The sequence below is a fragment of the Bos javanicus genome, chromosome 12 (genome assembly GCF_032452875.1).
Source record: "Bos javanicus breed banteng chromosome 12, ARS-OSU_banteng_1.0, whole genome shotgun sequence".
In the NCBI taxonomy this organism is placed as follows: Eukaryota; Metazoa; Chordata; class Mammalia; order Artiodactyla; family Bovidae; genus Bos; species Bos javanicus.
The window spans coordinates 51,646,655-51,718,743 of record NC_083879.1 but is presented as its reverse complement, the minus strand read 5'-3'; positions in this window follow the sequence as shown (position 1 = coordinate 51,718,743).

Genomic DNA, 72,089 nt, shown 5'->3' with positions numbered 1-72,089 from the left:
TGCTGCTGTTGGGGCTAGCAGATTTCTTTCTCATTCCTTGATCCCCAGTCATGGGTTTCTTCTGGGGCTACCCCAGTCATCATCAATGCCCTTGCCTCTGTTTCTTCTAAATCCTGGCTGGAGCTACTGGAGAAAAACTTACCAACAGTTCACCAATACTTTGAATTTTGATCTGCTTTCCTAATATACCTGCTACATTTCAGTGTCTTCAGAGAGCTCTTCCTTGTATTCATTCCAAATTTTATGATTTTATGACTGCGTTCATATGGCAGAGATGGAGTGATGAGTGCTTAGTCCATATTACCTGGAACAAGAACCTTGTTTGGTTTGCTTTTATATTCTGAACATAGGAGGTCGTGTAACTTACAGTTTATTTCTCACTGCCTTTCAGAAATTTTATTTTATTTATTTTTTTTAATTTTATTTTATTTTTAAACTTTACACAATTGTATTAGTTTTGCCAAATATCAAAATGAATCCATCACAGGTATACATGTGCTCCCCATCCTGAACCCTCCTCCCTCCTCCCTCCCCATACCATCCCTCTGGGTCGTCCCAGTGCACTAGCCCCAAGCATCCAGTATCGTGCATCGAACCTGGACTGGCATCTCTCACTGCCTTTCAGAAATTTTAGAGCAAAATTTGGGCTTTCCTGGTGGCTCAGATGGTAAAGAATCTGCCTGCCATGTAGGAGACCTGGGTTCCATCACTGGGTTAGGAAGATCCCCTGGGGAAATGAATGGGTATCCACTCCCGTATTCTTGCCTGGAGAATTCTATGGACAGACGAGCCTGGTGGCCTACAGTCCATAGGGTCACAAAGAGTCGGACATGATTGAGTGACTGACACTTTTAGCTGACCTATGGCCACACCCACAGCCCAAGATACTCTGTGGTATTTTGAACCTTTAGCCATTCTGTCATATCCCAGAGATTCGAGAAAGGTCTAGGAAATCTAGGTAAACATCATCTCCTAAACCCTAATATTTCTCTGTGCTGCACCCTTGGATCTTGTGTGCATTTGTGTGTGTATACGTGTGTGTTTGTGTTTTATACTCTGTAGAATCTTATGATCTAACTAAAGTGAAAGGAAGACGTTTGTAAAACAAATGTGATTCACTCTTGGAAGATTATTCACAATTTTCTGAATGTAAAATGCTCTTTAATGCTTTCAAGCTAATGCCCACAGTATTATTTCTACCTAAAATGCTTTAGCATCCTTTTATAACTGGAAAATTCCTAGTCATTCACAAAAGCCTTTGGAATGTGTTTTTCTCTCTCTTAGCCTCTTTAATTGATCTGCTGCAGGCAAAACTGGTTGTTTTTTTATGCTTCAAGGACACTTCATTCACATACTAATATTTTGACATTTGTGGTATGTTGCATTATTGTTTCCAGTTGTCTGCTCTTGCTCCTTCTTCTTAAGAGTGGGTTTCCCTTGTGGCTCAGACAGTAAAGAATCTGCCTACAGTGCGGGAGACCTGGGTTTGATCCCTGGGTCAGGAAGTTCCCCTGGAGAAGGGCATGGCTACTCATGCCAATAGTCTTGCCTGGAGAACTCCATGGACAGAGGAGGCTGGTGGGGTCGCAAAGAGTTGGACTCGACTGAGTGACTAACACTTTCACTTTCACTCCTCTTAAGCGTATAACACACCCCACTCTTGCCATGATGCCAAGGAGATGGTATTTTTCTATTCCATAGACAGGATGGGCTGTGTGACTTTCCCTGACTGAGAGAATGTGAGTGGACATGTGTCCTTTCCAGCAGTAATTTATACATATTGTGTGATTTAGTTTAGCCTTTTGCTCTTGCTATCTACCATGAGAATGAGATTTCTAGGTGGTGGGGGGTGGCGGGGAGTCACACTTTCAGCCAGCATCCAGAATGAGAAGACACGTGGAGCAGAAATAAGCAGAGTTCCAGATGACCTGCAGACCACTAAGTGAGAAATGCGTGATTTTTTAAAAAGTAAGCCACCGGGATTTTCAGGTTTATTGTTATTGTTATTATTGTTGCAAAATCTGACTAAGAGAATGTCTGAATCTCCAGCTAGACTGGGCCGAGTTTAAAATGGGAGAGGTACTTGTGGAAGGCTGTTGAGGACCAAAGACCAAGGAGGATAATAGGACTAAGGATTTCACACACAGGAGTCCCTGGGGCCTCCAGCACTTCCAGCCTGAGCCTCCTGGGGTAAATTCAGACCAAATGGACCATGAATGGATTGTCCCAGTCTGAGTATATACTTTGGAATGGCACTGTTTTTGATCCTGTTTGAGTCCAGGGATAGCCCAGTATGGTTCACAAAGACATATATATGATTCATACCTCAGTGGGATTCAATTTAGGAATTGGATGGTTTAAATTAACTCCAATACTGATAAACTGGATAACAAGTCACTCATTACGTTTCTCAATCTCATTTTCTTTTTATCATCCATAAAAATGAAGGAGCATAAGGGTAGATAAGAGTTAGTTTAGTCATTTTCAAAGTCCATTTTTAGTCTTATTTTTTTCTTTGATCTTTGTTTCAACATTTTTACTTCAGTTCTTTGTATACCTGTGTAGTTTAGATGTATCCACAGAAGGGACCAAGTTTCTGCATAAAAATACCATTTCAATTATTTGGGATTTTATTAAAGTAAATAACTGCAGGTTGCATCACTAAACAGGGAAGGGGGCTCAGTTATTCAGTTGTGTCTGACTCTTTGTGACTCTTTAAACTGTAGCCTGCCAGGCTCTGCTGTCCATGGGATTTTTTTCAGGTAAGAACCCTCGAGTGGGTTGCCATTTCCTTCTCCAGGGGATCTTTGTGAATCTGTGTCTCCTGCATCTCCTTCATTGCAAGTGGATTCTTTACCCACGGACACATCAGGGAAGCCCATCACTAAACAGAATCATCAACAAAACAACCATGTTTGGTGCCATTCCGGTTGGAAGTATGTAGGCTTTCCTGAGCATCTCAGCCTACTGCCTTCTCAGATTGCTCTCCAGCTCTATTGCAAACCACTCTCAACTCCTAACCCTATGGCTTCTTTGCCCTGACCCTGTGCTGTGCTGTGCTTAGTTGCTCAGTCATGTTCAACTCTTTGCAACCCCATGGACTGTAGCCTGCTAGGTTCTTCTATCCATGGGGATTCTCCAGGTAAGAATACTGGAGTGGTTGCCATGCCCTCCTCCAGGGGATTTTCCCAATGCAGTGATCAAACCCAGATCTCCCACACTGCAGGTGAGTTTTTTTTTTTTTTTTTTTTTTACCATCTGAGCCACCAGAGAAGCCCATGAATACTGAAATGGGCAGCCTGTCTCTTCTCCAGGGGATCTTCCTGATGCAGGAATCAAACCGGGATCTCCTGCATTACAGGAGGATTCTTTACCAGCTGAGGTACTAGGCAAGCCCTTGCCCTGGCAAAGACAAAGAAAGACTTGCTCTTCTTGACTGTCCCTGGTGTTTCTACTCAGAAAGGAAGGTAAAGAGACTATTTGGGCTTCTCATGGGTCCCTGATGGAAAGTGCAGTTGGTCTCTTGTGGTTCAGAGTCCTAGGAATTGTACATAAAAACTTACAGAAAAATTGAGCTGGATAAGAGGTTCAGTTCAGTTCAGTCGCTCAGTCATGTCCAACTTTTTGTGACCCCATGAACTGCAGCATGCCAGGCCTTCTTGTCCATAACCAACTCCCTGAGTCCACCCAAACCCATGTCCATTTAGTCAGTGATGCCATCCAACCATCTCATCCTCTGTTGTCCCCTTCTCCTCCTTCCCTCATTCTTACCCAGGATCAGGGTCTTTTCAAATGAGTCAGCTCTTCTCATCAGGTGACCAAAGTATTGGACTTTCAGCTTCAACATCTTACCAATGAACACCCAGGACTGATCTCCTTTAGGATGGACTGGTTGGATCTCCTTGCAGTCCGAGGAACTCTCAAGAATCTTCTCTAACACCACAGTTCAAAAGCATCAATTCTGAAATTACCTAATTCCTAATTTAGAGATGAGGCCTTAAAATCCAGAGATTTTGCAGAGATTTTGACTTACTTAACTCAGCAAAGCTGACTAGTGGGAAGTTTGGGGATAGACATTGGATCTGTGACTCTCCTCCTCAAAACTAAAGATTGAAGCTTTAGGAATCTAAGGAAAAATAAACTACATAATAAAATGCAAAATGATCTCTAAATTATACCAGGTTAGAAGCAGAAAAGGGATTTGATAGCTCAGCTCCTGTCTCCTTGATTCTTATCCTTTTCTCCCATTAAATATGCCATTTTGGTCAGCCCACTTGATGACAACCCACTTTTTTAAATTAAATTTATTTTTTTATTGAAGGATATTTGCTTCACTGAATTTTGTTGTTTTCTGTCAAAGCTCAACATGAATCAGCCATAGGTATACATATATCCCCTCCCTTTTGAAACTCCCTCCCATCTCCCTCCCAATCTCACCCCTCTAGGTTGATACAGAGCCCCTGTTTGAATTTCCTGAGCCATACAGCAAATTCCCATTGGCTATCTACTTTACATATGTAAGGTAAGTTTCCATGTTACTCTTTCCATACATCTCACCCTCTCCTCCCCTCTCCCCATGTCCATAAGTCTATTCTCTATGTCTTTTTCTCCATTGCTGCCCTGTAAATAAATTCTTCAGTACTATTTTTCAAGATTCCATATATATGTGTTAGAATGTGATATTTATCTTTCTCTTTCTGACTCACTTCACTCTGTATTATAGGTTCTAGGTTCATCCACCTCATTAGAACTGACTCAAATGCATTCTATTTTATGGCTGAGTAATATTCCATTGTGTATATGTACCACAACTTCTTTGTCCATTCATCTGTCAATGGGCATCTAGGTTGCTTCCATGTTTTGGCTATTGTAAATAGTGCTTCAATGAACAATGGGATACGTGTGTCTTTTTCAACCCTGGTTTCCTCAAGGTATATGCCTAGGAGTGAGATTACTGGGTCATATGGTGGTTTTATTCCTCATTTTTAAAGGAATCTCCATACCGTCTTCCATGGTGGCTGTATCAATTTACAATCCTACCAATGGTGCAAGAGTGTTCCCCTTTCTCCACACCCTCTCCAGCATTTATTGTTTGTAGACTTTTTGATGATGGCCATTCAGACCGGTGTGAGATGATATCTCATTGTGGTTTTGATTTGCATTTCTCTAATAATGAGCAATGTTGAGCATCTTTTCTTGTGTTTGTTGGCCACCTGTCTGTCTTCTTTGGAGAAACATCTGTTTAGGTCTTCTCCCCACCTTTTGAGTGAGTTATTTGTTTTTCTGGAATTGAATCATATGAGCTGCTTGTATGTTTTGAAAATTAATCCTTTGTCAGTTGTTTCATTTTTTTTCTGTTTTTTTCTGTTTTTGCTGTTATTTTTTTTGTTGTTGTTATATTTTTTTCATTTTTGCTGTTATTTTCTCCTGTTCTGAGGGTTGTCCTTTCACCTTGTTTATAGTTTCCTTAGATGTATAAAAGCTTTTAAGTTTTATCAGGTCCCACTTGTTTATTTTTGTTTTTATTTCCATTACTCTAGGAGGTGGGTCATAGAGGATCTTACTTTGATTTATGTCATTGAGTGTTCTGCCTATGTTTTCCTCTAAGAGTTTTATTGTTTATGGTATTACATTTAGGTCTTCAGTCCATTTTGAGTTTATCTTTGTATATGGTGTTAGGAGATATTCTAATTTCATTCTTTTACATGTAGCTGTCCAGTTTTCCCAGTACCATTTATTGAAGACGCTCTCTTTGCTCCATTGTATATGCTTGCCTCCTTTGTCAAAAATAAGTTATCCATAGGTGCATGGGTTTATTTCTGGGCTTTATATCTTGTTCCATTGGTCTATATTTCTATTTTTGTGCCAGTACCATACTGTCTTGATGACTGTAGCTTTGTAGTATAATCTGAAGTCAGGAAGGTTGATTCCTCCAGCTCCATTTCTGTTTCTCAGGACTGCTTTGCCTATTTGGGGTCTTCTGTATCTCCATAGGAATTGTGAAATTTTTTGTCCTAGTTCTGTGAAAAATGCCATTGGTAATTTGATAGGGATCTCATTGAATCTGTAGATTGCATTTGGTAGTATAGTCATTTTTACAATATTGATTCTTCCTACCTGGGAACACGGAATATCTCTCCATCTGTTTATGTCATCTTTGATTTCTTTCATCAGTGTCTTATAATTCTCTGTGTACAGTTCTTTTTTCTCCCTAGGTAAGTTAATTCCTAGATTTTTAATTCTTTTTGTTGCAATGGTGAATGGGATTGATTCCTTAATTTCTTATTTCTGTGTATTGATTTTGTATCCTGCAACTTTGCTAAATTCACCAATTAGCTCTAGTAATTTTCTGATACTATCTTTAGGGTTTTCTATATACAGTATCATGTCATCTACAAAGAGTGAGAGCTTTACTTCTTTTCTCATCTGGATTCCCTTTATTTCTTTTTCTTCTCTGATTGTGGTAGCTAGGACTTCCAGAACTATGCTGAATAATAGCAGTGAAAGTGGACACCCTTGTCTTGTTCCTGATCTTAGGGGGAATGCATTCAGTTTTCCACCATTGAGAATAATGTTTGCTGTCAGTTCAGTTCAGTCGCTCAGTCATGTCCGACTCTTTGTGACCCTATGAATTACAGCACGACAGGCCTCCCTGTCTATCACCAGCTCCCGGAGTTCACCCAGACTCACGTCCATTGAGTCAGTGATGCCATCCAGCCAGTAGGCTTTTCATAGGTGACCATTACTATGTTGAGGTAGGTTCCCTCTATGCCCATTTTTGAAGAGTTTTCATCATAAATGGGTGCTGAATTTTGTAAAAGGCTTTTTCTGCATCTATTGAGATGATCATATGGTTTTTATCTTTCAATTTGTTAATATAGTGTATCACACTGATTGATTTTTGTATATTGAAGAACACTTGCATTCCTGGAATAAACCCAACTTGATCATGGTGCATGCATCAGCTTTTTGATGTGTTCCTGAATTCTGTTTGCTAAAATTTTGTTGAGGATTTTTGCATCTATGTTCATCATTGATACTGGCCTGTAGTTTTTATTTTTTTGTGCTGTCTTTGTCTGGTTTTGGTATCAGGGTGATGGTGCCCTCATAATAGGTTTGGAAGTGTTCCTTCCTCTGCAACTTTTTGAAAGTGTTTTAGAAGGTTAGGCATTACCTCTTCTCTAAATGTTTGGTAGAATTCTCCTGTGAAGCCATTTGGTCCTGGGCTTTTGATTTTTTGGGAGATTTTTGATCACAGCTTCAATTTCAGTGCTTGTAATTGGGTTGTTCATAATTCCTATTTCTTCCTGGTTCAGTCTTGGAAGATTGAACTTTTCTAAGAATCTGTTCATTTCTTCCAAGTTATCCATTTTATTGCCATACAGTTGTTCATAGTAGTCTCTTATAATCCTTTGTATTTCTGCATTGTCTGTTGTAACCTCTCCATTACCATTTCTAATTTTGTTGCTTTGATTTTCCTCTCTTTTTTTCTTGATGAGTCTGGCTAAAGGTTTGTCAATTTTGTTTATCTTCTCAAAGAACCAGCTTTTAGTTTTATTAGTCTTTACTATTCTTTCATTTCTTTTTCATTTATTTCCACTCAGATCTTTATGATTTCTTCCTTTCTACTAATTTTTTGTTGTTGTTGTTCTTTTTCAGTTGTTTTAGGTGTAAAGTTAGGTTGTCTATTCGATGTTTTTCTTGTTTCTTGAGGTAAGATTGTATTGCTGTAAACTTCCCTCTTAGAACTGCTTTTGCTGCACCACATAGGTTTTGAGTTGTCATGTTTTCATTGTCATTTGTTTCTAGAAATTTTTTTATTTCCATTTTGATTTCTTCATTACTCTGTTGGTTATTAAGAAACATGTTGTTTAATCTCCATGTGTTTGTGTTTCCTATAGTTTTTTTTTTTTTTCCCTACTAATTGATATCTAGCCTCATAGCATTGTGGTTAGAGAAGATGCTTGATATGATTTCAATGTTCTTAAATTTACTGAGGTTTGGTTTGTGACCCAAGATGTGGTCTATCCTGGAGAATGTTCCATGTGCACTTGAGAAGCAGGGGTATTCTGCATTTGGATGGAATCTCCTGAAGATATCAATGAGACCCATCTGATCTATGTATCATTTAAGACTTGCGTTTCCTTATTGATTTTCTGTTTTGATGATCTATACATTGATGTGAGTGGGGTGTTAAAGTCTCCTATTATTATTGTGTTACTGTCAATTTCTCCTTTTATGTCTGTTATAGTGTTTTATGTCTGTTATAAGTGTTTGTCTTATGTATTGAGCTGCTCCTATGTTGGGTGCATAGATATTTACAATTGTTATGCCTTCCTCTTGGATTGATCCCTTGATCATTATGTAGTGTCTTTCCTTATCTCTTGTAATCTACTTTATTCTAAAGTCTATTTTGTTTTGATATGAGGATTGTACTCCAGCTTTCTTTTGCTTCCTGTTTGCATGCAATATATTTTTCCATCCTCTCATTTTCAGTCTATATGTGTCTTTAGGTCTGATTGGTTTTCTTGTAGAGAGTATACATATATATGGGTCTTGTTTTTGTATCCATTCAGCCAGTCTTTTGCTTGGAGCATTTAATCCATTTACATTTAAAGTAACTTTATATACATCTTCCTATTGCCATTTTCTTAATTGTTTGGGGTTGATTTTGTAGATCTTTTTTCTTCTCTTGTATTTCTTGACTATATAAGTTCCTTTAACATATGTTGTAAAGCTGGTTTGGTGGTACTGAATTCTCTTAACTTTTGCTTGTCTGAAAAACTTTTAATTTCTCCATCAATTTTGAATGAGATCCTTGCCAAGCACAGTAATCTTGCCTGTAGATTTTTCCCTTTTAGTACTTTAAATATATCCTGCCATTCCCTTCTGGCCTGCAGAGTGTCTGCTGAAAGATCAGCTGTTAAATGTATGGGATTTCCCTTGTATGTTACTTGTTGCTTCTCCCTTGCTGCTTTTAATATTCTTTCTTTGTGTTTAGTCTTTGTTAGTTTGATTAGTGTGTGTCTTGGCATGTTTCTCCTTGGGTTTATCCTGTATGGGACTCCTTGTGCCTCTTGGACTTGATTGACTATTTCCTTCTCCATGTTGGGGAAATTTTCAACTATAATCTCTTCAAAAAATTTCTCATACACTTTCTTTTTCTCTTTTTCTTCTCAGACCCCTATAATTCTAATGTTGTTGTGTTTGATATTGTCCCAGATGTCTCTGAGACTGTCCTCAGTTCTTTTCATTCTTTTCACTTTATTCTGCTCTTTAGAAGTTATTTCTACCATTTTATCTTCCAGCTCACTGTTTCACTCTTCTGCTTCAGATATCCTGCTATTGATTCCTTCTAGAGTATTTTTAATTTCAGTAATTGTGTTGTTTGTCTCTGCATGTTTATTCTTTAATTTTTATAGGTGTTTGTTAATTGATTCTTGTATTTTCTCCATTTTGTTTTCCAAGTTTTTGATCACTTTTACTCTCATGATTCTGAATTCTTTTTCAGGTAGTTTGCCTATTTCCTCTTCATTTATTTGGACTTCTGTGTTTCTAGCTTGTTCCTTCATGTGTGTAGTATTTCTCTACCTTTTCATTATTATTTTTTTAAACTTATTGTGTTTGAGGTCTCCTTTTCCCAGGGTTCAAGGTTGAATTCTTTCTTCCTTTTGGTTTTTTCCCTCTTAAGGTTGGTCCAGTGATTTGTTAAGCTTCCCATAGGGTGAGGTTTATGCTGAGTTTTTGGTTTTTTGTTTGTTTTTCCTCTTTTGAGCAAGGCTGAGTGTCTGCTGATGATTGGGTTTGTATTTTTGTTTTGTTTGTTGTTTAGATGAGGCACCCTGCACAGGGTGCTACTGGTGGTTCGGTGATGCCTGGTCTTTATTCCAGTGGTTTCCTTGTGCGTTCTCACTATTTGATACCCCTTAGGGCTCTGGTAGTCTAGGGTTTGGAGTCAGTGCTCCCACTCCAAAGGCTCAGGGCTTGATCTCTGGTCAGGAAAGAAGATTCCACAAGTGGTTTGTTATGGCATTAAGTGAGCTTAAAACAAATATCCAAAAATGAGAAACCAAAGATGAACCACAGACAAACAGTAGTTACAAAATCAGGCAAATAATAATTAAAGTAATGGAATATACACATATGCATATACAACCAGGAGCAAAGTCAAAACAGCCCAACAAAAATAAAGTACAATAGATTGATCTGATGATCAAAGGAAATAAAAAATTATATTTACCAGTTAAGAACAAAACTGACTAAAGCACAAACTGGAAAACAAAACTAAAGTAAGGTCCCAGTTGGGGAATAAAGCAATGAAAACAAAAGTAACAGATATGTTGAGAAGAAAGCAAAGAAAGAAAAGAAAGAAAGAATAGATATGAAAAGTTAAATAGAGGTAGATAAAAAAGATTTGTATATATTAAAGATTAACTACAAGGGAAAAAGAACAGTAGGAAAAGGAAGCAAAGGAATAAATGTAGAAAAATAATAATATGTTTAAAAATTAAAATTATAGAAAGAGAGAAAAAAAAAAGGAAAACTCCTTGGAACTGCAAAAGTCCAATGTAGAGGCAAAGGTTTATAACAACAATAAAAAATGTGACTGAGGAAAAAAAGATTTAAGAAAAATGGTCAAAAGCTTAATTAGATTTCATAGTGCCAATAAAATCAACAACTACAATAGAGAAGGGGGGAGGAAAAAAAATCCAAACGATTCTACAAAACAAGTCAAAAGATAAATATAAATTAACAACAATAATAATATTTATTTATTATAAAAGAATAATAAATGTTTTTCTTGAGTCATTTCTGTCAGAGTCCTTTCCTTTGCTGGGAGTCACAGTCCACCTCGCCTCCCGGGGATGCCTTCTGCCGCTGCACTGATCTCTGGACCTGCTGTGGAGGCAGCTCAGATTCTAATCCAGTCCTACTCCTCTGTATTCTTGCCTCCAATGTCCACAGCTATCTTTCCTTTTGTGGGAGCTCTCAATGACCTTTTATCTATTCCATAGATGCATAGTCTGCCTAGTTGATCCTGTGGATTTAATCTGCAGCTTGCACAGCTGGTGGGAAGGTTTTGGGTCTTCTTCCTTAGCCACACTGCCCCTGGGTTTTATTTGTGGTTTTATTTCCACCTCTGCATGTGGGTTGTCCACTGGGGTTTGCTTCTGAGGCTGCCTTGCAGAACTTGGGTTTTCCCCTGTGAGGGCCAGGTGTGGAGGTGGTGCAGCTGCTTGGGTCTCAGGGGTTCTGGCAGCACCAGGTACTCAGGAGAGTTGGTGGCTAGGGCAGCAGGAAATACAGTGCTCTAGAAGGGTATGGCAACCTGTATTGGCCAATATGCTCCAGTATTCTTGCCTGGAGAACTCTCCTCCCTGACAGAGAAGCCTGGCAGGCCACAGACTACAGGGTCACAGAGTCAGACACTACCAAAGCGACCCTGCATGCATAGGCACAAGATATTTTTTGCCTGTGGCAGCTCCTCCTCAGTGAGAGTTGAGTGTGAAGGTAGCGCAGCTGCTTGGCTTGCAGGGACCCTGGAAGCGCCAAGTGTGCAGGGACAAGGACTGCTTCTGCTGCAGGAGTTATGGCTCTATCAGAATCTTTTTTTGAGCCTCTTGTAGCTGGCGATCAGAAGGCCTCTTTGGCCAGTCTTTCTCCATAGCTCTGCCTGTTCAGGCACTTAGAGGGCTCCCTTGCCTCGGGTCCTTCTCTGTTGTTCGGTTGTGTCAGTAACTGGCGTATGGGGAGAAAGAGGCTATGGTGATGGCTCTACCCACTATGGGTGACTCAGCAGTATTGCCTTGCTTCCATAGCTGCCCGGCTTTCCTCCACAGGCATTTCCCACCACAATCTCCTCCCTCACATCCCCTCGATCTGTCTCCACACTCAACAGGAGCCCCTGCCCGGGGATTGCTCCATAATCCCTAAACTCCAGCTCCTAGCCGCTGTGCCTTCCAGGGGACCAGCGTTCCTGTGTGGGGTATGCATGGCTGCAACAAGGACAGTCTGATTCTCCTTCCATTTAGGCTGCCACAGATCACCTGTTTTCGTTCTCAGCCTTAAATGTTTCTCCTCCGACTCAGACAATTGCCCTGATGCGGGGATGGGTCCCCTGCTTCAGTTCCCCCACCCGCCGAGGAAAGGTCCAGTCCTACTAACACTCTTGTTTGCCCCCCTAGTTCAGTCATCTTACCGAGTTTTGCTTGGTTCTGTATATTCATTCCCACTGGTAAGGTACTTCCTCTGCTCTCAGCTGGTGTTCTGCATGTGCTTCTGTATCTGAAGGTGTATTCCTGATGTATCCGTGGAGAGAGAGGTATGCCACATCCATGAACTCCTCTGCCATCTTGTTTTCTCTTGACAACCCATTTTTAAAAAGTGCTTTGCACCAGCTTTTAAACAGCAACAACTAAAACACTGAAAAAAAGAGAAAAGCATAGCCCTCCCCCGCCCCCCCACCCCGAAAAAGAAAGAAAGAAAGAACTCAGTAGGTTGCTTGTATTTTGAGGATCACAAGAAAACTGACAAATTGCTCAACCTGTAAGCCTCAGTTACTCCAGTTATCAATTGTGTATCATAATTCTTGCTTGTAAAGTCCTTTGAAATATTCAGATAGGAGACTCCAAAGGGACAAAGTAATTAAGATGATTAGTTACAGCAGAAAAATGTTTAAATCAATGTTCCATGTAGTGTCCTTCATATTACATTATTCTTGATTCTTAACCCCCTTGTAGATACAGGAGATGAGCTAAGAGACACAGAAAGATTGGAATTCATTGGGTGGGGGAAACTAGTCTTGGCTCAGCATCTGTTGAGCAGGAAGTTGCCTTATTCAGACTGCCTCATTTAATGTTTCTAAGAAGCCCCTCCAAAGAAAGAAAGGAAGAAAGTTGAAACTCAGAGCAGATACATTTCCCAAGATCACACAACACCTAGACTTGAACGCTGACCTTTATAACTCCAAAATCCATGCCCTTAAGATAGGTTGACTTCTTGCCTTGCTCTGTGTGTGTATCCTAAAAGGGAGTGAGATAGTTGGACAAGGGGTAGGTAGTGGGGTGAGAAGAAATATATGAGCAAGATTATCTGGTTCTATGTGTGCATTTATTAATTCATTGTTTTATATATTGCTTGCTGACTATTCTCGAGACACTGTGAGATAGACAGCTATCTATTTTACAGTTTCCATCGTCAAGGACCTTAGGGTCTCATAAGGTGAGGAATAATCACAACACAATCACAAGAAAGTGTTTTAAGTACTCAGATGTGTAAGAGCAGAGGGACTTCTAAAATTTCTATATGGAGGGGTGTTCGATATGGTCGGTTGGTCTAAACGTCCATTCTGACCTCTTTTTGTGAGCTTTCTTGTGTTGCAAAAGGGTGGAAAGCAAAAGTCTAGTTTTTCTGGATTCCCTTGCAGCTGATGTTTTCAGTATAAAATAACTTCCACTAAATTGGTGCATGAGTCCTGGAAAGCAGAAGAGAGGCAGAGGTCTTTTTCTGACACTCTTGCTGAGAACATGGGCTCAGAGTTGTGAATGCTGAGAGGGAGTTACAGCAGCTGAAACCTTGCTTGCCTGTGAGAGTCATAAGACAGCTACGGTTGTTGCCCCAACTGGGTTGATGGCAGGGTCTTCTTGATTCTGATGCTGGTGTTTTCTTGAATCCAATAGTTCCAGTCACCCCTGGCTCCTTCTCCTTCAGCCCTTCCAACAATTTTATAAGCACTTAATCCTTGTAATCAATCTCTTTCTATTTATATATGTAGAGTAGGATCTATTTCCTGCCCAAATGCCTGATGGATATAAAGGAGCTTAGGGAGAGGGATTCACTGGAAGGGAGAGGGATTCACTGGAAGGGGGAGGGAGTATCAAACTTTCCTTAAGAAGTCATTTGCATGATGAGCATCTTGTGTCTCTGTAATTGTGTATTTATTTTGATTGGCTTTAGGCAATAAATGGCTTTAGTGGATAGGTTTTGTTCTAACAAAAAACACTGACATGTTGTCCTTTTTCCCCTTTCTTTCTGCTATTATGTTCTAGTTTAAATCAACTATGTATCCTTCCTAGCTTCTCAACTGAGTTTGTTGTTGTTTAGTCACTAAGTCCTGTCTGACTCCCTGTGACCCTATGGACTGCAGCACACCAGGCTTCCCTGTCCTTCACCATCACGCGAAGATTGCTCAAACTCATGTCCATTGGGTCAGTGATGTCACCCAACCATCTCATCCTCTGTCGCTTTTTCCTCTTGCACACAATCCTTCCCAGAGTCTTTTCCAATGAGTTGGCTCTTAGGCAACTGTCAGGCAGAGCTGATTAAACTGTCCCCTTTATGTTTTGTTGTTCTAACCAATATTAGTTGGAATGATCCTCACCCACTCCTGATCAATAATCTGTGAGACATGGGACTGAAGTACTAAATGAAACTTACTTTGAAATCAAAACTAATCTTTAAACCGAGAAGTATAATAGTGATATAATACAGAAAAAAAACATTGAATTTTTAAGATTATATTAGACTATGTTAGTTTTGAAACTGGATGTCTGTATTGAATAACGAAGCCTATTTCAGCATGGTGATAGCTTTTCTTTCTCTTTTATTGACTAAGATAAAGAAATAACTTGTGGTTTGTTATCTCTTATATGGATTTGCTGGCTTCTATTAGTAGTTACTTAGGTGCCATTTGCAACAAATGTGAACCTAGAGGTTATCATGCTAAAATGAAATAAGTCAGAGAAAGACAAATGCTGTATGACTCCACTTATATATGAAATTCAAAAACCAAAACAAATGAATAAACAAAACAAAACAGAAATAGACTCAGAGACGCAGAGAACAAACTGGTGGTCCTGGGAGTGGGGTGTGGGAGTGGGAGAGCTGGGTGAAATAGATGAGGAGGATTAAGAAGCACAAACTTCCAATTATAAAATATACATCATGAGAGTCTAATGCTGTAATGCATAGCATAAGGAGTATAGTCAATGATATTGTAATAACTTCATATAGTGACAGATGGTCACCATATGGTCACTAGATTTATCGTGGTGATCAATTTCTAATGTATGTAAATGTTGAATATGTGGTATACCTGAAAGTGGTACAATCTTACATGTCAATTATACTTCAATAAAACAATGAAAAGGAAAAAAATAATTATTTTGGCACCTTAAGATCTGTAGGGGCTTCCCAGGTGGCTCCGTGGTAAAGAATCTGCCTACCAGTGCAGGAGATGGGCTCACTCCCTGGGCTGGGAAGATCCATTGGAGGAGGGAATGGCAACCCACTCCAGTAGTCTTGCCTGGGAAATCCCATGGAAAAGGAGCCTATTGGGCTGCAGTCCATGGGGTTGAAAAGAATCAGACATGACTTAGCAACTAATTAAGAGATACATACTTAATATCTGTAAGTATAAAAAATATTTTACTTATTTCTGCAATGCATTTTATAATCATTTCTATGAAATGTAATTTGTTTAATATGATAAGGTAATAAGTGCACTAGTTACATCATTTGTATTGCTTAGTCTACCAGACAAGGAGTGTGCCTGGTGCACTTCTGACTTTTAATAGATAAAATGCCCTGATTAAAAAAAAAAAGTATTGAGAGAGTATAAAATCTATCCCAAACAATCCCTGTACTGTATCCCTAGTTTTTACAGTCTAGAGAGAATAATATAGATCTGAAAAGTAACATTAAGGCTGGTCCATAGGATGTGGGTTAAGAAGTAGGATGGCTAGTCAATGAAGCCTCCAAGAGGCAGGCAACCTGTGTGCTGAGTCTTGAAAGATGGAGTCCCTTTGCCTGGTAGATATAGGGAAGGTCAGTGTATTCCAGGTAGAGGAGCACAAGGATCAAAACCTTGAAAGTAAAAGAGGGCAGTAGGAATCTGCAAATTGCTCATTGTGACTAAAACACAGGCAGAGGGAAACCCAGAGAGGCCCTCACTGGTCCAAACCCTCAAGGTAAGGCCCACCTTATCATACGTTTTGCAGTGGGATAATGGGGAGAGTTTGATGCGTTTTAAGCCAGGAAACAACATGACTGCTTTGATTTTTGAAAGAACACTAGCTGCAGCAATGAGGATGGAGAATAATACTGGGGGCAGGAAGACACTTGGGAAACTCAGGGAGAGGAGATATAAGATGATAGAAGGTCGATTCCAGTGGGCTGCAGAGTGAAAAGCTGTGTTACCAGAAGTGCAGATTAGTCCCCAGAAAAGATGAATTGGAGAGCAAAGATGGGGAGACACTAACTTGAGAGAGCTACAGAGTCAAAGAGCTTTTTATTTGTCTAGTTTGTTTGTCCAATGTGTGAGACTTCAACAAACTTATTGGTTAAATGGGAAAAACAAGGAAAGAAAAGTACTAGAAATAGAGAGGCAAAATTTTTTATAAGGCTTAAATAAATATAATAGTATACTGAAATACAGTCCAGATCTTTCTAAATATAAAATCAATGTTACACAATATATTGGAAGATGATATAGATAATGATGCTTACAAATTCATGTTGATGTATGGCAAAACCAATACAATATTGTAAAGTAATTAGCCTCTAATTAAAATAAATAGATTAAAAAAATTTTTTTGATGAAAAAGTATGGTAGACAAAAGAGTGGCTCAGATGTCCATGCCCTACTTCTTGAGGCTTGTTATTATGTTACCTTACATAGCTGAAGGGACTTTGAAAGTGTATTAGATTAAGGGTGTTGAGATGCGAGATTATTCTGAATTGGGTAAATGCAATGTAGTCATAAGAATCTTCTTAAGTGGAAAGTGAGAGGGTTCCGAGTCAGGGATGAAGATGGGAGATGTGATGAAGGAAGCAGAGTTGTGTGTGTGTGTGTGTGTGTGTGAGAGAGAGAGAGAGAGAGAGAGAGACTTGAACATACCACGCTACTAGACTTAAACACACAGAAGGAAGAGATGATGAATCAAGAAATCTAAGTAGCCTTTAGAAGGTAGAAAAAGAAGGAAATGGATCCTTCTCTAGAGCCCTGGGAAGGAATGCAGCCCTGACAACTCCTTGATTACCAGACTTCTGACCTCCGGAACTGCAAGCTAACAATTTTGTTCTGTCATAATCCACAAGTTTGGGGTGATTTGTTACGGTAGCATAGAAAGCTAATACAATATGAGATGGGAACCAAATAGCGAAGGGGAAATGGATATTCTTGATGACAAAGTTTTAGACTTTTTGTATCAGTTCCAAATTATAAACCTGACAATAGGCAATTCAAAACTGAGAAAAAAATACTGAGAAAGGTTATACAAAAAGCAACAAGTGTGCAGATAAAAACAGTTAACAACAGTGCTAATATAAAGCATACTATAATCAACACAAGGGCTTCCCAGGTGGTGCTGGTGGCAAAGAATCCACCTGCCAAGGCATGAGACACAAGAGGCACGGGTTCAACACATGGGTTAAGGAGATCCACTGGAGCTGGAAGCCACACCCCACTCTAGGATTCTTGCCTGGAAAATTCCATGGACAGAGAAGCCTGGCAGGCTGCGTCCATGAGATCGCAAAGAGTCAGACACGACTGAGTGACTGAGCAACAAAACCAGCATAAAAAGACTAATCTAATAGAAAGGGAAAAAAGAATAATAAATTGATAATGTCAGAAGAAATCCAAAAAATATAGGTAAAAATGTGTTGCTAAGAAATGTGAATTAGAACTTTGAAATAACCCTTTAAAAAAATTCTGGACAAGCAGCAATGATTTACTTGATAGCCAGTGCTGGCCATAGTATAGGTAGGGTACAGACATTGCCATAAACTCTAGGTGAGGTTATAATTTGCTAAAAGCTTTCTAGATATCAATTAGCATTTATTATTTAAATAATAATTGTTTATACTCTTTGATTTAGCAGTTTGATTTCTAGGATTTCATTCTTTAAAAAATGCAGATTCAAGTGAACTATGATATACATATAAGAGTGTTCATAGTAGCATTGTTTGTATAGAAAAAATAGAAATATGCTAAAATTAATATTATTAGAATGTTTGAAAGACATTTGCCATATTTGAATAATGGACTACTATGTTCCCTTTAAAGAAATGAGGTAGATAAACTATAATCCATTGATAAGTGACCAAAGATAGTTGAAGAAAATATGCCTGCTGTGATTCTATCATAAAAATGTATATGTGTCATGTGCATTTATATATTTGTGAATTGCATGCACATGTAGTTTGTATCTGTATATACTTGGAAATGATCTGAGAATTTACAAGAGTTAACAGAGGAAATGTGATTATAGGAGATTTTATCTTCTGATTTATTTCTCTATCATTCATACTTTTTTGGCAACACAGGCTTTTTTATCCAGGAATGAAAAACTTATTTTCATTGAAAATAAATACATTTTCAGTGAAAATGTATTTATATTAGAGTTTTAATGACTCTTCAGTGACTTAATTGAGCCCAGTGGAGAATATTCTTCTCTTGGTAACACATGACCACTCTGACTACATGTGAAAGAAAGATTCTAGCAAATTATTGTTTTTGCAGCATAGACAACAAATAACTACTTGTTGAGATGATAAATGAGTAAATAGAAGAAAATTGACATGCTTTCATAGCTAAGAAAGGAAAGGCTCTATAAATCTCCTATTGGAACCAACACTCATTTCTTTGATGCTACTTGAGGAAAGATGTGTCAAATATCTCTGGCAATTTCTTTCCTCCCTCTTGCAATTTCCTCCCTCTTGATTTCAGTGTCCTGACATCAGTTTGGAATCTTCATGTAACACAAGGTATAAATATAACCTATTGGAAATCTTAAGTACAATGTTTCCTGTTGATTTAGAGTCAATTGGCCCAAGAAAAAATTCCAGAGCGAAGCATCTGTGGAGTCCAGTGTTCTGAATCATGTGAGTAATATGTTGCCACATAGTGGTAACAACTGCATCTAGTAAGATTTTGAACTGGCATTTAAAGACCTCTCATTTTAAATGTGATTATGTTTAATTGCATAGCACTAGTTTAAAATGATATCAACCTTGACAGTTTAAAAAATATTTCAGCCATTAGCTACATCATGATGGTGAGTGAGGTTGGACAGTCACATAACCAATTTCAAATAGACAAATGAGACCCAGTGATTGAAACTGACTTTACATCTGAGGAGAGCTTAGAAAGATTAGGTCTTACAGTTGAAGTTTTAGAACTGTATTCTCTTCACGTGCACCCAAGGGACCCCCTTCCTCTAGCTTTTTTTGTTTTCAAGTTGAACCAGATGTAGACACCTGGACCATTCAGTGTCTCTCCCCACGTGGACTGCAAATGGATTCAGGAGGCCAGTTCTCTATAGATGGGGAGATGTGTCCTGGCAAGTCAGGAGTGCTGATAGCTTCATATTTCTCTGTGTGGATGGACAGTAGAGAAAACCCACTGGGAGGGAAAGAGAAGGATGGGAGAGGGGGAGGGGAATAGGAAAAGGAGTAAGATAAACGATGAAAAGAAAGAGGAGAGGAATGGGAGAAACCAGGTGTGCAGGAAGAAGCAGAGACAAGAGACAGTAAAAGAAAGAGAGTACCACCTGGGTTCCTGAGGGATTCACAGCTCTAGTGCTTTCCTAGGTCTGGATAATATTCCTATAATTATTTGCACCTTTTTCCCTAAGATACTTTGGCATGGCTTCTACTATTCACTATGTTAGAGTCCTAATTAACACCAGAGAAGAAGTAAGTGTGCCTTTTGTCCAGAATTATTTCAAGCAAGTCTTGAAGTCAAGCTGTCTAGATGGCCAGAGCCTCCTGTACATGCTGAGGTCCGTGTCTTATTTCAGTTACTCCAGAGCTGAGTATTTGTGAATCAACCATCCTCAGCTCCTGATCACTTCCATTTTCCATTACTCCCAACACTTGGATGTCCACTGGAAGCAGGGGGCAGTTGGTTGCTTTGGAGAAATTACATACCTCCCAAGCTTTACCCTCTTCTTCCTTTATTACCGACCACAGAGTCACAGCATTATGTGACAAATCAGAAGGAGACCTGGGTTCAATCACTGGGTTGGGAAGATCCCTTGGAGGAGGGCATGACAACCCACTCCAGTATTCTTGCCTGGAGAATCCCCATGGACAGAAGAGTCTCATGGATTATAGTCCATAGGGTTGCAAAGAGTCAGACATGACTTTGCAACTAAGCACAGCACATTCAGCATTATGTGACAAATCAGAAGCAAAGCCAGGACCAGAACCTTCCACTATTAGAGTCTCTTCCCTGTGTACTGCCAGCTGAAGTGAGCATCCATGTTTGGCTATAATCAAGCAAACAAAGCTGATGCTTTGGGGAAATGGTGATGAACTTCATGAAAAGCAGCAATTTCCCTCAGCTCTCAACATTTTCAGAGGCAGCTTCAATTCTTGTTCCCTCTTGCAGAGCAGTGCCCAGCTCCCACAGCAAGAAAAGCATTCAACTTTTCACAGCCTTCATTTTCAGGGTCAGTATAGTAAATAAGAAAAAAGCTCTGAGCTTAATTGGAACTTCTTTTGTAAAGCAGAACGTAAGGGTCACTTAAATGTCAAAACATTTTCCAGTGATCTGAGCAACGTACCTTTCCCTAATGCAATTGCCAAATTTTTCAACATGACATTTGCATTACAGAAAGACTTGCAGGGAATTAGAAATCACACCAGGTCTGATTTTTTATCCTCTGCAATAATGGAAATAGGGAATTCCCACAGAGGTTTTGCAAATATTTTGTTTTGGTTTCTTTCAATTATTATTATTATTTGCTGAAAGTTGGTTTTGAAGCTTTTTTTCTTCTACTTCCATGAACTATACTTTCTTTTCCAATGTAGAAAGTGTTATCATTAGAGTTCAAATTTCAACAAATTACAGAATCAAATTTTTTTATCTTAAATTAATATTCACTGTGGCTCAGATGGTCAAGAATCTGCCTGCAATGCAGGAGACCTGGGTTTGATCCCTGGGTTTGGAAGATCCCCTGGAGAAGGGAATGGCAACACACTCCAATATTCTTGCCTGGAGAATTCCATCAACAGAAGCCTGGTAAGCTACAGTCCATTGGGCTGCAAAGAGTTGGACACAACTGAGTGATTAACACACACACAATCAATAAAATTAATAACCAAACTGACATCAAAGTGATATTCATGGAGATATTTTAAGGGATGGTAACATAAACACTATTTGTTTTGGTATTTTAGTTAATGGTTATTTGTATGCCTTTAAAATTAATCATCCCCTACCTACGTATTGAAAGAGGATAGTGAGTTTAACCAAACTTTACTGTTTCAGGTCGTGATCATTCAAGGTAGTGCTATTTTGAAATCTTAAATTTTAGCTTGCTTGGTAAAAATATTTTTCATACAGTAAATTTATAGTGCAAACATAGTGTCAAGGAAAATGGTTAAAATGTTTAATTTAGTCTCTCATTTCCTTGTCAGAGAAACCCTACAAGATAGGCAGTACCCACTGTAAACTCCTTTTACACTTGATACAAGAGGGTGGCAGAGAGGTTGAGAACTTAAGATCACACAGCTACTATTTGGCTCAGCTGGAAAGTGAACCCCAATTTTTCTGACTGCATGCCTGTGCTATTTTCTTTGCCAAGATGCATCCAACAACAACATCAACAGTTTATTTATTAATTAATTTACTCATCAAGCATTTATTGAGTCCCTATAACACAGACAGGCTCTGGCAGTATCAAAATGAATAATATCCAGTCCCTTGCTGGGGCTTAGGAGATGATTACGGAATAATGTGGCCACCTCTGTCACAGAGTTATGTACACAAAGAAACCACAAAAGACACACTTATTTGCTAATAATGAATTCTACTTATTGCTCTACCGAAGTCGTATTGTTGGCATTCTTTGAGTTGCTTTGTGTGATTCAAATAGAAGAACTAACTGCGTTTCTTTAATAGCTGTGAGTAGCTCAGATTATACTATTTAAGGCTGGCCATTCACCAAGTAGCCTAACGTTTTACCTTATTTACTTTGATGATTTCTGTGAGAGAGATATGGTAAAAGATACAGCAAGCCAGGCTGACATTTCATCCAAAGGATGACTTAGGTTCTGACTATGAGTAAAAAAACACTTTTGTCTCTTCCAGAAAACTAGGAAAGTAACACCCTTGGTGTGTCAGTATTTCACCATATACATTATTCTTGTAAACACTGTTCTTTGAAATTCCTCAAGATGTAACTTTAAATATGAATATTTTCTTTAGTTTTATATTTTTCTAGAAACATTTATAGAACTTTCTGTAGCTTTCAGGTACTGCTTTCATATACATTGGTATATGCAAAGGAGGAACATTTATTTGAAAAAAAAGAACCCTGTTTTCATACATTATAGCAAATTATTTCACTACCTATAAACTGGATAAAAGAGTTGCACTGAGTACTCAGGGTTGTAAATAGGATAAAATTAGATAACATATGAAAAATTATTTAGGAAACTCTATCAGATAAATGGTATGGCTCTAGTAAAAGTAAACTTATGTGCTATAAAGTATATAGTTCAAAATTGCAAAGTATGTGGAGTGGTTTAGATATCCTAAAGGACTTTATTTTTGAAACAAATTCTAATTGATTAAACATCTTAGTGGTGCAAATGGCTTCCTCTAAAATATTTGCTTTATGGGCTCAGGTGTTGAAATTTCTCATAGCAGGACACACTTGCCCTTCCTTTATAAAGCACATCTGTTTTAATGGACTTTTGTTTTGGGTAACACCTCTGGGCTCTCCTGGTGGCTCAGATGGGGAAAAAAATAAAAAACAAACCTCCTGCCAATGCGGGAAACCCAGGTTCAATCACTGGATTGGGAAGATACCCTGGAGAAGGAAATGGCTACCCACTCCAGTATTCTTGCCTGGTGAATTCCATGGACAGAGGAGACTGGCGGGCTACAGTCTATAGGGTCACAAACAGTCAGATATGACTGAGTAGCTAACACTTTCACTTTCTTTTCTCTTTCAGTGCAAAAGAAGCCAGTTTGATCCTTGTGCATTTGTTTTTGCTAGAAGTCCAGTGTTTCTCAGATGACAGCAAAAACAAGTGACAGCTTTTAGCACAACCAGAGTCAAAGTCCGAAAGCTTTTTAAAATCAAGTCTGGAACTTTCCACAAAGCTGGACCCCTGGCCATGAGAATAACACTGATCAACAGTGTTGTCATAGTCCCAGATCTGTCATACTGTACTTAAATGCTGTTACAATTTGCTACAGAAAGTGCATCAGCCTCAAATGATGAAGTTTGTGTTCTGCCTGCTGCATGAGTTTCAGACAAGCACGCAAAAGGTGACAGGCTTGTGTTGTCAGCACCTACAAGTGCAGCACGAAGGTGCTCAAGGATTGATCTTGGAGAGATTGGAAGGCTGATTGAAAATTGTTAGAGGCCGAGATGGTATCTGTAGGTGGAGCTGGCTGGTGTTAGTGAAAGTTACTGCCGGAGCTGTTGTTTGCCTCTGGGCAAACAATACTTCTTCCTAATTCGAATTAGTATTTCCAAACGCTATAAAAAGAGAGTCAATTTTGTGTAGGCTGCCCGGGAAAAAGAATGTAAAACACCCTATGGGTGATTAGGATTATAAAATTACTACACAGAATACATTAAAGAATGAGGGGGAAGTTGGGGGACAGGGGAAACCTATTCTTCTATTTCCAGATAAATGGCAGAGTTTGGCAATAAAATTTCATTGCTCATGAAGTTAGAGTGCCTTGCTGTAACAGTTCTAAGAGAGGTTTAGAATGCCCCAGCTGAAGTCTTTAAACCATAGTCACCATCCAAGAAAATATATTGGAAGCAGGCATTGATGGAAGGCAGGAAAAGAAATACTGGAAACTCAGTTAGGTTTGAGAGTTGTACCTCTCACCCTGAAGTGGTTAACTCTGCTTCCAAAATTTTTTTGAGATCTTCATTTTACCATCATATTATTTGTTAAGTTTGAAGATTTTCTTGTTTTCTCTCTTAGTATTCTTAGATGTATAGAATCGTGTTTTACTTTGTGGACTGAGTATAGTACTATCATACCTCCCTGACAATTATAGTTTACTCAGTTATAGTTTACTCAAAGTTCATCTCTGCTTAGTGCAGTATTTTTGTTTGTCCTGAGTTATTATTATTATTTTTACTTTTTGCTTAACTTCTCTCTTTCATGTTGAAAACTTTCCTCAAATGAGTAATGATTCTTAACTTCCACTCATTTTTTAAGAATGAGACAAGGAGATCCAACCAGTCTATTCTGAAGGAGATCAGCCCTGGGATTTCTTTGGAAGGAATGATGCTAAAGCTGAAACTCTAGTACTTTGGCCACCTCATGTGAAGAGTTGACTCATTGGAAAAGAGTCTGATGCTGGGAGGGATTGGGGGCAGGAGGAGAAGGGGACGACAGAGGATGAGATGGCTGGATGGCATCACTGACTCGATGGACGTGAATCTGAGTGAACTCCGGGAGTTGGTGATGGACAGGGAGGCCTGGCGTGCTGCGATTCATGGGGTCGCAAAGAGTCGGACACGACTGAGCGACTGAACTGAACTGAATAAAAGGTTGGTCAGTCACTATGCATAATTGGGAAGGGTTTATCAATGAGTGACTTCTTTATTGACAGACCCCACACTACCTCTTCTCTTAGTTTGGTCATTTTCCCATTTGAAAGGTATAAACCTTTCCATCAGCATCCTGGAGGAAGTGAGCAGGGCTCTCACTGCTCACTTGATGCCCATATTTTCAACATAATACACTGGCCCTCCGTTCTGCTTATGCATTGAGCTCAGAATCTCTCTTGTTCACTCTTTTTAGAGAGTAAACTTCTCTCTTCTGTTGGGGTGGGAGAGACCGCAGGGGTTTTAAGTGCATTTTGTGCAGATTTTCAATTTATTCTGTTTTTATAGCCCATCTGAACTTCCACTCTCACATAACAAGGTGCCTTAATTCCTGAGCTTTTCTGTGGATCATGCTGACTTTTTCCTGCTACTGGTGGTGGGTTACTTTTCTCAGCTCTGTGTCATCAATTACCTCTTATCCAATACCTTTCTCGTTTCCAAAGTTGTTTTGCTATTGTCTTCTTTCTTGTTCTCTTTTTCTTTGTGGATTTATACCCTTAAAAAAAGCACTTCTCTGCACTGTTATCTAGTGTGGTTTGGGGAAAGAACTAATAAACACTATCTGTAAGTGGTCTCAGTGCTTTTAATATTGCTGTAAAAAATCTGGTTGTAAAAGTAACATGTGTTGTTTTGGACAACTTTTATAATTATAAAATATAAAGTAATCCAGGATCCTACTTTCTGTAGGTAGTTAACATTTTGGTTATTTCCTTGAAGTCATTTTTTCCTGGAATTATTTTTTACATAATTGAGACCATTTTGTGGTTATAATTTTATATCTTCTTTTTATTTTTACTCAAAATTATAAAGATTTTCCATGTTATTAAAACAATTTGTAAACATTATTTTTATAAGCTCCATTATGTTGATTTTCATATACCACAGTTTATGTAGACATGTCTGTTACTGGGCATTTGGGATGTTTCCCTTTTTACAATATTTTTAAAATATTAAGGAATGAAAATTTGTATATGAAAGTGGGGTGGGGTACACTAGGGAATGGGGAGTGTGGTAGGTATACGGGGAGAAGTATCTTGTTCATTTTTTTCTGAAGACGCAAAGATAGACTGTGGCTTTCCTGGTGACTCAGTTGGTAACGAATCTGCCTGCAATGTGGGAGACCTGGGTTGGATCCCTGGGTTGGGAAGATCCCCTGGAGAAGGGAATTCTCCAGTATTCTTGCCTGGAGAATTCCAGGAACAAAGGGGTCGGGTGTGCTACTGTCCATGGGGTCACAAAGACTTAGACATGACTTTTGCTTCAAAGATAGACCAATAATCTAACCCTACTCCTGTATGTGAGTAAAAAATAGATTCCACTTTGAGATCCCATGTACTGTAGCCCGCCAGGCTCCTCTGTCCATGGGATTTTCTAGGCAAGAATACTGGAGAATGTCCTTCTCCAGGAGATCTTCCCAACCCAGGGATTGAACCCAGATCTCCTGCATTGTGGGTAGATTATTCACTGCCTGAGCTATCAGGGAAGCCCAAATATAATACTACAGTGGGTTTAATAATAATGACACAAAGACATTAAGTATCAATCCTTGGAACTTGTAAATAGTAACTTAAATGATAAGAGGATCCTTGTAGATGTATTTCATTAAGGCTCTTGAGATAAGATTACCCTGAATTGTCTGGGTGGTCCCTAAATGCCATCACAAATATCCTTGTTAGAGAAGGGCAGAGGTAGGTAATTCAGACAAGAGGATAAGGTTATGTTGAGACAGAGCAGAGATGTGGCTACAAGCCAAGGAATGCTAGCAGACCCCAGAAGTTGGAAGAGCCAAGAAAAGGATTCTCCCCTAGAGCCTTCAGAAGCATGGTGCTGCTAACACCTTGATGTTGGACTTCTGTCTCCAGAACTAAGGAAATGCATTTCTGTTGTTTTAAGTCACACAGTTTGTGGTCATCTGTCATAGCAACCATGGTAAACTTATACAAGTACTATTAAATGAAAACTATCATTACCACTTTCCCTTTAAACCTTAATACATGAGTCTCAAGATATAGACAACAAAATTCTTAGATCATTCTTTGTCGGGCCAAGGGTTTTCACAGAACACTGATTAACATTTCCGTAGTCTGGAAAAACTAGCATTTAGGAAAAAGACATGCCATACATAATTCCCGGGATTATTGTCATGTTACCTGAGAAGATTAAGCTTCTCAGTTCTACTCCCCTAAGCAACACAATATAGGATAAAGACTAATGTTTTAAAATTAGATTTGGCTCAACTTTCAGCTCTCCCACTTACTAGATGTGTGATTTTAAGCATGTTCTTAACCCCTTACCTTGCAACACTGGAGATAAACTTGTTCTGGTACCATCTTCAGAGGCACTTCAAAAGAAACTTGGGTCCATGAAGATCTCTCATGATCAAGTCTAAGCTTCATATATGTATTCTTTTATCGCAGTCCAATAAATCTCTGGGCATTCAGAGATTATAGTGTGAAAAATATAATTTGTTCAGAATTTGAGTAATTTTGTTCATGTTAAAATTTGAATAGTTTAACATAGCACTTTGTAAAATGAAAGGAATGGATATTAATAGTAGAAATTTAGACATTATGGCTGGCTCATGAGAATGATATTTTTAGTAAGAATTGCATTTAATGTATAAATTTCAAGCATCATGTATTGATAAATCAGCCCTTCCATATCAGTATTTCTTTCTGTCTCATTATGACAAGAGGGCAAATGAGTGCAGTTATAAAAATAACGAAAAAGTAAGATTCATCTCCTTATGTTGTTGTGCAGTCTAGAAGGATTTACCCTTAGACCAAGGCTTATTTCCCTTTATGTGAAAGAGAAATCAGTGGAAAACCACAATGGATAAACAATCCCTATTACAGATCTTAAAAAGTGGAGTTGTGAACGGTTTCCACGAAGAGCAGCAGACCATCCCTAACTTACCACCCTGGATTGAAGCCAACATTCACAGCTGCTCTTACTTCTCAACTCTGCAGAACCAGCTTATCCAAGGAATTAGTTCTACTCAGTATTTCTTTAGGGGGTTGTGCTCCTTTTGACTGAGTCTGGAATTTTTAAAATACTCATTACTAAATGCTCACTTTTACATTTAATCTTTTAAAAGCATTTGATGCCATGCCTCCTTTTGGAGGAACTGTAGACAGTGGGGTTGGGTCACAGGCTGATGATACTAACAGCTGTCACTGCTGTAGGAGTATCATGAGGGATTACAAGATGAATTCTCTGATATGTGGACCAGATGTGTTCTTGGTGGAGATATAATAGCCAATTTTTTTCATTGTCATTCTTCCTAGTGGGAGATATAACAGCTGATTTTATTTCATTGTTCTATGGTCAGGGAACGAAGACACTGAGAAGCTGGAACTTGGTGATTGAGTGGCTGATAAGTTCAATAAGGACAAAAGACAAGAACATTTTGGCTGGTGCACTAGGGCATCAGGGCCAGTGCTATTGTGGTCAATGTTTCTCATTCAGCTCCCTGGAGAAAGATCCCCATTTGTAGTATTTGCTGCTACTGCTGCTAAGTCGCTTCAGTCGTGTCCGACTCTGTGCGACCCCATAGACAGCAGCCCAGCAGGCTCCCCTGTCTCTAGGATTCTCCAGGCAAGAACACTGGAGTGGGTTGCCATTTCCTTCTCCAATGCGTGAAAATGAAAAGTGAAAGGGAAGTCGCTCAGTCGTGTCCGACTCTCAGTGACCCCGTGGACTGCAGCCTACCAGGCTCCTCTGTCCATGGGATTTTCCAGGCAAGAGTACTGGAGTGGGGTGCCATTGTCTTCTCCATGTAGTATTTGCTAATGATTATGAAATAAACTGGCTTCTCAGGTGGTGCTAGTGGTAAAGAACCTGCCTGCCAGTGCAGGAAACATGAGAGACACAGTTTCGATCTCTGGGTCAAGAAAATTCCCTGGAGGAGGAAATGGCAACCCACTCCAGTATTCTTGCCTGGAGAATCCCATGGACAGAGGAACCTGGCAGGCTATAGTCCATGGGGTTGCAAAGAGTTGGACATAAGTGGACCCAGTTAGCATGCACATGAAATGGATACTTCCATTATGGCTGGTTGTAAGCTGTACAGTGTGATGTAAATTGGCTCAAAAAATTCCTGAAATTTGACATTTATTTCTGACAAGCTGGCAAGAGCCAGATTCAGCACATCATTGACAAGATAAGGACAGAAATGTGCTGTGTGTGTGCGTGTGATGGAATCACCTATTATAAATGGAAGTGGTTTAGGTTTGTACAGTATAATAGCCAAAGGTCTTTGGGATATTTGGACAGTGGTAGGTCATAAAACTCAGAGAAGGCAATGGCACCCCACTCCAGTACTCTTGCCTGGAAAATCCCATGAATGGAGGAGCCTGGTGGGCTGCAGTCCATGGGGTCGCAAAGAGTTGGACACAACTGAGTGACTTCCCTTTCACTTTTCACTTTCATGCATTGGAAAGGAAATGGCAACCCACTCCAGTGTTCTTGCCTGGAGAATCCCAGGGACAGGGGAGCCTGCTGGGCTGCTGTCTATGGGGTCGCACAGAGTCGGACATGACTGAAGCGACTTAGCAGCAGCAGGTCAGAAAACTATGTGGGATCTCTGCTCAGTCTTTGACCTTTCACATGAGTTGTTGCAGGTAGCAACATTCTGAGCATGTGTAGGTGGGTGCAAGGTCATTGTGCGTTTTGTTGACCATGTGAATGACTCTGAGGACTGACCAGGGTGGCATCAGGAATTAAGTGTCTCTGTGGCTAGCGACAGTGTGTATTGTGTCCTGTTCTTATAGAACAAGGCACCAACTTCTTTTTGTGCCTCTGAGAACACCAGTACGCACTCGCATGCATTCTACTGCCATTAAGCATTTGTTCAGTCTGTGAGACTGTAGACCTGTTTTGGGTTTTGCATCCAGATATGCTCATGGTAAGGATTCCCTCTGCTTTACGTACTACTTTTGTTTCTGACAAAGGACATTAGTGTGGCAGTCTGTCAACAAATAGTGAATTGTGACTGCCAGCACACATTGAATTCTGAACATTTCCAGGTTGTTCCAAGTGACAGAGGAAGGTCTTAACACATCTTCAAGGAACACCAGGCCTCAGTACTCCAAGAAGCACCAGGCACTTTCTACGCCTTGAAGGTGCTATCACTGACCCCAGCTGTTCCCCTACACTGGAACTGACTGTGACTGAGACCCATTTTTGGAGGAACAGGGAGAGGACAAAGTCATTTGCGCCTTCCTGGATAGAATGTTATACATGTCCATGCTGAGAGCAAACCAAAGAAGAGCCTCAGCAAAAACCACCATGAGTGTCTGCACTGATCCTCTGGCACAGGGGTTGGCAAACCATGGCCTCCAGGTCAAATCCAATCCCTTTTCCTGTTTTTGTAAATTTTGACTGTAACAGGGCCATGCCCATTCATGCGCGTATTGCCTATGTCTGATGTGTGGTACAACTTGTGACAGAGATTGTACAGTCTGCAAAGCCAGAAACCTTTCCTATCTGGCTCTTTAAAAAGAATTGTTTCAGAGTTCCTCCTACTTCTCTGCCCCACACCTTCACTTTCCTGATTTTTCTACTTCTGTGTTAGTGATTATACAATGAGATAGAGGTGTTGGCTAACCTTCTCATGGGAAACATATTGCAATAAGTAAATGTATTCACTCAGCAAGTTGTACCCCTTAACTTTCCATGATGTTATATGTCAATTATATTTCAATTTTTAAAAATTGAAGGAAGCAAATAGGATATGTTGAATGGCATATGTACCTTTCTATTCCTTGGGCTTTACCATGATGCTAATAAGAACAAAAGACTCCAAAAAATGATGAGTGATGGTCAATGTTAAATGTGTAATTCTTCCTGTATTTAAATTCCCTTTTGAAAAGTATGAGAACTTGGAAACAAAAAGAAATATTAAAGAAATTTCTAAAACAGTTCCAATTTTAGAAGAAAGATTTTTCCTTCCTTTTGAAAAGTTCCCCTTTCACAGAAATTGGAGAATAAACCATGTATCTCTGAGAAAATAACATCCCTTTCCTACCCTTTTTTTAGAGAAGATCTTTCTCAGCAATAATTACCAGGTACGTTCTTGACAAGAGACATGGACATCGGCTACTTACTCCCACAATTTCAAAAAGAAAAACAAGTTTTTCACAAGTTCAGCCAAAGGGCAAAAGTGTCATTTTTTGGGACATAAGACAACCTCCAAATATTTGGATTAGGGTTGAATAACTGATTGTAGTAGTTTCCTAGAGCGGTTATAATAAAGTACCATCAGCTGAGCAGCTTGAAACAACAGAAATGTATTCTCTTACAGTTCTGGCGGTAAGAAGCCACAAACCAAGGCATTGGCAGGGAGCCACTAGAGGAATATGCCTCCTTGCCTCTTCCACCTTCTGGTAGCCCCGAGCATGCCATCACTTATGGAAGTGTAGCCTCCTTTCCTGCCTCAGTCTTCACTTGGCCAACTTCTGTCTGTGCCTGAGCCCATGTTTCCCTCTTTTTATAAGGACACCCATCATAGTGGATTAAGGGCCCATCCTAAGGACCTCATCTTAACTTGATTACAGCTCAGAGACCCTATTTCCAGATAAGGTCACATTCATAGGTTTCAGGAGGGTTAAGACATAAGCGTATCTTTTGGGCAGGACACAATTCAAGTTATAACAGTGACCGAATATTTATGAGCTGTGGATACAAAAGAACTGAGGCAACCACATTCTCTATCTTAAGAATCTAAAATCTAAGCAAAATAGGAAGGTTTTTTTTTTTTTTTTTTTAAGGATGTCATGGATCAGGACTGTGACTAGTCAGAGCCTTGTGCAAACTGAAATTGTAAGGAAGTAGAAAAGATATAAAAAGGTGGAGAGAGTAGAAGAGAGAAGATGTGTATTGTGAAAGAGGGATGAAGAGAGACAGGTGGAAGATTTTGCACAGCAGCTTCGATTCTTCAACTGAGCATCCTTATATTTAAGGTACCTCTGCCCTTGGGATAACCCAAGTGGTTTTTTGTTACTTGGAAACGAAAGAACCAAACGCTAACGCCTGCTCATTGTCCACAAGATTCAGGCAGGAAGGCTCAGGTTGGGAGGTCACAAGAGGGACAAGGGAGGAGAAAGTAAGGAACAAAATCTTGTGATTCCTTCCGCCTTGCTGCCTGTCTTTGTTTTCTGTCATGGATTCTCATAGAAGCATTTGTTTGTAAAGTCACACTGACCTTCAAATCCAGCTAGAACAAAGGATGAGGAGAAGCTCTTCTTGATATTACATCCCTTTTTATTAAGTCAGGCATTTCTCATTCTCCTGGTCTCAGCTAGACAAATAAAAAGATAAGGAAACACATACACACACACACACACACACATTCCATCCTTTTCACTTCTCAAATTCACTTTTCAGTCTTGACTATAATTTCCCCTTCAATGAATGTTTTGTAAAATGTGAATTGTTTGCTGGGTCAATAAAAGACAAGGTGATGGAAAAATCAGATTTCATACTTTTAAGAACCATGCTGACAGTTGCTATGTGGGAAAGCCTTGTCTCAAGTACATCCTAGACTTTCTCTGTAGGGTAGAGAGCCCAGCCAGCTATGGGCTCAGGGTGTACTCTTCCTGGCAACTGGAGACCCGTGTTATTTTCTCCTAAAGATTCTGAATTAATATTTTTGATACTCTTGAGTGCAATTCCCTTGCACACTCATAGTGATGGCAAAATAAATTGCATACAGCCTCAGCTTTTCTTCCTGATCAATAGAAACAATCCTGTGGTTTTTGAGCTTTCCAAGAAGTGGCTTTAATACTCTGTCCAATTAAAGCTTCCTATATCAACCTCTTGAAAAATCAACAAAATTTTTTCTAGGAAGAATTTTAGTTTGTGTTAAGGCATTTTTGCTTTTTGGCACTTTTAAACTGAAGTGGGAAATGTTTGTATTCTTAGAAGCTTTCATGACAGAAACATTTATTGTTGCTCTCTGAAGATAATGTCTTCATGCTTGCTTTGTGACTTTCATTTTGGGGTACAGAGTCAAGTTGAATCCAAAAGCTTGTTTGCTACCTTTGACTTTTGCAAGCAATATTCATCCGAATGCCTGTATCTCCCAGTCTTTAACAATCGCTATTTCGGGTGGAGGTGTGCTCCATTTTATTGATAAGCCTTCTACAAATTGCCAGAGTTCCTTTTATGTGAACCCTGACATACATTACTAGTGTGGTTGTAAAATCTTTACAATCATGTTATCTGTCAGGGTCTAAGAATGATATATGGACATTGTCAAGTAGAAGATACATCTTGCTGGAAAAAACTGTACTCTGTGGTTACCTGGCACATTTAAATCAGCAATGCTCGTTTTAACTCAAGGAAAATAGTTTCTGTGTTTGATAAAAGCAAATTATATTTTAAAATTCTGTATAACATATTGTGAAAAGTTCTCTTATGTTCCTGAAAAATTTAGTTTAATTGGCTGTTATCAGATAAGGGACAAAAATCAGATATGGCATCACCAGGAAGCATGTGAATAAAATCAACAGAAAAGTAATTGTACCAGTAATGGCCTCCCTTTTAGGATATTTGGTTTATTCTTTATACATCTAAGTTTTCATGTATTTCTCTTTTGTTGTTTATTAACTTTAACTTTATCATGATAAAGGTAAAGAAACATATGGCAAACTACAGCCCATATTTTCCTTTTGCTGTGTTCCATTTAAGAGAAGAAAAATGCAAGTGAAGAGTAGGATGTGATAATCCTCTCTAAAGAAACCAGAAAGGTTTCTTTTTTTGATGCTGATTGGATGTTACCATATAAAGAGGGAAGAAGTAATTGCTTCATAATTAAATTTGCTCTCTCCAATCCACCGTCAATTTATTTATTTTAAAAATATTTTAAAAAGATACTAGAAAAATTTATCTAGTACTTTCTTTTTTTTTATTTTATTTTTAAACTTTACATAATTGTATTAGTTTTGCCAAATATCAAAATGAATCCATCACAGGTATACATGTGCTCCCCATCCTGAACCCTCCTCCCTCCTCCCTCCCCATACCATCCCTCTGGGTCGTCCCAGTGCACTAGCCCCAAGCATCCAGTATCGTGCATCGAACCTGGACTGGCATCTTGTTTCATACATGATATTTTACATGTTTCAATGCTATTCTCCCAAATCTTCCCACCCTCTCCCTCTCCCACAGAGTCCATAAGACTGTTCCATACATCAGCGTCACTTTTGCTGTCTCGTACACAGGGTTATTGTTACCATCTTTCTAAATTCCATATATATGCGTTAGTATACGGTATTGGTGTTTTTCCTTCTGGCTTACTTCACTCTGTATAATAGGCTCCAGTTTCATCCACCTCATTAGAACTGATTCAAATGTATTCTTTTTAATGGCTGAGTAATACTCCATTGTGTATGTGTACCACAGCTTTCTTATCCATTCATCTGCTGATGGACATCTAGGTTGCTTCCATGTCCTGGCTATTATAAACAGTGCTGCGATGAACATTGGGGTACACGTGTCTCTTTCCCTTCTGGTTTCCTGTGTGTATGCCCAGCAGTGGTATTGCTGGATCATAAGGCAGTTCTATTTCCAGTTTTTTAAGGAATCTCCACACTGTTCTCCATAGTGGCTGTACTAGTTTGCATTCCCACCAAGAGTGTAAGAGGCTTCCCTTTCCTCCACACCCTCTCCAGCATTTATTATTTGTAGACTTTTGGATCGCAGCCATTCTGACTGGTGTGAAATGGTACCTCATAGTGGTCTTGATTTGCATTTCTCTGATAATGAGTGATGTTGAGCATCTTTTCATGTGTTTGTTAGCCATCTGTATGTCTTCTTTGGAGAAATGTCTATTTAGTTCTTTGGCCCATTTTTTGATTGGGTCATTTATTTTTCTGAGTTGAGCTGTAGGAGTTGCTTGTATATTTTTGAGATTAGTTGTTTGTCCGTTGCTTCCTTTGCTATTATTTTCTCCCATTCTGAAGGCTGTCTTTTCACCTTGCTGATAGTTTCCTTTGATGTGCAGAAGCTTTTAAGGTTAATTAGGTCCCATTTGTTTATTTTTGCTTTTATTTCCAATATTCTGGGAGGTGGGTCATAGAGGATCCTGCTGTGATGTATGTCAGAGAGTGTTGTGCCTATGTTCTCCTCTAGGAGTTTTATAGTTTCTGGTCTTACGTTTAGATCTTTAATCCATTTTGAGTTTATTTTTGTGTATGGTGTTAGAAAGTGTTCTAGTTTCATTCTTTTACAAGTGGTTGACCAGTTTTCCCAGCACCACTTGTTAAAGAGATTGTCTTTAATCCATTGTATATTCTTGCCTCCTTTGTCAAAGATAAGGTGTCCATATGTGCATGGATTTATCTCTGGGCTTTCTATTTTGTTCCATTGATCTATATTTCTGTCTTTGTGCCAGTACCATACTGTCTTGATAACTGTGGCTTTGTAGTAGAGCCTGAAGTCAGGTAGGTTGATTCCTCCAGTTCCATTCTTCTTTCTCAAGATAGCTTTGGCTATTCGAGGTTTTTAGTATTTCCATACAAATTGTGAAATTATTTGTTCTAGCTCTGTGAAGAATACTGTTGGTAGCTTGATAGGGATTGCATTGAATCTATAGATTGCTTTGGGTAGTATACTCATTTTCACTATATTGATTCTTCCAATCCATGAACATGGTATATTTCTAGTACTTTCTTTTGAAAGACCCAGCCTGGATAATAAATCAGGTACCATTACAAACATTTCTTTCATTGCAGGTCTCAAGAACTCTAAGCTGTGTGTGTGTGTGTGTGTATGTGTATATGTTATTTTACTTTGATTTTTGGGGAAAAACCAGGACTTCTACTTAGAAAGCGGATGATCCCAGATTTTGGAGGCAGATTACCTGGTTTCAAACCTTGGTTCTGCCACTGATTAGCTTTATGACCCAGGGCCATGCACATAATCTCTTGTTAACTCAGATTCTTCATGTGTAAAACGAAATAATAGTGTTACGTTTCCCATAGGGTTTGAAGAGTGCCAGGCAGAAGTGGTTACTATGTGAGTGTTCGCTCTTCTTATTATTTGCATGATGAATAGATGGTCTGTTCCACATAGCAAATATTTGATTATGCACACTTACCTGGTCAACTCATTTGTCATCTGCTCTCCAGGGGGCCACCACATTGCACAACACAGAATACAACATAGAATACAATGTGAGTGACACCCCACTCAGGTCCAATGTTGTGTTCTCTGAGAATAATGTCTTCTAGTCTATTGCAATTTGGAGGCCTTGAACCATCTGTTTCCATTTTATACCTGTCAATGTAGACCGTCAGCTTGTTGCAGAACTTCTAAACTGCACTAAGAGGATGAATTTCTGCAATCCAGAAAAGAAGAGAAAAAAATCCTTCTCCTGTAGAAGAAAACAAATCAAACAAACATTTCTATAAGGATGTACCAAATTGGACTAAGCAGTGTAGTCAGTTTGCTACTCTGTGGTTCGTCTAAAATAGGCAAATTATTCTGGGTAGACCTCACAGTACTGTGTGTTGCCAGGTGACGAAAAAGGCAATGCTCTCAGGGAACTGGTATACCAGATATTTTAGCTCTATTATCATGGTAATGTGCAGAAGGCAATGGCACCCCACTCCAGTACTCTTGCCTGGAAAATCCCATGGACAGAGGAGCCTGGTAGGCTGCAGTCCATGGGGTCGCTAAGAGTGGACACGACTGAGCAACTTCACTTTCACTTTTCACTTTCATGCATTGGAGAAGGAAATGGCAACCCACGCCAGTGTTCTTGCCTGGAGAATCCCAGGGACCGGGGAGCCTGATGGGCTGCCGTCTATGGGGTCGCACAGAGTCGGACACGACTGAAGTGACTTAGCAAGTTTACAGTGGATGTTGCCCAATAGATGTCAGTTTCAAAAATGTGTCTTTTATAAGACAAGGAGGGAAGGATATTCTGTTTCTTGGACTTTTGGCTGGTGGCTTTGAATATGTGATCCAAAGTATAAAGTCACGCACTGTATTAGCATTTCAGAGCTTACCCTTGGACATCAATACCCAAGAGATATTGATACTCAGTTACACTGAATTTTAAGCTATGGGGATTTGTGTTTATTTTTGTTTCAAAACAATAACCACCTGCTGCCTTGCCAGAATTTTGTTTCTTCCAATCAAAATAATATAGCTCTTAAAAATTCATTTTCTGTACTTCTGAGAAGCAGAGTGTTAGGAGAGAATGTTCTCTTCTATTTCTTTAGTTTTTGTTTGTTCCCCTAGTTAATTACCAAATCCCAGGGGTAATGGAATTTAATTCAATCATCATAAATGTAGCATGGGACCCATTTAGGAATTTTCTAGTCTGTAATCCAATCCCATCATCATCCTTTTCTGGCCAAAAAAGAGACTGTTGCTGCAGAGAAGGCATCTGAAGTTCCTTTTTTCTAACTTCACATTTATAACTATCACTTGTAAAAATAAACTGTTTCAAAAGATGAAGTACTTCTTCTTATCTCCTCAAAGAATTGTGAAATTACTATGTGCAAATGTTTATAAAGACTTTAATTAGCACTTTAGGATTTCACATAGAGATCTGTAAATAAACAGAGGACTGAAATTTGAAAAGTACTTTTGAAACCCTTACTGTATATGATACTTTTAATTAAGGCCTAACACCTCATCCTGACTATTATTTCTAGGAACTTCTGTAACCCTTTACCCTAGTTTCTGCTATTCCTTTCTGTCTAGGTCCCTCTTACTTTCCACTTTTACTACTGTCTTATTTTTATCACCTTACCACTTTACCATGGACTTCTCCCCAAGACTGAATTTTCAACTTATATTTGAATACGTTATCATCCATTTCAATAACACCTTTATATACCTGATGCCCTTGACTTTCTTCCATATTTTAAATTTTTTTATGTATTTAATTAGATTTAATTTTGGCCTACAACCTGAATTTTTTATATCCTCCTCTCTTGGGTTGGCTTTCCTGGTGGCTCAGTGGTAAAGAATCTGCCTGACAATGCAGGGGATGCAGGTTCGATCCCTGGGTCAGGAAGATCCCCTGGAGACGGAAATTGCAACCCACTCCAGTATTCTGGCCTGAGAAATCTCATGGACAGAGGATCCTGGTGTGCTACTGTCCGTGGGTCGCAAAGATTTGGAAATGACTGAGCCACTAAACAACAGACAGAAACTCTTGGATTGCTGGAGAAAGTCATGTTGATGTAGGTGCTTAAAAATTCAAAGAAAATAACCTTTGGCAAGCTCCCAGCCAATCCTGCTAGTCAACTGTCATGATTGAGCCAGGGTCTTCATAGCTGCCATTCCCTAAATGTTTTGCTGTCTTCAGATCAGGAAACTAATCCATGTCTTGTATTTTCACCAAGGTGAAAACTTTTATTCACACCATCTTAAAAAAGTCAACCTTATTTCCAACTTCAGGTCAGGTATAGGTCTTCATAGCTGCCATTCCCTAAATGTTTTGCTGTCTTCAGATCAGGAAACTAATCCATGTCTTGTATTTTCACCAAGGTGAAAACTTTTATTCACACCATCTTAAAAAAGTCAACCTTATTTCCAACTTCAGGTCAGGTATTTCCCCCCCCTTGCATTTTCTTTGTATTTTCACCTGTCATCTTAATCTTAATTTTTATAAAGTCTTAACAATGGAGAAAGAAGATTCATTTTTCTTCTCAAAGCCAGTGGCTTATACCATGCTCACAATGCATCTCTTTTGTAGAACTTACTCTACTAATTATTTCCAGTTATTTTACATCTCCAAGAACTTTGTTTCCAATTTCTTTCTTTTTTCCAATTAACATTTTTGTATCTTCTTTAAATTGCTGCTATGTTTCCTTTTCAGTAGCATTTTATGCCCACTAGCTCCTTTTCAATCAATTGCTGATTCCATAAACACAATTTGATGTCTAACATTCCATTGAAAGAAATACTCTCCTGAAGGCACAATTTCCTAATTGCAATGAATTATCTTATATTTAAAATAAACCACATACATTTACATGTTTATTTTCCATCTTCTCAAACAAGAATATAGACCCCTTTAGGATGAATAATTTATCTGTCTGGTTCCTCACTGTGTCTCCAACATATCCTCTCTGGTGCACAGCTGACCCTCCATAACTATTCACTGAGTGAAAAAGTAATCACCTCATCCAAGAGCCCCTTCTCAAACCAACTTTAATTTTCAGAGACTTCTGATAATAATTCTGCTCAACATTAATTGAGTCAATTTGATTGAGGGCAATTTATTCTTTGGGATTATCTTTCTCATCTTTCATTTCCACCAAGATATCCAGTCGGCTCCCAATTTCTTATTCTGCAAACTCTCCTAAGTATTTCTTTTCTCATCCACTCTCATCTCAGCATGCTGAACTGGAAAAATTTCAGTAGCATATCCTAGCTTCCTTCCATGCCTCTTGTTCAATCCATTCTTCCCTGAGCCACCCGTGTAATCTTCATCTGAAACAAAGTTCTGGCCACACAACTCTTAGCACTTTGTGACTTACACACTAGAATCATAGGAGATCCATGACTCAGCTCTAATTGGTCTTCACTGTCTTATCTCTGAAAAATTTCTTACATGAAATATATGTCCCTTTGCATGTTAGAACTTGACCATAAAGAAGGCTGAGCACTGAAGAACTGATGCTTTCAAATTGTAGTGTTGAAGAAGACTCTTGAGAGTCTCTTGGACAGCAAGGGGATCAAACCAGTCAATTCTAAAGGAAATCAACCCTGAACATTCATTGGAAGGACTGATGCTGAAACTCCAATGCTTTGGCCACCTGATTTGAACAGCTGACTCACTGGAAAAGACCCTGATGTTGGGAAAGATTGAGGGCAGGAGAAGGGGACATCAGAGGTTGAGATGGATGGATGGCATCAGTGACTCAATGGACATGAGTTTGAACAAACTCTGGGAGATGGTGATGGACAGGGAAGCATGGAGTGCTGCAGTCCATGGGGTCACCGAGTCAGACATGACTTAGCGACTGAACAATAAAACATTTTTCAAGTATACTCCATGGATTTTATAAATATAAATCAAGGTAAATGTCATCTTAATTCAGTTCTCCTGAAATTTCTGCTTCCATAAGCTATCTAACTCATATGTTAGAATGTAATTCACATGTTACTCTCTTTCCATAAGCTCTGTCAAGTGCTCCCCAAATGGAAGTGACCACTTCCACCTCTAAATCCTTATAACATTTTGCACTTGTTTCATGGTGCAACTTATATTGTGTATCTATTAAATATATTTATATGTATTTTTCTCGTGTTTGCAAAACTATACATTGAGTACAGGCATACAGTTTTTGCATATTTTTATTTCATTAGTACTTAGCACAGCGTCCTTTCCTTCCAGCTTTACTGAAGTAAAATTACATACAATGAAATCCATTTTAAGTGGAGTTTGATGAATTTTGGCAGTTACTTGGTTGGCCTTAGAAATAGCTGTGAAAAGAAGAGAAGTGAAAAGCAAAGGAGTAAAGGAAAGATATTCTCATTTGAATGCAGAGTTCCAAAGAATAGCAAGGAGAGATAAGAAAGCCTTCCTCAGCGATCAATGCAAAAAATAGAGGAAAACAACAGAATGGGAAAGACTAGAGATCTCTTCAAGAAAATTAGAGCTACCAAGGGAACATTTCATGCAAAGATGGGCTCGATAAAGGACAGAAATGGTATGGACCTAACAGAAGCAGAAGATATTGAGAAGAGGTGGCAAGAATACACAGAAGAACTGTACAAAAAAGATCTTCATGACCAGATAATCACGACGGTGTGATCACTGACCTAGAGCCAGACATCCTGGAATGTGAAGTCAAGTGGGCCTCAGAAAGCATCACTGCAAACAAAGCTAGTGGAGGTGATGGAATTCCAGTTGAGCTCTTTCAAATCCTGAAAGATGATGCTGTGAAAGTGCTGCACTCAATATGCCAGCAAATTTGGAAAACTCAGCAGTGGCCACAGGACTGGAAAAGGTCAGTTTTCATTCCAATCCCAAAGAAAAGCAATGCCAAAGAATGCTCAAACTACCGCCCAATTGCACTCATCTCACACGCTAGTAAAGTAATGCTCAAAATTCTGCAAGCCAGGCTTTAGCAATACGTGAACTGTGAACTTCCAGATGTTCAAGCTGGTTTTAGAAAAGGCAGAGGAACCAGAGATCAAATTGCCAACATCCGCTGGATCATCGAAAAAGCAAGAGGGTTCCAGAAAAACATCTTATTTCTGCTTTATTGACTATGCCAAAGCCTTTGACTGTGTGGATCACAATAAACTGTGGAAAATTCTAAAAGAGATGGGAATATCAGACCACCTGACCTGCCTCTTGAGAAACCTGTATGCAGGTCAGGAAGCAACAGTTAGAACTGGACATGGAACAACAGACTGGTTCCGAATAGGAAAAGGAGTACACCAAGGCTGTATATTGTCACCCTGCTTATTTAACTTATATGCAGAGTACATCATGAGAAACGCTGGGCTGGAAGAAGCACAAGCTGGAATCAAGATTGCTGGGAGAAATATCAATCACCTCAGATATGCAGATGACACCACCCTTATGGCAGAAAGTGAAGAGGAACTCAAAAACCTCTTGATGAAAGTGAAAGAGGAGAGTGAAAAAGTTGGCTTAAAGCTTAACATTTAGAAAACGAAGATCATGGCATCTGGTCCCATCACTTCATGGGAAATAGATGGGGAAACAGTGGAAACAGTGTCAGATTTTATTTTTCTGGTCTCCAGAATCACTGCAGATGGTGATTGCAGCCATGAAATAAAAGATGCTTACTCCTTGGAAGGAAAATTATGACCAACCTAGATAGCATATTCAAAAGCAGAGACATTACTTTGCCAACAAAGGTCCATCTTGTCAAGGCTATGGTTCTTCTGGTGGTCCTGTATGGATGTGAGAGTTGGACTGTGAAGAAAACTGAGCACCGAAAAATTGATGCTTTTGAACTGTTGGAGAAGACTCTTGAGAGTCCCTTGGACTTCAAGGAGATCCAACCAGTCCAGTCTAAAGGAGATCAGTCCTGGGTGTTCATTGGAAGGACTGATGCTAAAGCTGAAACTCCAATCCTTTGGCCACCTCATGCAAAGAGTTGACTCATTGGAAAAGACCCTGATGCTGGGAGGGATTGGGGGCAGGAGGAGAAGGGAATGACAGAGGATGAGATGGCTGGATGGCATCACCGACTCAATAGACATGAGTTTGTGTGAACTCCGGGAGTTGGTGATGGACAGGGAGGCCTGGCGTGCTGCGATTCATGGGGTCGCAAAGAGTTGGACACGACTGAGTGACGGAACTGAACTGAACTGGGTTGCCCAAAGGTTTGTTCAGGTTTTTCCTTAAGATCTTATGAAAAATCAGTATAAACCTTTTGACCAAGTCAATATATAAAGTTATCATTCCATAAGCAAGAAACAGAATATTTCTAATATTATAAACATTTCATCATGCATCTTTGAAAACTGTTCCCCTTTAATCTGTAGCCTTAGATAATTACAGATATTTCTGGAACTATAGTTTGCTTTTTTAGAATTTATATGAAATTGCTTTTGCGCTTGATTGCTTTCATTTTTATATAGCTTTCCACCCTTGACGTTTCATATTTTAGTTGATTTCATGTATTAATAATCCATTGTATTGCTGAGTATGAATAGACCACCATGTTTATACATTCAGAAGCTGGTGGATATATATATATTTTTTTCAGCTTTTGGGTATTACAGATAAAGGTGTTATGAACATTTATGCACAAGCTTTGTTATGAACATGTGCATTCATTTATGTTAGCTAAATCATATTGTAGATCTATATCTAGCATTTAAAGAAACTTTAAGAACATTTTCAGAAGTTGTGGAGCAGGCTTAATAGAGTATGGGGGTCTAGGGACAAAATGGATGTGCCATTTAACTTCTATAATGAGAGGGCCTGAGGAGGGGCAGGAAGCTGAAGGTAGTCAATCCAGTAAGTCATAATTCCTTGCTCTGTTCTTGGACCTGAGCCAATTTTTGGATCTGGAACCACTGACTAAAGAGTGGCTTCTAGGAGAAAGGTCACAGCAACTCCCTGGCAATTGCATATTGTAATGATTTCACTGTGCCTCCGCAGAAGAACCTGTATCATTTACTCAGATGACTACACAGTCAGGAGAGGGAAATGCTCAGATATTTCAAGGACTATTGAACACAAGTAAGTTGATTTTGATGCTTGGAGAACCAGAGCATCATGATGGCTCCCCTGCTAGAATGCTGGTTTATGAAGGTTAGATAATAAATGGAGTTCTAAAATCTACTTTCTAATAGGTCCATTGGTTCTACTGGTCTATTCCATGGTCATTTCCCAAATGTATAGTAGGATGAACATACTTATAGTTGGGATAATTCTTTCATTGAGTATTTGGCCTATTTGGTAAGAGATCATATACTGAGGACAGCCTAATAGAAACCTCTGAAACTTCCCTGGCTACCATATTCTGGGGCAAGGGTAGAGTGAGCACAGCAGAGATAGTGGAGTGGTGCTCCCTTGTAATTTCCTTATCTCCTTTTGATTTGTCAGTCTGACCTCTTCAGATACTGATGGACCTGGAGAATAACTTTAGATCACTGCAAGCTCATACATATAGTAGCCCTGTTGGCAGCCGTTGTGCCAGATGTTTCATTTGTTGCTAAAAGAGATATAGAAAGCCTCAGTTAAATGACAGTGGTCCATTAATTTGGTGAATGTGTGTGTGTGTGTTTTTCTGAATTCTAATCAGAGAAGACGGAGAAGGTGATGACACCCCACTCCAGTTCTCTTGCCTGGAAAATCCCATGGATGGAGGAGCCTGGTGGGCTGCAGTCCATGGGGTCACTACGAGTCGGACAGGACTCAGTGACTTCACTTTCACTTTTCACTTTCATGCATTGGAGAAGGAAATGGCACCCCACTCCAGTATTCTTGCCTGGAGAATCCCAGGGACAGGGGAGCCTGGTGGGCTGCTGTCTATGGGGTTGCACAGAGTCGGACACGACTGAAGCGACTTAGTAGCAGCAGCAGCAGCAATCAGAGATGATCAGAAATAGTTCATATTTTTATGGAATGGACAAATATTTATGAATATGTTTGCCCTACCACAGAGAAGGCAATGGCACCCCACTCCAGTACTCTTGCCTGGAAAATCCCATGGATGGAGGAGCCTGGTAGGCTGCAGTCCATGGGGTCGCAAAGAGTCGGACACGACTGAGCAACTTCACTTTCACTTTTCACTTTCATGCATTGGAGAAGGAAATGGCAACCCACTCCAATGTTCTTGCCTGGAGAATCCCAGGGACAGGGGAGCCTGCTGGGCTGCTGTCTATGGGGTCGCACAGAGTCGGACACGACTGAAGCGACTTAGCAGTAGCGGTAGCAGTTGCCCTACCTAGGGCTTTGCTAACTCATATTCCTTCTTTCATAATCAGGTATGAAGGGACCAGGAGCCCACAGAACATCATACGCATCCATCACACCAATGATATTATGTTGATTGGGCAGGATGAACAAGAAGGGGCTAATATGCTACAGGCTCAGGATCCTACACCAGGATCCATTCTTTCTCCTTTTCTCTTGGTCTCAATGGAAGTCTTTTCTTTAATGCTAATTCATTTATTTGCCTACTCAAAAATCCTGTGCTTCTTTGTCTTGTATATTTAACATCCTCTCAAATAGCTCTTTCTTATCAATTTTTGATGCTCTCCATTGAAACAAACTCTGACAACCCTTCCTTTATCCCACATTTCCATCTATACTTGTTTCTATTCCTTTACCTTTTCCCACATTATAATTAAAATTTTCCAATTTAGTTTTAATATCCATTATGTAATAAAATTTGATATTACAGTTCAGCTTTGCAATCCTCTTGAGCTCTGGATTCATATAACTAACTGCCTACTTAATATTTTTACTTGGATAATTCAAAGTTACCACAAACTCAGCTTATTTAGATTCAAAGTCGTTCTCTACTTGCTAATTCTAGTCTTTTCCTTCAATGGTCCTTGACTCAACAGCTCCAGAAACCCAGAAATTAACCTTACCTTTTGCTTTTGTCTTATTCTCAACACCTGATCTACCACTGAAGTGAACTGTTAGTCGCTCAGTCATGTCCAACTCTTTGTGACCCCATAGACTGCAGCCCACCAGACTCCTCTATCCATGGGATTCTCCAGGCAAGAATACTTAAGTGGGTTGCCATTCTCTTTTCCATGGGATCTTCCTGGCCCAGGGATTGAACCCGGGTCTCCCACATTATAGGCAGATTCTTTATCATCTGAGCCACAAGGAAGCCTGGTCTACCACTAGGAAGGGTTTTTCCTCCTGATGCTTTTCGGTGTGTCCCTTTTTCTTCTCTACTGCCTCTGTCCTTGTTCAAGCTACCACACTTTCCCCTAGAATACTGTATCACTTTCTAACAGACTTTCCCTTAGAGTCAATTGTCTTCTTCCAGTCTTTACTCCATAGTCAGAGAAATAATATTTTTCTCCAAAGAGAAACCTGATCAAGTCACACTTTCTGTATACCACTTTAGTAAAATAAAACCCCAATATTTAATGTGGCCAAACATACCCGCCATTGTCTGTCTTTACTTTTCTCCATGTTGCACTTTAATTTTACACAATTTCCTCAGCCCATGCCCCTCACGTAGGGAGCTCTTACCTTTCAGTCACCAGACATGCAGGAAGTACTTCTCTGGCCATCAACAGTCATTTATTTCTCCTTATTCAATGCTCTTTATACTTGTACTTCATTCTGTTCTCTCATTTATGAAACGTTTAACTAGAAGTTGCTATGTGTCAAATGTAAAATTACATAATCCTATTTCATAGGATTGCTGTAAACATTGATTGAGCTAATATTTTAATTAGCTCAATAATATTTTAATTAGCCTAATCATTACTTATAACAATCCTATGACATAAATACTTTAAAAATTTTCCATTTTATATATCAGCAAACTGAGGACCTAGAAGTTAAGTAATTTTCCCAGGGTCATATAGTTAGTCTCTGATAGAAGAGATCAATCTCAGGCATCAGACTCCAGAATTCATGCTTTACAGACCTTACTTATGCTGTTTCTCTCCCATAGTGACATTTTTCAGTCACAATTTACATTTATTTGTATGAATGTCTATTTTCCCATTTTAAGGATAACAATCTGTGTAACTCATTATTATGGTATATAATACAACCAGAAATGAAAGGATGAAAACTGAATGAATGAAATATTAAACTATTCATATAAATCTATATTTTAGATATTAACTTCCTCTCATATGTGTCCTGTACTTTGGAGTTTCATATTGCTATGTTAAATTATTTCATCAAAAATCTGTATGAGCTTTGGCAGAGGTTTTTGAAGTAGGTAATGAGTATTTTCATGGCCTAACAAGTTAAAAAATGGAGAGTCTTAAGTAGAGACATCAGCATGTCAGAAATGTTAGAGAATATTCATTTTTCACTCACGTTGAAAGTTTCATGAACCAGAAAGTTTCATGATGTTCCATTTCCCTTCCTCCAATTAATTATGAATTCAAATTCCTTGTCAAGCTAAAGTCAAGGAATAGTAAAAGAAGGGAACATTTTTCTGATTATGAAATAACACATGTTCATTACATGGAGTTTTAGAAATGTAGAAGATTTTTAAGAAGATATTAAGAATCAATTACTGCTAAATCTGCCAAGAAAAGAAAAGTGAGAATATTTTGGTATATAAATCCTTTAAGACCTCTATGCACATGTAGATATATAAATCATATTTGTACATATATTTATGTCAAATACAGAGGAATACATATACATATGTGTGTGCTATGCTAAGTCACTTCAGTCGTGTCCAACTCTGTGCGACCCCATAGACAGCAGCCCACCAGGCTTCCCCGTCCCTGGGATTCTCCAGGCAAGAACACTGGAGTGGGTTGCCATTTCCTTCTCCAATGCATGAAAGTGAAAAGTGAAAGTGAAGTCGCTCAGTCGTGTCGGACTCTAGCGACCCCATGGACTGCAGCCTACCAGGCTCCTCCGTCCATGGGATTGTCTAGGCAAAAGTACTGGAGTGGGGTGCCATTGCCTTCTCTGCATATGTGTGTATGAGTATGTATACTTTCAAAATTAGCATGTTCCTTTATATGAATGCTTATTTAACCTTATATAAGAAGCAGTGCTGGAGAAGACTCTTGAGAATCCCTTGGACAGCAAGGAGATCAAATCAGTCAATCCTAAAAGAAATCAGCCTTGAATATTCATTGGAAGGACTGATGCTGAAGCCAAAGCACCAATACTTTGGCCACCTGATGTGAAGAGCTGACTTATTGGAAAAGACCCTGATGCTGGGAAAGATTGAGGTCAGGAAGAGAAGGGGACAACAGAGCATGAGATGGTTGGATGGCATCACCAACTCAATGGTCATGAGTTTGACCAAATTCTAGGAGATGGTGAAGGACAGGGAAACCTGGTGTATTGCAGTCCCATGGGGTCACAAAGAGTTGGACACAACTGAACAATGACAACAAGAAGCAAATTTCACTATTATTGTTTTTCAAAAACAAGGTATTTATTTAATGTCTTGATAATATTCATCCTATGGATAAGCCATAACTTATTTTGCAACTTGTTCTTATTCTCAGTATTTTTAAAAGTAATAGCTCAATGTTTTATTAAGTATAAACGACTATCCACATCTCTAAAATTTTCCTCATAACTGAGTGTTCAAAGTGGAGAGGCTAGATCTTAAATGTTTTCACCAGAAGAAAGAAATAATAATTGTGTGAGGTGATGAAGGTGTTAGCTAATGCTACAGTGGTAATAATATTGCAATATAACATGTGTATCAAATAAGCATGTTGTACACTTCAAAGTTACATAATGCTGTGTGGCAATTATATCTCCATTTTAAAAGTCAATTTAAATTTCTTGATTCATGTTGCCTGACTGCTTCCAGAAAGATTGTACATCATTACACAAAAGCATTTAGGGGTACCTATTTTATGATACCTTTATTAACTTTAAATATTGCTCCTGGAAACAAAATCTTTGATGATCAGAAACTTTGCTAACACCGTGTGAAAGAGTCTTTGAGAAACAGACGTTCTCATATTTTGTGAATATGTGTAAAAATTGATACAAGTTATATAGAGGGAAATTTGGAAACTCTTGCTAAAACTACATTTCTTTTTTGATAACAATTTGATTAATTTCTCCAGATATATTCAAGCTTGGTCTCAAAGTCATGTGACCAAGTGAACATATACAAAAGTATTCATGACCCCTTGTTTGTAAATAGTCAAAGGTTATAAACAACTCAATTATCCATCTAAACAAGACTGGTTATACAAGTATGGTAGAGTTGCAGCATAGACTGGTCTTTCCTGGTGGCTCAGACAATAAAGAATCTGCCTGCAATGCAGAAGACCTGGATTCAATTCCTAGGTCAGGAAGAACCCCTTGAGAAGGGAATGGCTATCCACTCCAATACCCTTGCTTGGATAATTCCATGAACAGAGGAGCCTGGTGGGCTTCAGTCCATGGGTCACAAAGAGTAGGACATGATTGAGTAGCTAACACTTTCATGCCAAAGACTACTGGACCAGTTAGAGCTCTTGATGCTAAAAATAACAGAAATCTAACCCAAAATGACCTACTCTATAAGGAAGTCCATTGATAACTTGACAGTGCAGAGACAGAGTGAACTTCAGGCAGCCGTAACCTCCTGACTCTCACGTTCTTATCTCTTATTATCCCCAAAGACCAAGTTTCTCTGCTCTGCCTTCTATATTATCTGCTACAACACATGCACTGCAGGCAGGTTCATTACCATCGGAGCCATCAGGGAAGCTCAGGGCTTCCCAGGTGGTGTTGTTGCTGCTACTAAGTCGCTTCAGTCGTGTCCGACTCTGTGTGACCCCATAGACGGCAGCCCATCAGGCTCCTCCGTCCCTGGGATTCTCCAGGCAGGAACACTGGAGTGGGCTGCCATTTCCTTCTCCAGGTGGTGCTAGTGGTCGGAAATCTGCCTGCCAGTGTAGGAGACATAAGAAATGAGGGTTCACTCCCTGGGTCAGGAAGATCCCTCAGAAGAGGGGACGGCACCCCACTCCCGTGTTCTTGCCTGGAGAACTCCATTGACAGAAAAGCCCATGTAGTACCCTCACACCTGTGTACTTTAAATATTCCTAGTCCTAAGTCAACTATACATTAACAAAAAAAGAAAACAATTTCTAATTCAAAAAATTCCTAGTTTTAATTTCTAAGATGGTAAATGTTAACATATATGACAAACATTAACTAAGGTGTTTTGGTTCCTCAATACATTTTAAGTGTTTAAAGGAGTCCTGAGAAGTTTGAGCCTTATAGTTCTACTTAGATATTGTCCATTTTTTTTAAAAGCAAAGGTTTAATAGTGATTGTAAAGATATTTTTATTAATGTTAGTCTTCCCTCTCTCTCTCACATATTTTCATTTTTTTTTAATTTTATTTTATTTTTAAACTTTACAATATTGTATTGGTTTTGCCAAACATTTTTGTTTTATTCTCTTCTAAAAATTGGATATGGAAAACGTCTCTCCATTTGATTGATTTCACTTTTTACCTGACCATAGCTATAACCAACCCTATTCTGAACTATTTTATGTTTAGCTCTTTTTTTGAATCTTTTCTAAATATCTGAGGTTTAACACAAAGCTTATTGATTTTTATTCCTTATTGTTTAACATGAAAAGTTTAAAGTTATATTTAAGAACAAAATATTTTGGCCTAAAAATTTAAAATAAGTCAAACTAATGCAGATGTACTATAGCAATAAACATATCTTTCTAGATACACAAAAACTCAGGAATAACATCCAGATGTGCTTTCTTAAAAAATTACTTGAAGACATAGTCAACCAAAAATTTGATCATAAAAATTCAGTAGCATGGAAGGGTATTATAAAACAAAGTTGTATTCTTCATTAAAACTACCTTAAAACAGTTTTGGTCAATCAAATTGCTGTAAATAAGTATATTTCCTGAGTCCTTGACTTCCTATTTTTCTGTTTCTTTCATCCATTAAAAGCAACTTACTAAATACATTTAAGTCACAACTTTTCCCCTTCAAATGCCTTTATATCATGTATATCAGCATCCTCTTGCTCCTTTAACAAATTACCAGACAGTGGCTTAAAACAACAGTGACATTCTATCTTACAGTTTGGTTGTTGGAGGTCTGAAATCAATTTCACTGGACTAAGATAAAAGTGTCAGCAGGGCTGGTTCTTTTTGGAAGCCCCGAGGAATATCTGTTTGCTTGTCTTTTCCATTTTATGGGAAGACACTCACATTTAGACTTGGGGTCTCTTCTTTCATCTTCAAAGCCAGCATCATAGCATCTTCTCTTCTCTCTGATCTCTGCTTCCATCATCTCATCTCTTTCTGATTGGGATCTTTCTGCCTTTCTCTTATAAGGGCCCTTATGATTACACTGAGTCCACTTGAGTACTCTAGAATCATCTCACCTCAAAATGCTTAACTAATGACATCTGCAAAGTCCCTTATACCTTGGAAGATAATATATTCCCAGGTTCTGAGGGTTGGAATGGGGATATCTTGTGGCAAGGATATGATTCAACCTAGCATACCATGTTCCATTTGTCCTGGTATTTAGTGTTTCAGAGGAAAAGTAAGGTTATCACTGTTTTCATTTTCTTAAATCTGTAGTTATTTTCAAACAATTTAAAATCACCTATCTTTTTTTTTGAATTCTTAAAAGGATATGGTAGTGGTAGACTTCACTGGTAAATTTAATTATTGGACCCAGGTCTTTTTCCCTTTCTGTTCCCAAACTCTTTGCCTTGAACTTTGCAGTTCCTGCTGCCAGTGAGGTGGATGCATTCCCCAGCCCTTGTCTTTGGTCTTGACTAGCTGGCTTGCCCTCCAGCCTCATTTTATCACTTCTCATTTGCCCTGGTCCAGCCACATGCACCAGGCCTTCAAATAACATTTCCTTTGCCTCAAAGGTCAATCCCCTCTCTTGAACTTGGATGCATTCTCTTCATCCTCGAGGCCACCGTGTTAAGGAAGCCTTCTCTGATTCCTGGACAAAATTTTACTGCTCAGCAGCCATTCATTGCCCTTCAGTCTCATTAAGCCAATTGATGAGATACAAGACTATGTTCAACTGTTACTGGAGACATAATCCATTTAACAGATATTTATTGTGAACTTGATATAATGTCCTTGAGAGGGCTCTCAACCCAAGAGAAATATTGCATCTCCAAAAACAGCTCTTGTTGACTGAGGACTTGCTCAGATAACTTGGCAGATGTTGTCCAAATCTGGTTTTCAGCTGCTTGTACATGTACGCACACATATGTACTTTAATCTACTTTAGAGTCTGTAGACTTTGAGGATTGCTGAGGATATGCCTGGGTAGATAATCTTGACAGGAAGCAGGGCTTGTTAGTGACAGAGACAACTTGGATTATCTTGAGACGTATGGCACTTAAATAAAATCAAGACACTCTCTCCTCTATTTGTATAGGATTTGCCTTCAGAAAACACTTTTGGTGCTGAAAACCCTTCAGGAACACTCTGGAGTATACCAGGGTTGACTGATGGGCCCAAGAACCAGTGCTCATGCTAAAACTGAATGTGTTATTCTACACCTCATTTCCAAGCTTGCCAGGCAGATTATGATGGCCAGGATGAAAGCTGAAACTATGGGATGGCCATGAGATTTCATTTACTTGTTAAACGAGGCCATGAAACAGCTTAGTTTGATTGAGGGCAGTGCTTCCAACTCTCCTGTGGAAAAAGAAATACACTTCAAACGGTTATATAAGTCTGCTTTCAGACCTTCGGGTTCTCACTTATGCACTCTCCATGCATAAATGGGCTTGAGCTTAGCCCATGCTAAGGACACTGTTTACCCATCTATAGACCATTCCTTTCCTCCAAGCCTGATAGAGAGGGGAATGGAGATGGCTTCTTAGAGAGCTGAATCCCTGGAGAAACATACCGCCTAGCATGTCAACATCCTCCCAATGTCCTTCTTTTGTGTTTCTTTTCATTGAGGTATACCTATTCTTCCTTATCAAGATCTATCATGAGATTCAACTTGCTTGTAGGGTTAGTTGATGACTGATCTTTCTAGAAATACCGCTTTCATTATAACACCATACCATCAACTTCTCACCTAACATGTGGCCTGGTTCTACATGCCAGAGGCAGGATTCCCCCACTCACTTTACAGAGTCTGTGATTATTCCAAACTCCACCCTCAAGTTCTTTAGGCCAGAAAGACTGTGGCTTTTTTAAAATCAGAGTTTTACCAAATATCAAAATGAATCCATCACAGGTATACATGTGCTCCCCATCCTGAACCCTCCTCCCTCCTCCCTCCCCATACCATCCCTCTGTTTGGCAGAACTAATACAATTATGTAAAGTTTAAAAATAAAATAAAATTTAAAAAAAATATATATATATAAGCAAAAAAAAAAAAATCAGAGTTTTAGATGTCCTTCATCTTAATTAAGACCTATATTTGTCTACATTTAAATCACACTTTCAATCAGATTAATTGATCCTGAAATACTTTGAACATGTTTCCTTTGTAATTACAAAAAGAGGCATATTTCTGCAGAGAGTAATAGTAAGTAGGGGTTTCCCAAGTAGTGCTAGTGGTGAAGAACCCACCTGCTGGAGACATAAGAGATGCAGTTTCGATGCAGTTTCACCTGGAGAAGGGCATGGCAACCAACTCCAGTATTCTTGCTGGAGAATCCCATGGACAAAGGAGCCTCTTGGGCTATGGTCCGTAGGGTTGCAAAGAGTTTGACATGAAGTGACTTAGCATGCGGCTTGTAGGAAGTAAAGACACGGGAACTTGAAACTGCAACCAACAGCACTGTGACCTTAGGCAAATCCCCTCTTTTGTCTGAGGGGTGATTTCCTCATTTGGAACACAAAGTATCAGTCTCAAATTTCTTTTAACATATATATCTCTATAAATTTTAAAGTTCTGTGGTTTTCATGGTGGGACAAGAGTTGGGGGGGAAGATTGCTTCTTTCCGTTTTCTTTTAAAAACTGTATTGAGGTACAATTGGCACACAATAAACTGCATAGATTTAAACTGAATAATTTCATATGCTTTGATTTCCCAGGTATACCCCTGGGAAACCATCACCATAGCCAAGATATCCATATCCATTGTTCCCCATTGGTGCCCCATTGTGATCACTCCTAGTCCTCCTTTCAGCTCCTCCTCTGAAAGGAGAAAACCACTCATCTGCTTTTAATCTCTATAAATTACTATGGGGAATGGAAATCCACTCCAGTATTCTTGCCTGGAGAATGCTATGGACAGAGGAACCTGACGGGTTACAGTCCATGGGGTTGCAGGGAGTCCAACATGACTGAGCGACTAACACATACACAGTGTCACCTCATGGTTTTGACTTACAGAACCCTAACAACTAATGATATTGAGTCAATTTTCATGGGGTTCTTTGCCATTTATATATATTCTCTGGTGCAGTGTCTTTCAAGGTTTGCCTGCTTTTTATTAGATTGTTTGATTTTTTTATTATTGGGTTTTCAGAGTTTTTTGAAGTGAGGTTAAGACAATGATTCTGAAATAAGTATAATAAACATAATTTTATTTTTTATTTTTTATTTTTTTTTTCTTCAGGTGGAACTCCCTGTGGGACCCACATGTGTATTTTATTTTATTTATTTATTTTTTTAGTTTTTTTTTTAATTTGATTTTATTTTTAAACTTTACAATATTGTATTAGTTTTGCCAAATATCGAAATGAATCTGCCACAGGTATACCCGTGTTCCCCATCCTGAACCCTCCTCCCTCCTCCCTCCCCCACCCTCCCTCTGGGTCATCCCAGTGCACCAGCCCCAAGCATCCAGTACCGTGCATCGAACCTGGACTGGCAACTCGTTTCATACATGATATTATACATGTTTCAATGCCATTCTCCCAAATCTTCCCACCCTTTCCCTCTCCCATAGAGTCCATAAGACTGTTCTATACATTGATGTCTCTTTTGCTGTCTCGTACACAGGGTTATTGTTAAATGAAAAAAAAAAAGTACATTCTGGATACAAATGCTGTACCAGATATATTAGCAGTGTCTTTTAAAGAGCAGAAATTATGTGGACCCTGAATTTCTGACCCACATAAATATAAGGTACCATAAAATGGTGGTGGTTTAAAGTCACTAGGTTTTAGGGTAGTTTATTACATAGCAGTATATTATCAGAACATTCACCATGGGATCTTTAATCTTTAATCACCAAGGAATAAAGAAGGAGAGGAGCAGAAATGAGTCAGGCAGCAGATACAGTGATTCAATCTGCTTTTGCCCCACCCAGTGGCTCTGTTTTCACTTTTCTGGTAAGCACAGGCATGCATGTGAAGTCACTTCAGTCATGTCCAACTCTTTGCAACCCTACCGACTGTAGCCTGCAGGCTCCTCTGTTCATTGGATTCTCCAGCAGGAATATTGGAGTGGGTTGCCATGCCCTCCTCCAGGAGATCTTCCCAACCCAGGGATCAAACTAGCATCTCTTGCATCTTCTGCATTGGCAGGCATGTTCTTTATCTCTAGCACCACCTGGGAAGCTCTCTAGGAAGCTGAACCTCTCCTTGAGTTCTATAATTTCAAGTCCTGATAAAAGAGAAGGAAATTCATTAGGACTGACTCAAATGTATTCTTTTTTAAAGCCGAATAACATTCCATTGTATCCATGTACCACAATTTCCATATCCATTCATCTGTTGATGGACATCTAGGCTGCTTCCATGTCCTAGCTATTGTAAAAAGTGTTGCAACGAGCATTGGGGCAGATGGACCTACAGCCTATTGTACACAGTGAGGTAAATAAAAAAGAGAACGACAAATATTTTATATTAAATGCATATGTATGGAATCTAGAAAGATGGTACCGATGAACCTATGTCCAGGGCAGTACGGAGATGCAGACATGGAGAACGGACGTGTGGACCCAGTGTGGGGGGGAGAAGGTAGGACAAATGGGGAGAGTAGGAGCATACAATGGAATGTCACTCAGCTTTAAAAAAGAATACATTTGAGTCAGTCCTGATGAACTTCCTTCTCTTTTATCAGCACCTGAAATTATAGAATTCAAGGAGACAGTGAGCTTCCGAGAGGGCTTCCCCAGGGGCTCAAGTGGTAAAGAATCTTCCTGTAATGCAGGAGACTCAGGAAATGGGGGTTCAATCCCTGAGGTGGGAAGATTCCTCTGCAGGAGGAAATGGCAACCCACTCCAGCTTTCTTGCCTGGAGAATCACATGGACAGAGGAGCCTGGTGGGCTACAGTCCATGGGGTCGTAAAGAGTTGGACATAACTGAGCATGCACGCATGACCTGACCTGATGACAAGTATCATTGCACATTTCTGTAATGCCTAGTGCTGAGGACTCAGTGGGGCTCAAGTTTTAGCATCTGCTCATAGGAAGCATGTAGAGAGTGATGTCATTGCTTCTTTGGGCAGCAGTGGGTATCCATTCTTCCTGAAATATCCTTTGTATCAATCTGGACAATGCCTGGGTCTGGCCATAAAATATTTCCAGTGAACATATATCACCTCTTGTAAGAGCATGTCTAAGGGCTACAGAGGTTCTTCCAGTCTGAGGCAGGCATCTCAGGCACCCTCTGGAGGAAATTACACCTTGTTCTTCCACAGAAAGAAGTGGGAGAAGGAGTATTAATTTTCTATATAAGCAGCATTCTCAGACTACAGTTGATGGACAGTTACTTTTCTCGGTAGGCATACCTTTGGTTCCTCAAGATGATAGGTTTGGAAGTCCTAAAATAGCTTCTTCCTTTCCTGAATGTGAAATTTGAAAGGGAATACTTTGATGGATTTCCTGCACTAAATGGTACCTGAACATTTGCAGACACAATATAATTAGAGTATTGTTGATACTCACAGTGTGTGGATTATCAAGACCTAGGGCAATTCAAAATGTGGGGAAAAAAAGCAATAAAATATACAAGTAAAAAAGGAATTGGGAATAAAATTGTTAATAAAGTACCTTTTGCTTCTAAACGCAGGATGCAATGTCACAAAAGAAAATGGAGATACCTAAGTAGAATAAAATTCCAAGGGACTTCTGTTCTGAAGTATCAAAGCTACACATAATGGCAAGGACAGTTCTCAAAACCCATATAGACTGTCATCAGTGAAAGGTCAGAGTCTTTCTCTCTTAAGCTGAAATAGGCTTGTGCTAATGCTAAGTGCTTTTGTTTGCAGTTGTTTTTAAAAATAATCTTGGGCTCAACAAAGGAAATGCCATAGCTGTGACAATTAAATTATTTGAAGAATCTGAAATGTCTTACATTATGTAAGTCTGCAATTAAAATTACTTGAGGCACTTGTTGTTGTAATAGTAACATATATTCATTGTTATAAATCTTGAAAACACATGTAAACAAAAATTGACTATCAGCTGTTAATATTTTGTCATATTGCTTTTTAGTCTTTTGTCTTTGTTTTTATGCATTTGCCTCAATTATTTAAGGAACAAAAAATTAGATTCACGTTATAAAATACAGCAAAATGGTAGTGTTCAATAGAAGACAGTGCTTCTTCACCCATATAATCACTGCCAACAGTTGTTGCCAAGTTCCACTCTTTTTTCTATGCATATATATTAACCAAAAATGGGATCTTAGTGTACATTCTACTTTATCTGTTTGTCTGATCACATATTAATTTTGTAAAATATTCTTTTATATCATTTTTAATGAAATGGACTTAGTGATTGAATTACTCAAACTCATTAATATTTAGGTTGTTTTAATGTTTATATCATTATGATTAGATAAGTATTTATATGTATCCTTAGGATAAATTTCCAGAAGGGGAATGTTGGATCAAATATTTTCTGGTCTTTTAAGATTTCTCTTGCAATAAAAACAAAAATTGTCCTCCAGGAGAGATACAAATTTAGTTTCTTATCAGCAGAGTGTGAGAAAGTGTCTTTCCCTTATGGTTGTCTATGTTGACTATTATTTTTTAATCTTCTCTAATCTGATCCTAAGAGGATCTAATTATTATAATTTACATTTCTTTAACTGCTGAGTGGATGTGAGCATACAATTTCCAGTTTAGAGAAAACAGTAAATTGAATGTGCTTAGCATAGTCCTTGGAGAAGGAAATGGCAACCCACTCCAGTGTTCTTGCCTGGAGAATGCCAGGGACGGAGGACCCTGGTGGGCTGCCATCTATGGGGTCACACAGAGTCGGACACGACTGAAGCGACTTAGCAGCAGTAGCAGTAGCAGCAGTATAGTCCTTGGGGTTTAACTGAGTGAGTAACTTGCATCAAGTGACTCCAAGTGGGAAAGCTGCTGTAAGATGAAGTGAGAAGTGTGGCACTACCTACTTCACAGATCCCATGTTGACAGCCCAAGTCCACAAAAAGTGACAGCAGGATGAGATAAGCTGGGAGCAAAGACGGAAGCAATGGAGACCCTTGTGGAGTCATGTTTCGTTTTCATTTGGGAGAGTTTTGTAGCTTTGGGGTCTCTAAGGTCTTTCCCTTTGTCTTTCCATCTGATTTGAAGATGGGACCACGTCTTTGAACGCCTTTATTCTTTCTGTAGAAGTTTTTGGAACCAATCCATTTTGGAGTGCTGGTTTACACACCTGGACCTCATTCTGAATGACTATCCTCTCTTCTCTGCAGACTTTAGTCCCAGGAAGCCCATTAGAACTATCTGTGGAACTTTCGTGACCATTCATACCTCTCTCCCCTCTCCATCCCCTCACAAATTAAGTTAGAATCTCTGGGCAATGGGACCTGGACAGAGTGGTGCCTTATTTAAAGCTTCAAATATGACACTAATGTGCCTCCAGGCTAAAAAAACAAAAAACAAAACCCACTGGATTAGTTTATTTCCACCCTTCATTTGGAAAGCAAATTTGGAAGACTCGGCAGTGGCCACAGGACTAGAAAAGGTCAGTTTTCATTCCAATCCCAAAGAAAGGCAATGCCAAAGAATGCTCAAACTACCGCACGATTGCACTCATTTCACACGCTAACAAAATAATGCTCAAAATTCTCGAAGCCAGGCTTCAACAGTACGTGAATTCTGAACTTTCAGGATTTAGAAAGGCAGAGGAAGCTGGATTTAGAAAAGGCAGAGGAATCAGAGATCAAATTGCCAACATCTGTTGGATCATCGAAAAAGCAAGAGATTGCCAGAAAAGCATCTTCTCCTGCTTTATTGATTACACTAAAGCCTTTGACTGTGTAGATCACAACAAACTGTGGAAAATTCTTCAAGAGATGAGAATGCCAGACCACCATACCTGCCTCCAGAGAAATCTGTATGGAGGTCAGGAAGCAACAGTTAGAATCGGACATGGAACAAGAAACTGGTTCCACACTGGTAAAGGAGTATGTCAAGGCTGTATATCGTTACCCTGATTATTTAATTTATGTAAGCTGGAGTCAAGATTGCCAGGAGAAATATCAATAACCTCAGATATGCAGATGACACCACCCTTATGGCAGAAAGCAAAGAACTAAAGAGCCTTTTGATGAAAGTGAATGAGGAAAGTCAAAAAGTTGGCTTAAAACTCAACATTCAAGAAACAAATATCATGGCATCCAGTCTCATCACTTAATGGCAAATAGATGGAGGAACAATGGAAACAGTGAGATACTTTGTTTTTTGGGGCTCCAAAATCACTGCAGATGGTGACTGCAACCATGAAATTAAAAGACACTTGGAAGAAAAGCTATGGTCAACCTTGACAACATATTAAAAAGCAGAGACATTACTTTGCTGACAAAGATCTGTCTAGTCAAAGCTATGGTTTTTCCAGTAGTCATGTATGGATGTGGGAGTTGGAGTATAAAGAAAGTTGAACACTGAAGAATTGATGCTTTTGAACTGTGGTATTGCAGAAGACTCTTGAGAGTCCCTTGGACTGCAGGGAGTTCCAACTAGTCAATCCTAACATAAATCAGTCCTGAATATTCATTAGAAGGACTGATGCTGAAGCTGAAATTCCAATACTTTGGCCACCTGATGTGAAGAACTGACTCATTGGAAAAGACCCTGATGCTGGGAATGATTGAAGGCAGGAGAAGGGAATGACAGAGGATGAGATGGTTGGATGGCATCAACAACTTGATGGACATGAGTTTGAGTAAGCTCTGGGAGTTGGTGATGGACAGGGAATCCTGGCATGCTGTAGTCCATGGGGTCACAAAGAGTCAGAAACGACTGAGCAACTGAACTGAACTGATTCTTCATATATTACAAGAAGTACTTCTCTTCACACTGTTCCCCTCCCTGTATACAGATATATATATATATATATATATATATACACACACACACATATATATGTATATATGTATAATTTTCCTAGCCAGCTCTAACTTGGATTTTACTGAAAAGAATCAGAACAATGAAGTGATAAACAATATGCAGTTTTACTACCTAGGTGCATGTAAGCCTAATGAGTATCACAATAATGCTTCTTGTTAAATCAGCAGTCTCTCCTGTTAGGGAGAGTTCAGTATGTTCTATGCCTAGAATCAATTTCATATTGATTCAAATATTTATTAGTACCAGCAAACAAATCAGTCCCTTAGCTTCAAGGATGTGAGTCTAGAAGTTCAGCCAGGGGACTAGAAATAGTTACAGCAGCCTATGAGCCTAGAGAAACTGTCTTATCTGAAGTCCAGGAGCTCTGACATCTGGCAACCAGACCACAATCCCAGGTTTGTCTTTATTTCCTTGCTGACATTTCAGATATAGAAACTACCAAATCACACTGGCTAGCTGGACCCATGGGTCCCACTATGGCTTCCTTGACATCTTTCTCTCTTTAGGTTGACTTTGATGTAAGATTTTGTAATTTCCATCTCGTCTCTCAGTTGTGGTCCAAAATGTTTGTCTTTCCCTCATGATTCAGAAGAACCACAGGGAGACCTGGGTTCAATCCCTGGGTCGGGAAGATTCCCTGGAGAAGGAAATGGCAACCCACTCCAGTACTCTTGCTTAGGAAATCCCATGGACAGAGGAGCCTGGCACAAGCTACTCTCCATGGGGTCGCAAAGAGTCGGACACGACTGAATGACTTCATTTTCTTTCTTTCTTTCTTTACAGGGAAGAATAGCTCTAAACCAAAGTTGGTTCCCCTAGCAAGAATCATCTCCTTTTTCTAGGGTCTTCTCCAGTTCCCTCTTTGGAAGCTTCCCCATCCTCTACAACAACGGACAAGAGACAAAAGTGTATATTAGAGACTTCCCTGGTGGCCTAGTAGCTAAGACTTCCCCTTTCCAAAGCAGGAAGTGTGAGTTCAATTCTTGGTCAAGGAGCTAAAATCTCACATGCCCTGGGGCCAAAAAACAAAACATAAAACAGAAGCAATGTTGTAACGAATTCAATAAAGTCTTTAAAAATGGTCTGCATCAAAAAATCTTTAAAAAGTGTATATTAGACAGGGAAACACTATGCTTAGTATTCAGATAGTGCTATCCCAGCAGAAACGTTCTTCTTAGGGCTTTTAAATACATTAGCTCTTTTTTATTTGAATACCTGCATCTAGTCAAAGCTATGGTTTTTCCAGTAGTCATGTATGGGTGTGAGAGTTGAACTATAAAGAAAGCTGAGCATTGAAGAATTGATGCTTTTGAACTGTGGTGTTAGAGAAGACTCTTGAGAGTCCCTTGTACTGCAAGGAGATCCGATGGACTGCAGTCCATCCTAAAGGAAATCAGTCTTGAATATTCACTGGAAGGACTGATGCTAAAGCTGAAACTTCAATACTCTGGCCACCTGATGTGAAGAACTGACTCATTGGAAAATACCTTGATGCTGGGAAAGATTGAAGGCAGGAGGAGAAGGGGATGACAGAGAATGCAATGGTTCGATGACATCACCAACTTGTTGGACATGAGTTTGAGCAAGCTCTGGGAGTTGGTGGTGGACAGGGAAGCCTGGTGTGCTTCATTCCTTGGGGTCGCAAAGAGTCCTCCAACATGACCGAGTGACTGAAATGAACTGAACTGAACTGACTTTGATCCCCCGTTACTGCTGGCAGAAGTGTAATTAAGAATATGAAATCGTGGTCAAAGACCTATGGGCATGCAGGAGACTTTATCAGTTTGCGTCTCTCTGAGCTTTAACGTTCTCATCTGAACAGTTCATAATAACACCCGCCCTGCTGGCCTCACAGGGTTGTTGCAAGAGGAAGAGTATGTAGAATATATGATTTGAAAGCTTTGAAGTGATGAACACCTCATTACTGAAGTTTAATCTATAAGCAATAAAATGCACAAGGTTCAATACATTTTTGCCAAATATATACACCGTGTAAAAATACCCACAGAGAGCCACAATAGCTCACCATCGCTGTAGAAAGATCTCTTGTTCTTTTATGTTTAATCCATATCACATCTCCAGTCACCACACAGAAAACCACCCTTCTGATTTTTACAGCCTAGATTAATTTTCCTTGTCATTTAATCTCAGATAAATGGGATCATATATTATGCGTTTTTGGTATGTGTTTGAACTTGTTCTCTAAAATAATGTCTGTCAGATGCATGTATGTTTTGCATATCCTTCCTTTTTATTGAAAGTGACAGTTGCTCAGTCGTGTCTGACTCTTTGAGATCCCATGGACTGTACAATCTATGGAATTCTCCAGGCCAGAATACTGGAATGCGTAGCCATTCCTTTCTTCAGGGGATCTTCCCAACCCAGGGATCAAACCCTGAACTTCCACATTGCAGGCAGATTCTTTACCAGCTGAGCCATCAGGGAAGCCCAAGAATACTGGAGTGGGTAGCCAATCCCTTCTTCAGTGGATCTTCCTGACCCAGGAATTGAATTGGGGTCTCCTGCATTGCAGGTGGATTCTTAACCTGCTGAGCTACCAGTGAAGCCCTTTTTATTGCTGAGGAGTATTTTGTTGCATGAATATACCACATTTTGTTTATCCACACTCTAGTTGATTGATATTTAGGTTATTCCCATTTTTAGCTGTTATGAGTCAAACTACTATAAACCTTTTTGTACATGTTATTTGGTATATACACTCTTTCTTTTCCCTTAAGTGTGTATTCAGGGTGGAATTGCTGGGTTATGGGGGCAGGTACGACTTTATCTTTGTAAAAAATTGTTAAATTGCTCTCAAATGCATATTTGAGATAGTTCATGCAAATATGTTCAGTCTCTTTAGTTTCAGTGATTCTCATGAGTTTCAGTACCGTTTTAACTTGCATTTCCCTAATGACTAATGATGCCAATCAGCTTTTCATGTGGCTAGAGGTTATTTGTATATACTCTTTGGTGAAGTGTCAAATCTTTTATCTATTTAAAAATTAGGTTATTACTGGATAGTCAAAATCCTTACAGTTAAAAATTCTTCTAATTATATTAGTTTATTTCCTTAGCAAACATAACAGAAAACAAATATGGAAACAGAATTCTAAATCTAATAGCCAGTGATTTTTCAAATTTCAATGTTAATACAAGTTACCTGGATGTGCTTTGAAAGGTCCATTATGATTCAATAGGCCTTGAGCATGGCCCAAGATTCTGAATTTCTATCAGGGTGCTGCAAAATGTCAACACCAGTGGTCCAGTTACCACCTTTGAGTAGCAAAGTAATCGGTGCATCTTTTATGATGGAGTAATGAAAAGTCATTTTATATAGATACATCTATCAATAACCTCAGATATGCAGATGACACCACTCTTATGGCAGAAAGTGAAGAACTAAAGAGCCTCTTGATGTAAGTGAAGGAGGTGAGTCAAAAACTTGGCTTAAAACTCAACATTCAGAAAACTAAGATCATGGCATCTGGTTCCATCACTTCATGGCAAATAGATGGGGAAATAACTGAAACAGTGAGAGACTTTGCTTTTTTGGGCTCCAAAACCACTGCAGATGGTGGCTGCAGTCATGAAATTAAAAGACACTTGCTCCTTGGAAGAAAAGTTATGACCAACTGAGATAGAGTATTAAAAAGCAGAGACATTACTTTGCCAACAAAGGTCCACCTAGTCAAAGCTATGGTTTTTCCAGTAGTCATGTATGGATGTGAGAGTTGGACTATAAAGAAAGCGGAGCACCAAAGAATTGATGCTTTTGAACTGTGGTGTTGGAGAAGACTCTTGAGAGTCCCTTGGACTACAAGGAGACCCAGCCAATCGATCCTAAAGGAAATCAGTCCTGAATATTCATTGGAAAGACTGATGCTGAAGCTGAAACTCCAATGCTTTGGCTACCTGATGCCAAGAGCTGACTCATTTGAAAAGACCCTGATGCTAGGAAAGATTGAAGGCGAGAGGGAAAGGGGATGACAGAGGATGAGATGGTTGGATGGCATCACTGATTCAATGGTTATGAGTTTGAGTAAACGCCGGGAGTTGGTGATGGACAGGGAAGCCTGGTGTGCTACAGTCCATGGGGTCGCAAAGAGTCAGACACAACTGAGCGACTGAACTGAACTGAACATTTATTGTAAATCACTATTCTTTTGGAATTAAAGCCTGAAAATGCCAAGCATGAAAAGAGTATTAGATATAAGATTAAAAGTTATAGATTCTGGTATATTGATTTGATTAGTGGGCCCAATTCTCCAACCTCATGCTTTCAAATCATTTGCTCTATAACTTTGTTATGCCTTTCACGTCCACTCTGTATCAGGCGTGTGACTTGCTTTGTCCAGCGAGATGTTAGCAGTTTTCACAAAGCAGAGTGTAATTGTGTAATTGGATTTGTCTGTGCTTGTTTCTCTGTGTTCACCCATTCAGCTTCCTGAAGAATGAGAAGACACAAGGTCATTTATTGGTCAATCTTTCCTTAGTGCCTCCTATTTATTGAGCACGTGCTTTGCATCAGGTAACATGTGAATCACTCTACTTACATTTTCCTAGTACACTTCCCCAAATAACCCCATGCCATAGGTAATACTGTGGAGGATATTGAAACCTAACAGAGTTTCAGTGAAGTAATAAGCCCCAGGCTAGGACTTAAATTCTTTTTTTTTTCCTGAGACCAGATAAAATTTTAGGAACCAAGTTGAGGCAGCCTAAAACAACATCCGATAAGGAAGATAAGAACTCTAGAATTCTGAGGGGCAGCAGTAGAGAAGTAGAGAAGGATTTTCATTGGTATCCTTATGCCTCTCTTTATGCAGTTCTTTCCTTCATCAAAAGATCACCCATTTATTGTTTGTAGATTTTTTAATAATGGCCATTCTGACCAGTGTGAGGTGATACCTCATTGTAAACTGATCTACATTTCTCTAATAATTAGTAATGCTGAACATGTTTTCATGTGTCTCTTGGCCACCTTATGTCTTCTTTGGAGAAATGTCTATTTAGGTCTTCCACCCATTTTTTTTTTTTTTTTTGGATTGAGTTTTTGTTGTTGTCGTTATTACTGAGCTGCATGAGCTGTTTGTATATTTGGAGATTAATAGAAGCAACCTAAATGTCCATCGACAGATGAATGGATAAAGATGTGGTACATATATGCAATGAAATATTACTCAGCTGTAAAAAGGAAGAAATTTTACCATCTGTAGATATGTGGATGCACCTAGAGTGTGTCATACAGAGTAAAATAAGTCATAAAGAGAAGAACAAATATTGTATATTAACACATATATTGGAATCTAGAAAAGTGTATGGATGAACCAATTTGCAGGGAAGGAAAAGAAACATGTAGAGAATGGACATGTAGACATGAGGAGTGAAAGGGGGAGTGGGGTGAATTGGGAGACTGGGATTGACATATGCATATACCACCATGTGTGAAATAGATTCTTAGTGGGAAGCTGTTGTATATAGCACAGGGAGCTCAGCTTGGTGCTCTGTGATGTGGTGACCTAAATGGGTAGGCTGAGGGCTGTGGGAGGGAGGTCCAAGAGGGAAGGGATGTATGTCTACATACGGCTGATTCGCTTTGTTGTATGGCAGAAACTAACACAACACTGTGAAGAAATTATAGTCCAATAAAAATAGATCATCCATTATCTGTAGCCTCAATAACTCTGTGTAGCAAACTCTAAAAAGCTCACTGCATTAAAAAAATAAGCATCTATTTAACTTAAGAATTAACAAATCAGGTGGGGAAGTTCTTCTTGTATCCATCCATGCTGCCCCAGCCAGCAGTCAGTGAACCACCAAATGCCAGCATGAGAAATTAAAATTTTTTATATTTTACCTGGATTTTATATGATTTTATGTATAATTCATATATATTATATATATACATGTGGAGTGATGACAGACATCAATATTCAAGTTAATGTGTAAAAAACCATTATTATACTAAGTCTATTCCAGGCAGAGCATGCTATTCAGATAGTTGTGTAACTTTTACTGAAGTACCAAAATATTTTACTCTTATGGGTAATAATTTTATTTATAATATTGATTTCCTACACTCACTATCTGAGTCTGGGCTGATAAATCTGTTTTTCAAGAATCTTAAATCTTTTCCTAAAAGTTACTTTTATATGTAGCATCCTACTTCTGGCAGCTATATCAACTCTACCAAGACTGCTTTGTTTAAGTTGAACCACAGTTTATTTCAGTTAAAATAAAATGTAGCAGCAATACTCGATTCAGAATGCCATTTGGAAGATTGCTTAACTTGGTAAGTAAGATAGACTTCCAGTGATTTTGGTCAGTAGCTGAGTAAACCAGGATGATTACAATGATGCACACTCTGTGTTACTAGAATTGATTTTCTTGTGGGCTCCCTTTATCTCATGACCTTTATTCTTCTTTTTTTTTTTTTTTCTGGGCTGTTGGGCAATATATGTTGCATCGTTTGGAAAAAATAATTACTTGTCTGTGGTTCTCCCAGTACTAAATATAAGAACCTTAGAAGGAAAACATGTTACTTTATTAGCAATAGTAAAAGGAAGAAAGTGTTCTTTGTGTTTAGAATTATGAAGGAGAGCTCTGTGTCTTGAATCTGATTTTGTTGCTGTATATTGGGAATGTCTGGAACAATAAAGATTACTATGAGCCAAGAGAGCTAGAAAGCCATTAGCCTAATGTTTCATTTATTATTTTCTCTCTACAAAACTCATTCAGACAGTAGGATCATGGAGAGATCAGAAACAAGAGTAGTTTATGTATGAATTGCCACAAATGACATACACCTAGACATTTTAAGCTCAAAGTTGGGTACTTAAAACAGACCTGCTGTTCAGCTGGTTACTTGAGGCATTATCTCAAATATGCAATATGAGAGTCTTCTCTTGGGTTTCAGTTTTGGATAGACAAAGGGAAAAAGATAATAAGTTTGGAATATAAATATTGCTCACAGCAGTACCTAAAGAACAGTGTTCCGAGAGGGCAAACAACAATAATAAATAATGGATTGTGAAATGCAAATCTGAAGAGGAGTTTTCTGCTGGGCTTTAACCTTGAAGGATTCTTTAAAGAGTTTAAAAAGTATGTAACTTTCTGTAGTTTTTAGCAAGAATGACAATTAGCCTAATTGTCAGTATACGAGGTACAGAATCCACATAGGAGATAAATAAATGCAATTTAATATGAAATAAGATGGAAACAAAACAAAAGAAAACCGCAGCTAGAAATAGAAGCTTCAGAGTCTTCCCTGAAGATCCAGTGGTTAAGACTTCCTCCTCCCAATGCAGAGTGTGCAAGTTCAATCCCTGGTCAGGGAGCCACATGCCTCAGGGCCAAAAAATAAAAACATGAAACGGAAGCTATATTTTAACAAGTTCAATACATATTTTAAAAATAGTCCACATCAAAAACAAACAAAACAGAAGCCACAGAGTAGAACGCTCTTTGCTTGACCTGGGCGAAGGTTAAATCAAACAGTTAATACTTTTTGCAAAATAGACAGTGGCCTTTCATTTGGCTGATGGTAAATATAAGGTGTTTACCAGAGAGATGGCTATAGAACTGGCAACTGTTGTATCTCATGCAATGAAAGTGAAAAAGGGAATTCCCCAGCAAAGTTTTTCTTAATATTTTCTTTTGATTTTTTAAAATATTTATTTCTAAAATAATTTGAGAACTTTCCAATATTAGAGGAGTATTTTATTTTATGTTACTTGCTGAGTATTTCTTCTTTTGCTTATTTCTTATTTATCAAATCTGAGCTTCTAAAAAGTCTAGCTGGGTTAATTTGTAATAGTAACTGTATTATACATTTTATTAACTATGGCTTGATAACTCATCTTTTGGCAAATGTTAGAATTCAGATCTCTCAAGAATCAGATATATGTAGCACATATGACAGAATGCATGAAGAGGCAAGTAATACAGTTTCAGGCTGCTGCAATTAGGAATGTTTTAGCATGCTTTTTCTACCCAAAGGGATATTCCCTGCTGACAACACCAATATAGAAAACAATTATTCCTACCTCAAAAGCCAAGCATTAAAGAAACAAAAACTTTCCATGTTTTTGTATAGCCACCTACGTGACTCCAAACAAAGTATTCAGATATAAAATTTCAGTGCAAGGCAAATGAGAAGAGGAGTCATTTTCTAAATCGGAGTAAATGATTGGCATTTTTCTGAATCGGTTGGAGGAAGCAATCTTCTTAGCAAGAGAGTTAATGAGGACTTTAATCTTTGAAGTCTGAACCTTGACCAGTTCCAGAGAGACTTAGAATTTGCTCTATTTAGTTATAAGGGAAAAGAAATATAGGTACAGTTGATTTAGTGCAAAGCAGACTGGGACAGTGTGGGATTTAGTGCAAAGTGGCCATGAGGGATTTAGTGCAAAGCAGCTTTAGTGCAAAGCCTCATAGCTCAGTTGGTATAGAATAATGAAGGAGACCCCAGGTCGATTCCTGGTTCAAGAAGATCCCCCGGAGAAGGGATAGGCCACCCACTCCAGTATTCTTGGGCTTCCCTTGTGGCTCAGCTGGTAAAGAATCTGCCCGCAATGCGGGAGACCTGGGTTCGATCCCTGGGTTGGAAAGATCTGCTGTAGAAGGGAACAGCTACCCACTTCAGTATTCTGGTTGGGAGAATTCCATGGACTGTATAGTTCATGGGGTCTCAAAGAGTTGGGCACGACTGAGCAACTTTCACTTTACCTCACTTCACACACTGGGACAAGATCAAGGAGGACATGGAGAGATCATCAAGTCAGAAAGATAGAAACAAGAGGGAACACAGAACATTAAGAATATTCGCCCAACCCCACAAATTCTTCAATGAGTGTGGGTAAGAGAGGGATTCACCATGGAACCCCACTTTGCATCACTTATAGGTTGTTGTGTTCACCTGTACTTCTGTCAATCATGTGCTAACATGCGTAGAACTCTAAATTTCAGTAGAACATAAATTTAGTTATTCTCAGTTGAGTTATTGGCATCTTTTTTACCATCATGTGTTAAAGAACTCTGGGCATTGTTGTGGGTCTGTATCTGAGCCAGTTGGATCCCAGATGGCAAGATTCTGGTAGCTTACACTAGACAAGCAGTTTAAATAAGCAGTGTCCCTTCTACCATGTTACATGCTGAGACTCTCTTCCTCTCTGGAAGCCATATATTGATACATTACACACACATTTCATGAGACAATATTTTTACTTCAGAAATGGATGCTAACACTGTGCTTCTGGCTGTAAGATACTTAACCTTGTAATACCACAGAAAGAATTTAAGTAACTTGCCTATTTATGGTGCTGGTGGCTCAGTGGTAAAGAATCTGCCTACCAATGCAGAAGATGCCGGTTGGATGCCTGGGTGGGAATATCCCCTGGAGGAGGAAATGGCAACCCAACCAGTATTCTTGTTGGAAAACCTCATAGGCAGAGGAGCCCATCAGGCTACAGTCCATGGGGTCACCAAAGAGTCGGACACAACTTAGTGACTGAACAATAACAACAGCAACAAATAAGCTACAAGCACCATTATATCTGTTTTCTTACTTTATTCTATCCTTTTTGGGTAGATATAGATTTTTAAAGATGAGAAATCACATTGAGATAATTTAAATAACTGACTTGGGTTGTGTTTTTGGTCAAAAGACTTATAATTAAGGTTTTTTGTTTTTTTTTTTTAAATCTTTATAATCCCATCACATTGCCATTCTCTCCAGCATAACTACTTCCAGACTATAACTGAAATGTTTCTTAGGAAGGATTTTTTTTTTTACAGGGCATTCATTTGAACTTCTCTTTCTCATTGCAAAATTTGTTTCGGTCACAATCTTATTTTACATATAATTCAGTCATTTTTTGTTTAATAAAAATCAGTTTTAAAGAATATTATATAATTTCTATTATTTAATTAAAAACAATGAATATGTATTCTTTTAGGAGAATGCAAACATGTATTCTATAATAAGAAATGCCAAATCTCTCAGTTGCCGACTTCCAATCTGACAATGGTAAAACAGACAGACTCACTTTATGAAAAAGGGTTTGCAAAGCCCTTAATAAAGTGACTAATGTATAAACAGAAGGCTCTGTCACTGGGAGAGGCATAGGCTTGGATAAACTGTGCTTTAGTTCTGATAAAAATGAAAGAATTGATACATTTGAACTCTGTCATTCTTCACAAAGATTTGTTAAATATAATCTATCAACTTTTCCAAGGTGATCTTAACTATAAAGAAAAGGATATGTTGTATAAGAGATAAAAGGCAGACGTTTCAGTGTTTTTTTTTTTTAAGATTTTTTTGTTTGTTTAGTGAATGTTATGAAGAAGCAAAAGTTAGGATAAGTGATGTTTTTTTCCAAAGCTTCAGTAAATACAAATCCCTCACAGCCTGCTTTAAAAATGGCTGTTGTATCCAAAAAGGATCATTGACCAGACTGTGAGATTATTTAATGTTTACAACTATGGAAAAAAAGAAAATACTGTATTGTCCAATCTGTAATTATTTTTTAATTTATTTTTTTTATTGAAAGATAATTGCTTTACAGAATTTTGTTGCTTTCTGTCAAACCTCAACATGAATCAGCCATAGGTATACATATATCCCCTCCCTTTTGAACCTCATTCCCATCTCATTCCCCATCCCACCTCTCTAGTTTGATACAGAGCCCCTGTTTGAGTTTCCTGAGCCATACAGCAAATTCCCATTGGCTATCTACTTTACATACGTAAGTTTCCATGTTACTCTTTCCATACATCTCACCCTCTCCTCCCCTCTCCCCATGTCCATAAGTCTATTCTCTATGTCTGTTTCTCCACTGCTGCCCTGTAAATAAAGTCTTCAGAACCATTTTTCAAGATTCCATATATATGCATTAGAATATGATATTTATCTTTCTCTTTCTGACTCACTTCACTCTGTATAATAGGTTCTAGGTTCATTCACCTCATCAGAACTCACTCAAATGCATTTCTTTTTATGGATAAGTAATATTTCATTGTGTATATGTACCGCAACTTCTTTATCCATTCATCTGTCGATGAGCATCTAGGTTGCTTCCATGTTCTAGCTATTGTAAATAGTGCTGCAATGAACAATGGGATGCATGTCTCTTTTTCAACCCTGATTTCCTCAGGGTATATGCCTAGAAGTGGGATTGTTGGGTTATACGGTGGTTTTATTCCTAGTTTTTTAAGGAATCTCCATACCGTCTTCCATAGTGGCTGTATCAATTTACATTCCCACCAACAGTGCAAGAGCATTCCCTTTTCTCCACACCCTCTCCAGCATTTATTGTTTGTAGACTTTTTGATGATGGTTATTCTGACCAGTGTGAGTGTACACAGAAAATTATAAGACACTGATGAAATAAATCAAAGATGACATAAACAGATGGAGAGATATTTCATATTCCTAGGTAGGAAGAATCAATATTGTGACAATGACTATACTAACAAATGCAATCTACAGATTCAGTGCAATCACTATCAAATTACCAATGGCATTTTTCACAGAACTAGGACAAAATATTTCACAATTCATATGGAAACACAAAATACCCCAGACAGCCAAAGCAGTCTTGAGAAAGAAGAATGGAGCTGGAGGAATCAACCTTCCTGACTTCAGATTATACTACAAAGCTACAGTCATCAAGACAGTATGGTACCGGCTCAGAAACAGAAATATAGACCAATGGAACAAGATATAAAGCCCAGAAATAAACCCATGCACCTATGGGTACCTTAATTTTGACACAGGAGGCAAAAATACACAATGGGGCAAAGACAGCCTCTTCAATAAATGTTGCTGAGAAAACTGGATAGCTACACATAAAAGAATGAAATTAGAACACTTCCTAACATCACACACAAAGATAAACTCAAAATGGATTGAAGACCTAAGTGTAAGACCAGAAACTATAAAACTCTTAGAGGAAAACATAGGCAGAATACTCGATGACATAAATCAAAGCAAGATCCTCTATGATCCACCTCCTAGAGTAATGGAAATAAAAACAAAAATAAACAAGTGGGACCTGATTAAACTTAAGAGCTTTTGCACAGCAAAGGAAACTATAAACAGGGTGGAAAGACAACCTTCGGAATGGGAGAATATAATAGCAAATGAAATAACTGACAATGGATTAATTTCGAAAATATACAAGCAGCTCATACAACTCAGTATCAGAAAAACAAACAGCCCAATTAAAAAGCAGGAAAAAGACCTAAAAAGACATTTCTCCAAAGAAGACATACCGATGGCTAACAAACACATGGAAAGATGTTCAACATTTCATTATTAGAGAAATGCAAATCAAAACCACAATGAAATATCACCTCTAATCTGTAATTTTATTTTCCATTCTTTCTTTATTTTCAGAGACCCTAAATCCTAAAACTTAGTACCAATTCCATTCTTCTAGTTCCAGACTTTTAGTTTGCTGGCTACATAATTATCTAGGTTATATACTAATAATCTGGGTTATATAGTAATAATCTGGGTTATATAATAATCTAGGTTTCCCTGGCAGTTCAAATGGTTAAGAATTTGCTTCCAGCGCAGGAGATCTGAGTTCAATCCCTGGATTGGAAAGTTCCCCTGGAAAAGGAAATGGCAACACACTTCAGTATTCTTACCTGGAAAATTCCATGGACAGAGGAACTTGACAAACTATAGTTCATGGGCTCAGAAAGAGTTGGACATGACAGAGTGACTAATGCTTTCACTATATAATAATATCATACACTTAAACAGACATTTCTCCAAAGAAGACATACAGATGGCCAACGAACACATGAAAAGATGCTCAACATCACTCATTATCAGAGAAATGCAAATCAAAACCACAATGAGGTACCATTTCACGCCAGTCAGAATGGCTATGATCCAAAAGTCTACAAGCAATAAATGCTGGAGAGGGTGTGGAGAAAGGGGAACCCTCTTACACTGTTGGTGGGAATGCAAACTAGTACAGCCACTATGGAGAACAGTGTGGAGATTCCTTAAAAAACTGGAAATAGAACTGCTTTATGACACAGCAATCCCACTACTGGGCATACACACAGAGGAAACCAGAACTGAAAGAGACACGTGTA